We start from the raw sequence: 69237 nt of genomic DNA on the forward strand, positions 1-69237 counted from the left end.
AGAAGCTATGATAATTGGCTGAGAGCGCAACAACAAAAGCCACTAAGCATGCAACGATCTTGCAACATTTACGAAATTTACGATTGGCAATAACAACACTTGCTGCTAAATGAAAAGCTTCGTGCTGCAAGCCATGTAAGAATGAGTCATTGCTTAGTTAGGGCGAAAAGCAATGAAACAATTCAACGAATATTAGTCTGCAAGAAAGCAGCATCACTACAAACTCCCGCATATTATATTACGTAGGAGGAAGCCCCACAAACAGGAAAGAAACTAAGAAACTTTGTTCTTCCCTTTCTATAAATCTGCTAGCACTTTTTCGTCGGCTATCATCAGCAACGAGCAGTAAAACCCCGTTGTTTATATAATACAATAACACCTTTTAATGGATTTCAATTTTAGTACTGTTGTCACTTCTTTTTGGTTTACGTCAATAATAAGTATTTTAATTTTACCTCGATAATATCGCATTGCATTGTTAAATGTTAAAAATGTCACTTTATGCGTATATCACAATAAAGAAACGTTTTTTTTCACTTTTGAAAAAAAAAATGTCGTTGAGAGTGACTTTCATAAAATTGCAGGTATATGGTAATTGGTCATGCTCTCAATTCGATCATAATTGTATATTAATTACTGAAAATGTATAAACAACATTACCAATTTATTAGCATTCTTAAACCTCTTTTATCAAATAATTATTACCTTCTTTACATATCGTTCTGCCTGGATTACTGATCCACAATAAACTTTCTAGATCAATGATCAACAGAAAATTTATTTGCGTTTGGGCTTGTTGAAAAGATAGAAAAGATCCAAAATTCTATAGATATCAAAGGCTTTATTTATGCACATGACTGCTAACTGGCAGTTGACCTCCGATTGTTGTGGGATAATTTACACAAACATACAAAACATAGGTGTGAGCGACGGTTGACGTATTGATAATATTGTTGGTGCGCTGATCTTCAACAACTAAGCAGTGGACTGTGGCTTCCGGTCTGCACGGTGTTGTAGTCCATCGAACTGTCGGCATCCAATACCATAAGGTGTTAACGGTAGCCTCAGAAGCAAATACTCGTATATATTATGCATGTACAATTCGCCAAAGCAACAATATAGATATATATAAACGCAGGTAAATATATATAATTGTACAATACTTTTCATTTATCAATTTCTACGTGGATTTTCAGATTTAATTGTGTTTGCTCTAAAATAGGAACAATAGTTATAGTTCTGGTCAGTTGACCATCATGGTTTTTCGCATCAAATCTACAATGTTGTATGTTGTTGTTAATGGGTTAATGGTAGTATACATACAGTGAAATTCTTCATGACCGGAGATTTTGATTGCAAAAATGAGTGTTTACAATGTATTCTTATAGTCAGAAGTCAGAAGTCGGAAGTCAGAAGTAAGAAGTCAGAAGTCATACATAGAATGCATAGGAAAGCGCTATGAGATAAATATTATGGACATTTTGAAATTTAACGGTTTACATTCTGAACACGCGAGGCAATGTATTTCATATAAGAAGCGATCGAAGAAAATCAAAACTTAAAAAATTATGAATTTCTATGAGCATTATATTTGTTATTTGGCATGCCCACCACACCAGCACCAGCTAGTTGCATAAGATTTGCCCAAAACTTATTTCAAACATGCGTCCGGATCGTAATGGAACCGTTTATGCTGCCTAAATTAGTGAGGATTTAATTGACATTAAAGGACTTGAGCTGAAACAAAAATTGAAATAAGTTTTACCAAGCAACGCATTGTCATATGTTTTGCGCGATACCGTTTATTCATGAAAATTATAACCTGATATATTTGGCGACTACAATTAAAATTGAATGAAATTGGTATATTTCCATGCTCTGCCCACAGCAGAACCAATAAAGGCCGGATTCGTTGACCTTTCAAGCGGTATCAAAAATGTCAATAGAAATATATTGGCAGCTTTTTAACATATTGACTGTTTGCTACGCAATGGTTTATCGTAAGCGCAGAGTGGCGTTTCTGGCCTGCCAATCACAACTGTGTCCGACACGCGTTCCGTGTTCTTTATGAAGCGGCATTAAATAACAAAAACAAAGCCAAGTACAAATATTGAAGCAAAAAGCTTGTGTTGTTCATTCAAACATGACCAACGACGCAGCAGCCGCGCTGCGTATGCTGTTGCCGAGGGCTCCAAGGCATAACCGTCAACTTTGTAGTCAGAACGCAAACAATATTCTCAGAAACAGACCGCATTTGCCAGAGACCTCAGTGTATAGTGGAATAGTTTCGAGAACTTCTGTTGTTGGAATAAATAGTCCGATGACATCAGAACACACGGCTAAATCGGTGGAGGGATCGAAATGATCAGTCCGTGAACGTGTAAGGTCGTAATTTGGCAACAGTGCGCGGCAATATTTGCTTATGCGAAGTGTGCGTGTGGCCTGTATGATTATATATGTGCTAGTGTTGGTGGTATAGTTATGGCACCTTGCCGCGTCGGCGACAACTCCCACAAATAACGCCGGGCAGCGCGACAATCATGCGACCATTATCGTGCGTTTGTGCGGCAGAGTCATGTTAGTGGTGGTAGCAGCGCAGATTTGCATCACAATAGATTTCGGTATTCGTATCATTTTCGAATTGTTACTATTGTGTGTGCGCATCTAATTATTATTATTTTTTTTTTGTTTCTGTATGAACTGAATGCGTGGCTTCGTTATTTTTTACATTGTTTTAGTTGTTATTGTAACATTAAACTCCAATATTCATTGTGCGCAAGTGTTAGTGTTATTCGTTGATGGACAAACGCTTTGTTGGCCCCAACCCAAAATCGCCAACCACCCGTATCAGGGGCTTGAGTTCTGATGTGCGCTCAACACTTTTAGTACAGCGTGATATTTTCCAGCAATCGGTCGAGTTTTCCGGACAATTGTACCATTAATTGGAAAAGAGTACAGTTGACATATAAATCCTACGAAAATTCAAAAAAGGAAAATTCATTTAAATTCTAATAAGTCGAAAGGACGAAGACGAAAGTAGAAAAGTGAAATTTGTTGCGAATACGCGCGTTTACGGATTTGTGAATTTAACAAAAAAAATTGAATGTTATGTTAAGTAAGATACTAATAAAAACTTTTCGAAAAGCATTTTATCGGAAAATTAAACAAGGATAGCTTTGATTCCTTTAAGATTTGTGGTGAAAATATATGAAAGTAAGTTAAAATAAATGCTTCACCTCATAATGGTATAATTTAATGATCTGAAAGCAGAGCGGAGAACGCGTAAAGCTTGCGTTGGTGGTTTTGGACCAATATTATCTTGATCTAAGAGTAAGAATAAAGCTGTTAATACATACTTTAGTCTCCGATTGATGTATAATTATAGGAGTATTGCGTTCTTCCAAAATTGTGCAAAAATGTCGAATATTAAAATGCATTTTGGACTCATATTGAAATATAGCCAGACGTCTAAAAGCATCTTGTTATAATTTGTATAAACATATAGGAAAAGTTCAATAAGACTTTTAACATGTATTCTTTAACATATATATTTTGCTTACTCAACTAATTAGTGGAATAAGCTTTTCTATACTTTATAATCTGACCACATTTTGTTCTAAATATAAATGTATTTTTAAAATGAATGTCTTTAAGTTACATTTATCAATATTTACTCTAATTTCATTGATCACATTCAAAATATATTATTATAACGTTTGCTTCACTGATTTCAATTATAACGGAATTTTTAACCCCCACTTAATATTTTTGTGGCTATAAGGCTTAATGCTACAAAAGTACATTTACTTCGACTTTACGGAAATGTTTCAACATTCTTCAACACCACAAGAGATATAACAGTAGTAGGAAAAGTGGGCGAGCTATCCAAATCGAATGCCAACGCCGTGTGGCAAATATGCCACGCTTCTGCTATAACAACAAAACCAGCAAATAAAGTAACTAGAACGAATGAACAAGTGAACAATAAATGTCAAAGTGACAATTGACATTTTTCACTTTTAACAAACTCATGTATGGTATATAGAAAACCGTACGCAACATACACATACATCGAACCGGAACCAACATCCGGCCATGCTGTTCACAATAAAAAGATGATCGCTGGAAAATCGAATTCAAGCATTGGAATGAGTTGCCCACGAACTCAAGTACCTCATATTTGTTGGCTTATGGTAATCACTTTGATAGTCATTTCGTTACGCATAGTGCTCCCACTGACCAAAAAGCAGCTTCCATCGAGTGACGGTTAAGCAACAACAAAAGTACATATGTGTTTAAATGCCCCACAATAGTTTTAACAGCTTTTGTATATATCAAAAATGCATACATACAAATATACATATGTAATAAGGGTAAGAGTTGCAGCTTTCCGTTGGCTAATTCAAATTTTTAGCCTTTGTATTTTGTCTGATTCTAAATGGTCATAATATCACTTTATTTAGGTCAAAATCATTTTCTGGTACAATAATATTTAGTAGTATATGAATTGAAGAATTAAAATAATTTAATCATGAAATTACTATTAAGTATTTTATTAAAGTGTATAGTAAAAATATTGTTTAATTTGTACCCAGAATTTTTTGCCGTTACTTAGTTCAATCGTATGGAATATTTATATTGCAAATACCATATTGCTATTGCATTTGCTCGTCCATTTAAGTTTTTCTATTAAAAGAGTAATTTTTTTTTTAATATAGGGAATTTTCAACCTAGAACAAGTATCGAATCTACATATTTATCAGTAGATGCGTTGTTGTTGTTGTTGTAGCGGCAGAATTCTGCCGAGTTGACAGTCCTTGGCCGGATAAAAATCCGCGTTCGGTTACGTAGACCCGACTGTCGTGAGAACGGCTGCAGATGCGATCTTTTCCATCGGTTAGAAAGAAGATTAACAGAGATTAAATCCTGTTACAAATGTTTCCAATGCGAATCGACCTCCTATAATGCACCGACAAGTTTTTGGACCTTATTCAATATTTTCCATTAAGAGAAATTTCCACTTGTTTTCAGGTACTCTTTTTATTACTCCCATTTATGTGGTCAAAGTCTACTTTGAACGAGGTTCTTCAAATATGAGTGTGAATATTAGCAAATCATCTGCCAGTATGAGTAATCCAAATAACGATTTTTCTATAGGTAGTAGCGAAAAACTTTAAACAAGTATACATTAACAATTTTGGGCTGATGTTTTTGGACGAGATGGTTTTGTTTTAGCATATTATGTAACTAAAACTTTCATAGTACTACAGTAAATATTAACACTATCAAATATGTATGTATGTTCTTACAAAATTACATATATTACCGTTATATATTTTTCTATGCTTTCAGTTTAGACTAATAAGTATGCGATCTGTAAGAATGTGAGCAGATCCGCCGACCGTCTTATAAATAAATACAACCAAATCATTGGAAAGACGAAAAATATAGTCAGTACTCATTAGGCTCACTAAGGCAATGACAAACTCCAAGCAAACATTTGATTTTATATACTTAGCTGTAGTATTTAGTATAGGCTTTCAAGCCAGTTACGGTGAGCATTCCATATTCATATCACAATTACATTAAACCGCCAATTTGTTGCGTTGCCAATCTCCGTAGCACAAACAACGTGTAAGAATGGTTTGGGACGCGTCCTATACGAACGACTGCCCAACCAACAACTACAGGGTTACGACGATGATGTAGTGCGCGACACAGCGCCCCCATTTAGAGTCTTAGAAAAGTGCCAAGACTTGTGTCTGCGCGATCGCACCGGCACCAACAACTTGGTGCGCACCTGCACCAGCTTCGACTTTCAACCAGGCAGTCGCATCACCTCTTTTGGCGGCACCTCCGAATACGAAGAATCCCTTTGCTACCTAACATCTGAACAAGCAGGCCCTGAGGGTATCGGCAGTCTGATGCTGGTACCAAATAGTGTGCATTTCAATGAGATTTGCTTGACCTGTAAGTACCAGCACAGAGCAGAATGCCCAATTCCAATATCATTAGATTCTATATAATTAAATCAATGCATTTATTGCTTCATAACTTGTAGCGAATCGCCCGGAAAGAGAATGTCCCAGTAGGCGGTATGTGTTCGAGCGGCATCCGCGCAAGAAATTGAAATTACCAATCTCGGATGTTAAGGAGGTGTGTGTGTGATGACTATCAGCTAACTATAATTGTTACTTATTTAATATTATCGTTGTTGTTGCTATGATTATTGTATTTGGTTTCTCAGTACTTGTAATACTTTTATCGTTAACACATTCAAGTTTGTATTCATACAGTTTACGGCAGCGAATCGTTCGGATTGTGAGGATAAGTGTTTGAATGAATTCGCATTCGTTTGCCGCTCCGCCAATTTTGACTCTACAATGCGTTCCTGTACGTTAAGCAGGTGAGTGGTACATATGAATCTATGTACATACATATATCGATTGGTTCAGTATAAAGATGCACAGCTCTATAGTCTTTAAAGCTTTTATCTAAAAATACTCAGTGATAGTTGTCTACATTGTACTTGGGTGAACATAACTATTGCAAATTAAATATTTATATCCCCATCAACAGGTTCACACGCCGCACACATCCAGAATTACTGGAAGATGACCCCAACTCTGACTACTTGGAAAACACCTGCTTGAATGGTACGCAAATCCAGTTTCATAGTCCTTTTCATTTTGCTCTATTTGCACTTACTAACACACATACATTTAATAACCGGCCAAGCGTATATCTTCTAATCATTCAAATCAAAACAAATGCCACTTATCGAAAACTTCCTTACGTACACACATATGTTCATATATTCCGAAGTATACACCTGGTCCAAGCAATTAAATATCAATTTTTCGTAGCTGAGCGACGTTGTGACGGTCTGGCCGTGTTCGTTAAGGAGGAGAATAAGCGACTAGGCGGTCCCTTCGAAGTGGATATTTTCAATAACATGACTTTGGAGGAATGTCAGACTATGTGTCTACGCGCCGAGAAGTAAGAAGCGCCATTTGAAAACAGCAACGAAATTACATAATAATTTAGTTGCCGTTCCTTGTGCAAAAATAATGAAATAATTACCAGCATAGCATATGTTTTGCAATTTCAGATACTTCTGTCGTTCTGTCGAGTTTGATGATCAGACGAAGCAGTGCATTTTGTCTGAGGAGGATTCTATTTCACAGAAAGACGACATCAGTATCAGTTCCAGTCCAACACACCATTTTTACGATTTAGTCTGCTTAGACAACCGTAAGTGAAAGAGATATTTGTGTAGAAATACCCAACCATAGCAAACATACCCTCGTTTGCCCATAAATATTATTTTTAAAACAAACCTTTTTAGCTATTCATTTGATTTCACTATCTCAATTTATCATTGTTGCAGAACGTGCCACTGATTATCCAGATAATTCCGTTACGTCGCATTTATTTTCTTCGGGTCGCCGACCAGACACGGCTTTTCAGCGTTACCGAAACTCACGTCTGGGAGGCGAATTTCATTCCGAGATTACTGGCCGCTCCTTGAGCGAATGCCTCGACGAGTGTTTGCGTCAAACTAGCTTCCAGTGTCGGTAAGTGGATGATGCAACTGATATATATTTTCTGCTACATATAAACGATTGGGTCAACGAATGTAAATATTATCACCGATATCAAGAAACTAGTGCTCTTACTAATATGAGTATAAAGTAGAAAGATGAATTGTTGAAGCATTTTGATTAGAATTTCAAAACAAATTTCCGCAAAGGTAGGTACCGCAAATATATGCAACCATGATTTTAACAACTTATTGTAAGTTCGTAAATTCAATAAAAATTTATAGCAAATCAATATTGTGTGAACCTGGAAACTATACTAAGTGACCAACAATAGAATCTTGGTAAAGAACTTATTCACGAAAATAATATAAAGTGTATATCTTAAGACAACTTATCCACCTCGTTGCGGTTGTTCCTGTTGAGAAAGATATTGTATTTTCAATAACGGACTCCTTGTGCCGACGTTAAAACTTTTTTTATATATACTTTTATATCAAATATTGTATATGTATGTAACCTATGCCATTATGAAGAAGAAATGAATTTGTGCTTAGAAATCGCAGTTTAAGGCATTCATTCATGTCTTGTAATTATACCCTGAACAGGGTATGTTAAGTTTGTCACGAAGTTTGTAACACCCAGAAGGAAGCGTCGGAGACCCTATGAAGTATATATATAACTGATCAGTGATCAGCTGAGTCGATTTAGCCATGTCCGTCTGTCTGTATATATACGAACTAGCCCCTCAGTTTTTAAGATATCGTTTTGAAATTTTGCAAACGTCATTTTTTCTTCAAGAAGCTGCTCGTTTGTCACAACTGCCGATAGCGGACCACTGTAACAATCTGAATCAACTTCTTGTATGGAAAAATTTTACATTTTACAATGTATCTTCACGAAATTTAAAGCAACAATGTAATGTTCGAAGAAATTGTTCAGATCGGTTAACTATAGCATATAGCTGCCATACAAACCGAACGATCGGAATCAGGGGCTTGTGTGGAAAACTTTCTCATTTGACGTGGTATCTTCACAAAATTTGGCATCGATTACTCCGAAGAAATTGTTCAGATCGGATTACTATAGCATATAGCTTCCGTACAAACTGAACACACAGTTACTAAAAGAAATGCACCTGTGAAGGGTGTATTAAGTTCGGTGCAGCCGAAGTTAACGTTTTTCTTGTTTTATTCTTAGAGTTGTGGTTGTCATTGTAAACTAATTAGCGCAACAAGTTGAAAGCAGACATAACTGTCACTACGGTCTTTTTTTCTATGTTGTCCCGTTAACATTTCAAGTAGCTGGCAATAAATAGTTGTTCGGTGATTGAATGAAATTCATTAAATAAACTTGCCACGCTAAATGCTTGATCTTTAACGCGTGTATTTATTTACCTTTTCCTTATAGATCGGCGGTTTACAGTGATCGCTTTCGCACTTGCCGCTTGAGTCGTTACAATCAAAAGGATGGTATGCGTATTATTTACGACGCAGACTACGATTATTACGAGAATCTAATGCGTAAGTAGAGCAATTCCGTTGCTACAGATTTCTCTGATTGTGTTATTTTTATGCAAGTGAACGTGATTGGCGGTGGCGACACGGATGGACACGGTGGCATTAGCAATGGTGGCAGTCACAGACCAAGTGAGCATGGAAGCTCCAATTGGCGACCCCCCATTAAAGATGACGACCGTTATGGCACGGGAGCTGGAGGCAGTAGCGGTGGTAGATACCCCGTTCCCGGTGGCGGTACGGCTGGTTCAGGGACACCTATTGGTGGTAGTGCTGATGATTACGGACGCCCTTACGATCGCTATCCAACACCTAATGAATATGGTAGGTTTGAGACATGCAATTATAATTGTTAGTTCATGTTTAACTGTAATACATTTACTAAATTTTTATTTCTAACTTTCTTTAATATTGTAATTCTTATGTGTGATTACATAAAGATACCCGCTAACAAACTAACAACTAACACTTTATTAACACTCCTTTCCTAGATCGTTATCCAGGTAGCGGGAGCGGCGGTGGTGACCGGTACGCTAACGATGGTCGTTATCCATCATCTGTTGACAGTCGCGATCCATATGAAGAACGCTTTCCACCGGGACGCTTTCCTGTTGGCGATCAAGAGCGATATCCAAGTGATCGTGATCGTTATCCGGGTGTGGGATTAGATTTATATCCAGGTGATCGAGAACGTTACCCAGGAGAGCGTGATCGTTATCCCAATGATCGTCTTCCATTCGATCGTGACCGTGACCGTAATCGTGATCGTGATAGTTTTCTTATTAGGGAGCATGATCGTGATAGATATCCTGGTGGTGATCGTTATCCTGGAGATCGAAATCGATATCCATTTGGGGATCGAGATGGTTTCCCGATCAGTGATCGTGAACGTGAACGTGAACGTGAACGTTATCCAGGTTTTAACGATCGTTATCCACCAGGTCGTTATGGCGAGGGTAACCGTGAACGATATCGCGGTAGTGATCCTTACCCAATTGAAGGCTATCCACGTCGGGGTCCGTATTCTCCCCGCCCTCTAGGCCGTTATCCCATACCTTCAATCAACGATAACGGATTACCCGGTGATCTGCCTCACACTAGACCTTATCCTCCGGATGATGATCTACCCTATCGTCCTTATGCTACTGCAAGCCGTTACCCACAAGATCGTTATGCTAGTAGGTACCCCTCACGCTATCCACCGGAAAGAGATCCTGTATATGGCTACACTGGACGCGATGCCCCTGACAACTTCTTCCTTGATAAACGTTTTCGTCCCTCCTCCATTGACTCGCGCTACCCTTTGTTGACCGATGGACGGGGTGGCCAACCCCCGCAACGATTTGGACCAGATGGCCGTTATCCTCCAGATGATTTAATACACACTGCTCGAAGACCAGAACCAGATTCAGCAAAGCGTTATCCCCCAGCACCTTTAGTGCCACCCACAACCATAAGTAAATACCCCTCTACACCAAACCGATTTCCGGTAGGTACTGACCGCTACCCCATCGATATATATAAATATGGCAATCGATATGGTAGCAGTGGTAGCAGCAGTGGCGTAAGACCAGGTGAGCTCATGGCAAATTATTAAATGCACTAACCAACTAGACATTCTGTTGTGTTATTAACTTGAAATTTCTTCAAATCGGAGGTTAAGTAATAAATACTTGAGTATATTTATTTAGGTTATGATCGTCCACCTCCGCCACCACATTATTTTGATGTAGATTACGAGGAACGCTATGGCGACCGTTATGGTGGCTATGATAGGGAATACGAGGGACCTATCGGCAGAAGACCTTTGGGTGGTGGTGGCGGCTATCCTCACTATGAAAGTCCCTTCAATCGTCCCTATGGACATGGGCTGGGTGCTCCACCCCTACTTGACGACAATCGACCGTTGCCACCACCATTACATCCCTATGGGGCAGCTGGAAACATTGGACCAGTAGCGTCCGGCGGTGGTTCATCACGGCCCCCCGTGACGCGTTGTGAGGAGACTGACAATTTCAAACAAATCGCAGCAAGACACAAAATGCGCCGACACTATGTGCGGCGGTCACTAGTCGTGCCCTCTCTAATACAGTGTGAACGAGAGTGTATTGAATCTCGAGAATTTATTTGTCGTAGCTTCAATTACAGGTATGCTAAAATAAGCCAAAAATAACAAGTCTAAATCTTTTCCTTCAACAGGGATGCCGCCGCTACAAACTACGATGAGCGCGATTTGCCCAATTGTGAGCTAAGTGATCGGGATTCACGTGAACTGGACGTCCATGATCCAAGCAATTTCGATGCGGCTAATTACGATTACTACGAGCGTAGTTTGGGTCGTAGTGATGGCGAGTGTATGGATGGTGAGTGGATAACGTGCTTAAACCAGAGAGTAAAGTTAAACATATGAGAATTTCAGTGACGCAGACTTGCAACGAGGAGGGAATGGAATTCACTATACGCACTCCGGAAGGATTTCTTGGACGTATCTATACATATGGGTACTATGACCGGTACGTACAATGTTCACATTGTATATTTGACAGTATAATGTTTCTTCAATTACTTATATGTCACGATTTTTTAGATGCTTCTTCCGCGGCAACGGTGGCACTGTAAATGTGCTACGCATCAGCGGTCCACAAGGCTATCCCGATTGCGGCACCCAAAGAGTATACCAAATTTAAATCTCTTTATCTCACTAACTACCATTACAATGTCTTCATATTCCAAGTAATTTAATTATATTTGCAGTATGGCGACACGCTGACCAACATTGTTGTTGTGCAATTTTCTGATAATGTGCAGACCAGTCGTGACAAACGATATAATTTAACTTGCGTCTTCCGTGGACCGGGGGAAGCAGTTGTCACTTCCGGTTATATTGGTGCAGGGTAAGCCAGACGAACTGAAGTGGTCAGTTGTAGAAACCGATGAATTCTGTAGCATACTTGTAGGCGTATATGAAGTTTCACAATTGTGTAGTGAGTAGTTCGCCAACATGAGCGGTTACTCTATTTGTCTAAAAAAAATTCGTTTATATAAATCTGTAAAGCATATTGTGTTGGTATAAGCCTTCATCACGTCCCAACTCGAAAAAATTTTTAAAATAATTGTTGTACTACATATTATAGTAAATCTCGGATTTGCAGAGGGAAAATTGTATATAAATGGCTCCTTAATTGAATGATTATTATCGGCAATTTCATTAACTTCTGTCTGATATGATATATACGTGTCATATAACTGATAAATGATTAACCCATATGGCTAGTCATTTAATTTTTTATCCAAAATTATCTTCTCTTCTTTTATATGTACTCACAATAGAATTAGATTTTATTTTGTACCGAATACTTCTTTCAAATATGTTTGGAACCAAGTTTACGACGCATGCGGTAATCTTATAGCACACTCACTAGTTAATCTGCACATTTGCTTAGCTAGTCGACTGTCCAATCTCTATTCATAAGGCTGAACACAAGTGAGACAAAGGTCTTTGGTTTCACTATGGTCATGGCCACAATATACATTAATTTTAATTAGCTCTCACTAATCCCGGTATCTTGCTTTATATGTAACACAACGAAGTGATATGGAAACCAAGATAACGAGAGGTCTTGTGTTTTTGTTAAACTTTGTTGCTTCGGAAATAATATGTTTCTGTATGAAGTCTTTCTGAATCCGATAGATCTGGCAGTCCTATACCCATTGAATACCTTCCTGCGGAGAATACACTAAGTTCTAAAGTCCGTCTAATGATTCTCTATCAAGGACGCCCAACAACCACGATAGCAGTGGGAGACCCACTGACTTTCCGACTGGAGGCACAAGATGGTTACAATCACGTAACTGATATATTTGCCACTAATGTAGTGGCACGTGATCCATACTCGGGTAGAAGCATACAACTTATTGATAGATTTGGGTGAGTGGCCAATAATCATATTGAGAGATGTGTATTTGCTATCTCCAATTACAGCTGCCCTGTGGATCCTTATGTGTTTCCCGAACTTGATAAACTGCGTGATGGGGACACATTGGAGGCGCGTTTCAATGCCTTCAAAATACCCGAGTCAAATTTCCTTGTATTTGAAGCTACAGTTCGCACTTGCCGTGATGGTTGCCAACCTGCTTATTGTCCAGGTGCAGCTGGTCGGCAGGAACCTTCTTTCGGACGGCGCAGACGTTCACTAAATTTTACCGATGTTGCAGAAATCGAAACAAATACCAAACCTGTATCTGAACGTTTAATTGACGAATTCTCTGAAGTTAATAGTACCAAAGTATTGGGTACGATTGGAGACTTTAACAAGAGTAAGGAGCTTTTTATATAAAAACCAATTGACAAAGTATATATATTTTTAACCCCAATGGTGTCATTTATAGCGATTACAAAAGATGACAAGTCCAATGAGGAGTTAGAGGAACCAGAACAAGTGCGTGAAATGATTGAGGTAAGTTTTGGCAAATATGAATCTTGTCGTCATATGCGCATGCGAGGAATTGCCAAAGAGATCCTATCTTTCGCTGAGTTGCATTCAAATTTCAGTTTTGAATAAATGTATTATAAAATAAGGGTACTCATTTAATATGGCATTTATCTAATAGTCGCAAAGTGGCAAAATGGTAATTTGCCATGAATGCCGCAGAAAATAGTGTCTGTATTTGCAATTTTGTCGCAAAATAAATTGCATGTAAAAGTGAAAAGCAGTTTCGCGATATTACCATTTTGCGCAGTTTGGAATAAATGCCACAAGTTTGCGACATTAAATGAGTACCACTAATTTAACCAAATAAAATCATAGTTTTTAACATGAACAACTATCCTTAGAATCAAATAATAAAGTATAGTAAGTATTGTTAGTTCCTAGTTATTTGGGAAAAGGACAAAGAACCCAAGCAAAACGGTTGTATTTATAACCTAAAACTAAATGAGTTAGATATGGACTTATATATAAATGATCAGAATGACGAGACGAGTTGAAATTCGGATAACTGTCTCTCTGTCCGTCCGTCGATGCAAGCCGTAGCTTATGTAAAAAATGAAGCTATCTTGGTGCAACTTGGACGCCCACAAAATGCTATTAATCGAAAACCTATACAACCATACAGAACCTCTGGACTAACAATTTCTCATATAATACAATATATATTCCTTTTAATTCTTTCACTTTTCAGTACACAAATCACGAAGCAAATGATAGAACGGGATAAGCTTTGCACTATTAATTCATTTAAAATGCGCTACCTTATGACAAAAATTTTCCAAATCCACCCAAAACTATTTAAACCCCCAAATACCGGAAATGTGGGCTTCAGAGTCTATAGATGACTTTTGACTGAAAATTACGGTCAATGTATGGGATTCAAAGAAAGTCCTCTCCTGAGAACAGCATCACTGTGTATTAAAAATTTCTTAGCTCTCATATACTTAATCCAACGATTTTCTTACTTCCGATTTACTTCATACCGTATATATCGTCCAATATATGACTTGTCTCAATGAAAATGAAGGATGTGTTTGCCTAAAATATATAAAGTTGGGAGAAAACTTGACTTAGCCCCTTATAAATAATATCAGAAATTTCGAACACCAATCTTACTTTCTTTCTCGAACCAAAATTTTGTAAGATTATAAAATGTTCGGCTATACCCGACCTTAGTCCTTCCTTACGTGTTAGTATTTAAATTGTTTTTTTCGCGACATTGAAAATGCAATCTTGTGGGAACTTATTTATATACATGCTTATTTTTTATTATTATTATTGATAATGTCAATATATACATGCTTATTTATTATTATTATTGTATCAATATGAGAACACTTAAACATAAATGATTAGCTTTTATTTTTGATTGCATTTTTTCTTACTTTCCATTGGTGAAGGTATTTGAGACTCGTGAGGAAATCGAAAAGGACTCTTACCCACGGAAGCTAGTTGCTCCGATTGAGACCGTGTGCATGACACCCTCCGAGTATCATGGCCTTATAACAGCAATTATATTACTTATGATTTTGTTATTCAGCATCACTTTGGTCTCCGGCTTAGCTTATAGGTACGAGCAAATTGACTGAAAACTTAGTGAATCGGAAAGGGTACATTTTACGTAAAATCTTTTGTTTGTTTTGAATAGACGCTACTGGAGCACGATGACGAAGAATCGAATTGCCGATCGGCACTCTCCCATACATTCTCTAGGGCAGTCCTCGATACGCACGCACGAGCGCTTCAGTGAGATCGGTCGAATGGCTAGTGGCAGTGGAAATGCAATGCCAAATCGCACTGCGAATGCATTTCGTGCGAATATGTCAATCTTTGGTGGCAGTCTGCATAAAACATTTGCCACAGGGTATGCACCTTTTTTAAAATACACATTACACATACGTATACATAGGTAATTTTTCAATAGGAATTTAGCTCGAATGTGTCAACTGCCCGTAATAAATCCGATGCGTAATAACGGAAGCACAAATCATCAATTTGAGGACCCCAGTGAACCAATATATACCGATCCATCATTGTTCGAACGCTCAAGGTTCGTAAGCTTAAATTATTTATGGTGTTGTGTTGGTTGGTGTTATGCACGAAACACATATAGATACATTAAAGCGGGTCGATTTTTCTATTAAATTGCATTAAATTAACTGCAGAAATGTTCCACGGATCATTCTGAACAACTTTGTGTAAGAGACTATTGGTCTAAAACTGATTGGTCTAAATCTGAGTAATCGGTTGTATGGTAGATACGTATGTAATTTAGTAGTGCGATCTGATCGATTCCAACAAATGATCAATAGTCTGTGGAAATGTGACTACGTATTAAGTATTATTCGGTTATACCAAAAACTAAAAAACAAACGTTTATGAGGTTTTAGACCCTAGTTTCGTAGGCAAAGTTGTTCAGAATGATCCGTGAATCAATTCACGTATACGCCACTTTTTCGTGTTTTGGCTCCCTATAAATCAACCTGCTCTAATGTAGACTACATTTAGATATTACAACTTATAAAAACAAGAAATTTTCGTGAAATGATAAGGTCGGGTAACGCCGAAAGGAAAACATTAATTGACTATGCACTCTCTTTAGAATGTTTACTTTAAAATTTTAAAAGAAAAATTTCATAAGCTGGTTAACCATTTCAACGATTATTCGTTTATATTTAGTTAAGCACTTTTTAAATTGGAAGAATTCTACACCCTCACATGCCATTAAGTACATACTATGTATATGCAATAACTTTACGTAAAATAATTTTAGAATGTGAAAATATTCATGCCATATTTTTGCGCCCAAAAACTCGAAGCTTCCGCTTAATGCCGAGAAGAATACGTGCGTTTTAGTACAAAATACAATGAATATTTAATTTTCTTCCCCAAAAATCGTGAGTGGATTTTTGAGAACCTGTATTAACGAAAATGACAGTACTCATAAGAAAAAGATGTCTTTATTTAGAGATAGTTTTCATACATATACCCAAGGTATACGCAAACATTTAAAATTATATCGAATTCCATGGAGCATTCCGCTTACATTTGCCTGCAATTACAAATGTTTGCTTTGTTGCAATAACCATCGCGCCCACCTGCTATTTGGCATCTTAAGTTGCACCAATCTCCACCCTTCTGCTCACAAACGCCCTTGAAAGTCAGAGTATTAACTAGAAACAAAACAATGATAATTACGGTTCGATTATAAATTAAACTCGTATACTTTCAAGAACTATTAGAAGTTGAAAACTTAAAAAAAATATTATTTTATGTATTTTTTTGTCACATATTAGTTCAAAATCTCTTCTCAACACATAATCCATAGGCCAACTTAACTCATATCAAATATTTATATTTGTATGCACCTTCAAATTGTGAAGCATTCGCGTCGAACCCAAACAAAAGTAAAATAACTTGAGGAAACGCGAAACCAATGCATTTTCGCCGATTTTCTACAACAAGTACTCACCAAAAATTATTTCAGCACCGTCTATGAGTATTATTTTATCAAAAGCTCTAACTTCCAGCGCTGATACGTTTCAAAGGCAATCGAAAAGATTTCGTCTTAAATTGAAGTGACATTTTAATTTGCCATTCATTATTGTTGTTATTATTCTAGTTATCTCAATAAAGGGGCGTAGTGCAGATGCGCAACTCCATACTCTTATCGAATATTGAGAACCAAACGTTAGGTTTGATAAGCATACGAGTATGTACTATATGTGTGGAAGATTAATTTTAATTTTTAGAGAGAAATAAATTTGTTAAACCCAAAAAAAGAAATTAACTTATTTCAAAACAAATTTTTCTATGAAAATTACAAAGATTACATTAGTTTGGAAAAAGTTTACAAAACTTCATTTAAATAAATTAAAAAATAAAAAATAAAAAAAGTTCAATGGCTCAGTTATATATTTTTGAGTGCTGCTTCTCTTTTAAAAAGATCAACACAATAAAATGTATGAAGGGATGAGAATAGAAAGGTAAGACGATATATTGAATACCTCCGTACATACATATTTATGGATGGCTGTTACAGAATTTAATAAATTTAAAAGAAATGTTTCTATTAATAACATACACAAGAGCTGAAGACCTGTTTACACTAGCAAAAAAACATACATTCATGCATCTATGCAATAATCTTCGAAATTTTTGAAAATGTTGACATGACCCCAATAGACCGCAATTGGAAGAGGTTGTTCGAATGCATCTACATATTTGCAGGAGTAAATCGAATTGCAATTTTTTAAATATGTAATTGATAAGTTATTTTAACAATTCTCACTATTTTCAAATATTTAATTGAGTTTATGTATTCCAGATCCTTGCGCAGCCTGACCACAGAGGGAGAAGCTGAGAATCGTCACGCAGTGTAGGACCGCCTTATAGCACATACAAAATACATAAACATAATGCACAAAGAAGAAATTAAAAGTCATTGTAGATGCAGCAGATTAAGTAAATTACAGTATAATATTGCAAACATAAGAAATGTCACTTCCGTACCGTGCTACATAACATGTTTGCGTAACAAAAAGTTACATTACGAAAATGCATCTATAGACGGTATAGACTTTGTTGTAAGTGTATTTTTGAAAGCTTAATTTTAAGGAAGCTATGTAAAATAAAATTATGCGATTTGTGTAGGTTACATCTGCAATAAAAAATAATAATAATAAAACTGAGCATAAAAAGCAATACCTTATACAAAATTTGTTGAAGAACACCAGGAAAGAAAGGGTTCGCTTGCCAAGATCAAAGCCGAGAATATACTTTCAAGTATTGGCAACACTTTAAAATCACAATTTATTATCTTATATTACTTTCTTCTTCTTCTTGATTGGCGAGCATTACCCCTGTCGGCCAGCTTATCAAGCTCTTCGTACTCACGCATTTCGGCCTCTTTCGTTTTCTGTCTGCAAATGCATCTCGCTTCTCTCTTCAACTCTCGGTATCTATCCCATCCCGCACGTGTTGTGGTTGATCGTAACGTTGCGAGGTAGGCAGCCTGTTTTCTCTCCTCTGCGACACGGCACTCCTCGTCGTACCAGCTGTTCTTTTGTACATTCCGAAAACCAATGGTTTCGGTTGCAGCTGTACGTAAGGAGTTTGAAATGCCGTCCCACAGTTCCCTTATACCGAGTTGTCGACGAGTGCTCTCAGAGTGCAGGAGTACAAGCCGAGTAGAAAATCGTTCAGCTGTCTGTTGTGATTACAGCTTCTCGACGTCGAACCTTAATTGTGTTTGATGGCGTGCGTTTTTTGCTGCACAGAGGCGCGTGCGAAAACACTGGAGACGTGTCTTCCGTCTATCACAACATGATCGATCTGGTTGGTGGTTTTTCGATCCGGAGACAGCCAGGTGGTTTGATAAATCTTCTTATGCTGGAATCTAATACTACAGATAACCATATTTCGGGCCCGGCGAAGTCGATCAGCCTCAACCCATTTGGGGATGTTTCCTCATGGAGGCTGAATTTACCGACCGTAGTGCCAAAGATACCTTCTTTGCCCACCCTGGCGTTAAAGTCGCCAAGCACGATTTTGACATCGTGGCGGGGGCAGCTCTCATAAGTCCTTTCCAAGCACTCATTAAAGGCATCTTTGGTCACATCGTCCTTCTCTTCCGTCGTGGCGTGGGCGCAAATCAGCGATATGATGAAGAACCTCGCTTTGATGCGGATTGTGGCTAGACGTTCATTCACCGGCGACGGAGTTTCTCTCCCATCACGAATCCCACCCACACCAAACTTGCGCTCCTTTATATGGCCACTGTAGTAAATGCCACAAGGACCTACTCGTCTCGCGGTGATGTCAGCTTTTATTTTTACGAGGACATCAACCAGCTGGGCAGCGACACCTTCCCAATTAAGGGACCTGACATTGCAGGTGCATGCCCTCAATTCGTAGTCCTTATTTCGTTTGCCACGGTCGTCATCAAAAGGGAGGTCTCTCATCCGAGGCTGTTGTTGCGTTTTCATGGGGGTGGTGTTTTTACGTGGAGGGTCCCAAACCCAGCGCACAACCCTATGCAAGGAATGTTTCGCCTTCTCACTTTAGCTCGCCTTCACTTTCCTCACTTGCGTGAACTTCTACACATGACTCCATCCTACATTACTACGAGTATATTTGATTCGTGTATGCGATATTTACAATAAAACCAACGTAGTTTCAAATATTATTTGGTCACTTAATTTTGCCAAGATGTCTGACATGTTGCCGATATATACGGCATAAACGCACTGGAAGTTTATATTGTTATATTAGGTTTACGGGGACTATTTGAAGTGAACAAAGATCAGATTTCGCTTAACAGTACTATTTATGCAAAGATTTATATAGCATAAAATGCAAGAACAATGTTGATACTACTAACGTATTTCTTTAGCGAGTTATTGTATTTACTTCTTAGCAAGTTTGGCTTCTACGCCCACAACGTTTATCGGTGGTACAAAATGTTGTCAGAGGGTCTAGAAGATGTGCATTTTTTGGCTCTTTACCAAACTTCTGCTCACACCACACATCGTTGCTTGTGCACGAATATTTGGCCAAAAACAACACGTTAGCGGTGCCGTAGCCATCGTTACCCCAGACCTGGCCCCCGGTGACTTGTTTTAGTGAAAGGACGACGTTACGCTACGATTGAGGATCATGCAGCACAGAAGGAGCCAAACAAGATCACACAAAATTACCTCTTTAAGTGCTTTGATGATTGGATAAAAACGCTGGCAGTTACTGGTGATTGCTTTGAATATATATATCTTCGTGAATAAATAAACACTTACAAACATACATACATATGTACTATATATTTATATGTATGTATACTAGAATAAAGACGAAAACGTTATTACAGGTATATAAATACATATAAAATATAAGGGATGGTACTTGAGTTCGATGAAGGCATCTATTATAACCTGTCGCAACATGTTGCAAGAGTACGAAAATTATCTTATGCAAAAATAGTTCACATAATTCATCATCCATGTATATACATATACAATCTTGAATACCTATGGTCTATATGATAATCAGCGATTATTATAATATATGTACATACTTAGCTTATAGCTGAAACGTGAATTTTAGAGAGTTTTGTTTGGTCATAAATAAGTAAATTGCTTAAAAAATTTTAAATTTAATTTATTTTCTTTTTGGTTACTGAAAGCATTTAGCCGCCACTAGCACGCGCCGTTATTTACATGTGTTCAGCCAACATTTACTGGGCATGTGCCAGACCGCTAACCGGTAGTACATTCACCAACAGCTCCGCAACGGCCTTTTATTAAAACATTATATATGTTTAATAACAAGAAGTGTACGAACCGCTGACTTTCTTCACAATTAATATGCATTCTTTTCACTAAGAAAAGTTTCCGGAAACCACTATTATTTTTGTTTTCGTTATTAGTAGGAAATAATTTTTCGGTGCAACGGTCGTGCATAGTTGCACTGATTATATATTATTATTATAACTCATATTATTTGGGATGTTTGTGCAGCTAAACTATGCAAGTCCGATCAAATCACGACATTACCGATCGGTTGCTAGTAAATAGATTGGCGTAGACTCCGTTGTATGAGTGATTCTGCGTTGGATTTCAAGGATTATATTGTTAGTGTTGATAATAGAGACCACCAAGGTAAATGAAATTATCTACGGCTTCAAAGTTATGACTGTAAACAATTACGTATTAGTCAAGTCGCAAATGCGCGACATATATTTAATTACGGATGACATTTCGTCTTGTCCTCGTTCACAACCAGACCCAAACTGCTCTTTTAAAAAAGCAGAACTAACGGCGGGGTTGTTGAGGCCAATTATACTAACATTATCGGGATACGCCTGAAGCTGTATACTCTTATGGAATGGGGTTGTGTGTTGTCATCTTCCTTCCACGGATCGTATCCAAGACTTGGCACATGGTAAAAATTTATTCGGTAGTTTTTGTTTTAGGTTTAAAGCTACACTTATAAGGTCCAACCAGTTTGTGTGCTTCAGTCTTTGACACATTACGCTCGATAAGACTTATATACTCTTTTTGTGGATTGGGCTGAGCACATTTAGGTTCCAATCGTCAGGCATGCTTTCATCCCACCGTATCTTGCGAAGAAGCTGATACATGCACCTTATTAGTTCTTCGCTGCCGTATTTGAATAGCTCTGCCGGTAATGCATCGACCCATGCTGCTTTGTTTGAACCCCATTATAGTGGGACAATTGAACATCTATTTGATCGTCATCGATTGGGAAAAGGGGGTAGCCATCTCGACATGTTGCACTTCCACTGCTGTTCAGCAGGCTGGAGAAGTGTTCCCTCTATAACTTTAATATTGTTCCCTATATAACTTCATTATTTGCGATATCTGGTCCAAACAAAAGCATGCTTATAAGTGTACATGTATTTATTGGTTATTGATCTACCGTGATACCAAGCTATGTTAATAAATATAGCAATATCTCTCCTTTGGGATTAGTCTCTCTAGGTCTTTCAATAAGCCACAATTAATTTCCGAACTCTACATGACTTACTACTTTAGCTGAAATGTTTCTGCTATTCGTATTTGGATATTATGCAAGCAAATAGATTAATTCAACGGCTACGTTGAACACAAGTGTAGCAATTGGTATTATATATACATATATACATACATATTTGGAGATTAATAAAATAATTTTAATATTTTTAATTATATACAACAGTAATTCAGATAATTTTGGCAAAACGGTTTCCCCACACCCTACACCAGTGACATAACATGGTGATTCTGTTAGGTGCGCAAGAGAACAGGAAAAGGAAGAAGGTAAGAAGAGTTGCCCACTATGTTCATTTATTTGCATGGTTCACTTTTCTCAAGTGTCAGGCAGCATGACTCACATAATTTTATCTTCGTTGGCTTTGTGGGAGCGCACTTGAAGCGCTAAAGCAGCTATTGGGACGTCTTCTTGCTGACGTTGAAAGAAGACACGCGCATATCATCGCTTAAGCGCTTTAACATAAAACATTTGACGAAAACAACTGGTGGTCGACTGGTGGTTTCATTTGCTCGCCCATTACTGCACTTTCAAAATTGCGAGCGGAGCAGACCATGCTATCAAGTCCAACAACAAAGCACAGCGTACACATTTCGAGCTCGTTATGCAAGCGCCGACGCCGTCGCCGTCGCCGTCGCTGTCGAGCACAAATGCATTTTATAAACGCTACACACCAAATGTAAATAGAACATTCGAACGGGAGCATTGCATGAGGCGAGACTGCAACTGGTGTTTAATTATAATAAGCAATAAACTGGCGCCCGTGCGAATGTGGACAATACCTTAAGTCTACCAGAATAAGCGAAGCAACGAAACAAGTTAAGCACGGCATTCGAAAGCCTTCAGCGCGGAAAGTGGAAACGGAAGTGCTTTGTGAAGTGTGTTCAGTTTAGAAGAGTAGTGATTGAAAGAAAAAAAATTTGTGCAAATACAGATTTAAGAATATTAAAACGTTCTGCATAAGCGGCCACCAGCATTTGAAATGAAAGCTGTGACTCATTATTGCTTGTACAAATTGCATGCTGAATAAGTGAAGTGTATTATATGCGAGTAGAACTAACTGAATACTGATTGCTGTAACCAAGTTTCCTTGTGCCACAAAAATACTTAGTAAAATGTCTCCACGTCATTATACAATAAAGCGGTTTCTCCAAGAATATATCATATTGACAAGTTTGGGATACGCTTTTTCCCGATCTTTGCCAAATGCAAATAAAAGACCAACTCCACAATTTGAACATCATTTTCAAAGTAATTTGGCAGTGCACCCATTTTATTACGTTCAGCCGAATTCTCAGGCTTATTGGGTGAGTTTCTGAGAATTAACTATTGTGGCATATTAAGATTAATTCAAGAGTTATAGGTATTATTTCATAAATACAATTTCACGTGAAATATGTAGGAATGAGCAGACTGAAGACCTATTATTAAATTTATACTGATATATCTTTACAGCCCCATGAGCCAGTTGGTACTTTTTTTGACAAAAAGCGTGGTATATTGCGGTCATTTCCCGGCGGAGGCGTACCAGTGTTGGTCGATCATGTAGGTGTCCAGAAAATAATATTATTAAATACCACTACATCACTATATTCACTTTGAATTTCCAACAGCACAAGCGTTGTTCTAGCAACTTTGTGGGCATTAAGCCACATCCCAATCAACGGCAATACTACTACGTTTGTAAGCCCGATTGTGTGATATTTGGAAAGTGTCAAAACCTGCAGGTAAATCATGAAATAGTTGCATATGCTTTTGTTTAAACAACAAATACCTTTAATCTAATTTTTAAAAGTCGTTCGATGCTACCAAAGCGCAGTGCATTCCGTATCCCACCCCTGACTACACTCCAGTGTGTGTAAAGCCTGGCCGCTTTCCCATTTCAACAGATTGCTCGATATACTACAGATGTGATGCAGACCTTAAAGCACACATACATTCGTGTCCACGAAATACCATTTTTTCGCCGCACAACGAAAAGTGCATATGCGGCGCTCATTGCAATCCAACAAAAGTTTCACTCCATAGTTCGTATATTCCTCAGGACTGTGAACACAAATTTCCACCATGTCTGCAAAACGGCACTTTTCGCACGCCCACGGATTGTTCTCTCTACTATACATGTGTTAGGCAAGAAGGGTCGCTCTATCTGCAAACTCGCTTTAAGTATGCAAAATAATTAAGGACGGACAAATAGCAGCATATTAAACAATGTTTACGTATTTCTTTCAGATGTCCAGAGCTAGAGTTTTTCGATCCTACAAAGGGTACTTGTCAGCCGCAACATGAAGTTCCCTGCGATTCTATACAACTATCCGAATTGGTATTTCCCAGGCCACCACCACTACCCCACCTTCCCGTAATATATTCTGCACATTATTCTATGGACTCACTGGATGATAGTGATTACCCAACGGAATATTCCCTATCTTGCTCTAAAGAGGGTACATTATATTACTAGTTCAAAGTGTTATTTATAGTTCACATTTATTTTTTTTAGATACAATCAGCGCCAGCGTTAGCTCAAACGAAAGAATGATCTCAGATTCTCCTGTACAAGCTACCACGTCTTCAAAATTTCCTGCTTCATTAACAACTTCACCATCTAAACAAATGGTTGATAAAAGCTCTGAAAATTCTATCAAAATAATTACACACACACCAAGCCCATTTCCAGCTTTTGCCTTTGGCGTAACATCGACAAAACCCGTTTCACAAACTAATTCATCGCCAACACGAAATTCGAATACAATAATCCTCCCATCAACTTCTCCGCCCTTAACAGTTGGCGATACTTCCCAAACTTCTACTAAAACCTTTGCACCTAAAGCTATTCCGACCAAAAATTCAGTGGTTGTAGGTGCTTTCACTTCAACATCTTTAAATCCAGCTATTGTGGGCTCTTCTCCTGGCATAATTTCAGATCAATCCAACTCACTAATAGATTTCGTTCCATTCGTTCCAACAAAACTACAAACCAGATCTTCCACAAGTGCGTTTTCATCAACAGATTCCTCAATACTTCACTCATCACGAACGAAACATTCTACACCACTTTCCACAACTATATCTACGTTACCTAGAGACTTCTCTATAACAAATACCAGGTTAAAATCAACTGCTGAAATAACTACAACTCCTTTAGTACCCAGTTCAATAACTCCGTCGTCGTCAACAAGTTTTTCAAGTTCTACAGCTGAAGATCGCTCTTTACCAACAAAATCTCACACTAGTACCTCTTTAATAAATACACTGCATATGAGTTCACCGGCTGTTCACTCCTCTTCCTTCGAAATAATTACAAACGGGACAGTTCCCATTTCCGCTTCGCAACCGCACACTTCTCTTCCCATAACAACTTTATTTTCACCAGATTCCACAACAACTGAAGTACCAACAACCCATTCAAGAAGTATACAAACCTCTATGCCTGCTGATCCTCCGATTCTACCTCCGGTGACTTCTAGTCTAAAAGAAGAAATAACGGCAATGTCTCCAAATATGGCACCAACTACAAATTTTTCTGTGGCAACTTCATCGTTACTAGGTGATTCTTCTCCATTGAACACTACAGAATCCATTGAAGTGACTAAAATTAAGCCAACTGTTTCTACCTCCACTTCAGGTGTGTATGAACGATGAAAATAACAAAGAAAAGTTACAATTTCTCACTTAAATTATTAGTTATCATCACCCACAAACCCAAGAATACAATAGTAATACGAAACTTTTATAACATTATTACCTTTCAAATAGAACCATTTATTAACATATAAGATACCAGATCATTCTCAATAGTCCTGCGGTAGATTTTTATTTTACTAATTACAAGACTCGTTCTAAATGACTAACAACTATGTACTATATGACCTCCTTTTCAAAGCAATGCTCTATAATTTATATCTATATTGAGATACTCTACAATACGATAAATCATAATTATTTACCACTATGTTCTAGAAATATAGTACCTTCGACAACTACGTCAACTGCCTACGACTTTGCAAAGTCAAAGTTTCCGACGACCTTAAATGATTTTTATACCCTTGCAACGTGTTGGCAAAAATCATAGGACTTGTTCATACATAAGCGTATGCGGACCACAGCCACGCCACTAAAAGAAATCGCACAAAAATATGTTGAACTGTAGTTTAACAAATTTGATTAGCTTAAATCTTTATCAACATTTTTTTATGCAAAATTATTCCGGCACCAGAAGAAATTTTAGGGTCTTTAATCTTTGCAAGTTGCAAGAGTATGAAATGTTCGGATACACCTGAACTAAGCTCTTTTTTACTTACAACATTCCACACTTACTCACTATTCATTACACTTTCTTCAACACATTATATCAAAACTTGACACAAAATCAAATAATTTCAGAAACAACACCTGACCCTATTACAAACACCTTAAACCACAATGAAATTAGAAGTATAAGATCAAGTTTAATGATCCAGCCAGTTAAGTCAAACGAAAGCAATGTCTTTGAACAAATAGTCAATAGTGAATACAGCTCCAATGAATTTCAAAACCCTGGCTTCTACGATGACTATGAATCGGATTTTGAAACCACTGAAGTTTCGACAACAGATAAATGCGTACAAAGTGGGCTGTCGAGCGATAGAAATAAAACGTTAAACGCATCAGAAAAATCAAAAAGGAAAGATACAGAAGGTATAATGAATGATTTACACGATGCTAACTATGTCAGTTATTACGAAGATAATGGAAACTCTTTGGAAGTAATATTTTCAAGCACAGTATCTGCTCTCCATGAAGAATCCATTGCGACGACCCAATCAACAAGATTAATGCTAAATACTACTGTTCGCTCAGCTAAAAGAAATGTGCCGAAACACAATTTTGAATTACATAATCAATCCATGACAACATATCAGCAATTAAATATTGAACCGAATAAACTGGATGTAATTAACGTAGAAAAACCTTTGTTTAAAAATTCATCTGAAAATTTTAGAGATGAATTGGAAACTACAACGGAAAAGATTACAGGCCCCAGAAAAATCCACAACTCCTTGAAAAATACTTCCGTAAAGCCAAACGATAAAGAACTTTCCACATACACTTGCTCAGAAATGCCTACTTTTGAAGATAGTACCGATACAGAATTGACTACTGAAGTTCCTAAAATTAACTCCCAAAGCATAAAAAAATCAACTATTATGATTTCAAGCTTCAATACTGATAATCAATTAGAAGACTCGATGAGCACCATACAACCGTTGGAAGTTGCTAACCAGAGCACCGCTAAAGAGATGGAAAGTTTTACAGAAAGTAATAAAGCTGGTCATATCGCCGCAGTGAAAAGAGATGAAGATTTAGGGGATAGTGAAGATGTAGAGTCACAGATAAGTGTCAGCAAATCACTTATGCTCAAAGAAAGTTCATGGAAGAGCCAAAATACTACAAAGCCGAAAAATTCTAGAAAAAATGCTCAAATAGTTTCAAAACTTAAAGAGAAAATGTTAAACAATAAACAAAACAAGAATATTAAAGAGATTTTTAAAGGTGATGATGACAGAACAACAAATACAAAAACAAAATCTAAAATCAATGAGCTCCAAACTTCGGCTGTAAAAAAAAAATCTATGAAGCTATATAAGCAAGACAAAGAATCAGGGAGGTCGTCAAAGATATCTGCTTTACGAACAGCAATGAAAGCAATTAAAAAAAATATAGAAGCATTAGCAATAACGGAACCAACGACATTGAAGAGACCAAGGCAGGTTAGGGATAAAATTAACAACAAATTCGAATATTCAAATGAATACTCTACTTCAAGTGAAAATCAAATTTTTATGACGGACAGCTCAGTAGCAGCGCATCTGTCTACTTTTACGACGGAAATGAAAATTTTAAAAATTACGGAAGCTCCACCAAAAGCAACAGCTGAGGCTAAAGTAGTATCAGCAGAAAACTTACACAGTAAAAATCACCATATCTCTAAGGATTTAATAGAACCTTCTATGAAATCATCATCCGACTCCACCAACACAGAAGTGAAGCTAACTTTGTGCGATAAAGTTCGATTCAATGACACACAGCAACTGACGAGTGCTAAAAACAGTACAAAGAGCGTAGAAACTATGCCAACGGAATTGTCGCTAGCGAGAGGTAAAGTAATTAAAGAACCATGCGACCTAGGCACACCACTCCCAACTCCTTTGAAAATAAGAACATATTCAAAAGAAATCGTAGAATTAAATCATAGCGACACAAACTCTATTGACACTTACAGTTCCCAGTACCAAGTTAGAGTTCCGAGTACATATGAACCTACTCGTGTTGCCGACATCGAAAATGATAGAAAATTCGCAAACTCTGATCAAATTTCAAAGCTAGTGGATATTTTGTTACCTCCAAGAAAAGATAATCCTGCACAAAATTTGAAAGTAAATCAGAGTTTAAATCCAAAAGAATTTATCAGCAAACACCACAAAAGTTCCGGAAGTGTAATGGAATCCGCTGAACCAGAAACCCCTTTGGGCAGCTTAGAAAAAAGCACTGGTCTTGTAAGAATTTGTGATGCGTTTCAGAATAATATCTCAAATGAAGGGTACAAGCAAAGAATACCTCAATTCTCTAACTCAAATTCTGACGCAAGCAGGTCATTATCGGCCAGATTACCAGTAATAAGAAGCAATGTTACTTGTACGACGCATACGAGTGATTTGCCCTTAAGCTCTTTCAAATTATTCTCAACTAAACGTTCACAATCTACTACAACACAAAATACAATGATAACATCTACAACAGAAGAGACTGTCGAGTACACAACAGTTCGAACAACCCATGTAGACATACAATTCCAAGACAATCTCGTGAATATTAAGTCCAACGATTTGCGTATAACACGAAATGTGCAAAATACAAATACACCACAAGTTACACCTCAAACTTACAAAAGGACATTTACAACGAAAACTCCAGGTTCTAATTCAAATTCTGAACCAGTTACAGAATTTCCAATTCAGGCTACCGATATACCCAAGCTTGAGGTCGTAGTCTTCGGAAACCTGGATTTAACTGTTCTTTATTGCCCCAAAGATTGTAGTAAGCAGCATGAACATAAATATGGTAAGTCTTAATTAATTCTCAATATTTTCAAACCCATATTGATAAAATAACTTACTTTTTTAGACAAAAAGGTTTTTGGTGATCAACATGTGGTCGGTATTCAGTGGGATCCAGCAAAGTCTAAAAAAACGTTGAGTATTCAAACGGTTTAGAAGCCGACGGAAAAAACATTATTGTAAATAAAGCAGTAGAATTAGAAATATTTTTGAGTCCCTTAATTAAAATATAGGTTAGTTGGTAGTTATAGTATAAAGTTAAGAAATATATACATATGTATATAACATATAAATATTATTTATGGCAATTCTAAAATAATTTATAAAATAAAGATATATAAATAAGTAATCCGTATTGAAGGAAGTTTTTCTGCATTATTTTTGTTCAAAAATATACAACGTATAAACTCCCTTGACTGACTTTCTCTGTTATCTTCTCTGATTAAAGGCACCATACACGACACACATGTGTGTTCGATCTGTATGAAATCGTTTCGCCATACACGACATACAAATCCATTTTGCGTTCGTTCTTCATATTTTTCTAATATAGCACTTTTATCTATTTATTTGTATTTCGTTAATAAGTTATTCCTACTTTTATTTTCCTCAATTTTATTTTTATATTTATCAATTTTCGATGGCTCAATTTCCAATTCATGTTTTATAAGATCAATAAATTCCGATACGAAATCTTTATTAAGAGGGAGCCTACTTTAAAAGCATCAAAAAAATCGATTTTTCTTTTTTTTGCTTAAATCTCTTTAAAAATTATCTAAGAATATGTCCCCAAAGTAATAGAAGGGAATTCGAAATATTATCGAAGCTAGAAGGGAAATAGTGACCGAGCGTCTAAAAGATATGTATATGAGCGCTATGAGCGCTTGGGCAAAAAGCCCATAAAATAAAATTTTTTTCGTCAAAAATCACTTTTTTCAACTTTTAAAATTTTTTTTAAATTTTACACTTTCTTTAATTAAAAAATATGAATATCTTTGAATTTTTTGTTTCCGATAGAAATAGCGACCTGCAGCCTGCCGTATTTCCGTGAAAGATGTTCAAATATGTAACTATAAAGCCTTGGAATTTTGCTTGAATACCTTAATTTTTACCCTCCCAAAAAAATCAATTTTTTGAAGTCTCCAAAGCATTCTCATTAACACTTGCCATTGTTTGTTCGAGATCTTCACTGTTCGGCGACACGAGAGAAATGAGATTTTGTGTGCACACAGCGCCATTCACCACACACATGTGTGCACACCGATCGTAAAAAATCAAATATTTTCGCCAACATGGATCGGTATGCGCACAAGACCATACACGAGTAAAACGCAATCGCACACATGGCGATCGAACGCACATGTGTGTCGTGTATGGCACTTTTAGTTAGCAGCTTCATGAAACTGGCTACCTACATATATAAGCTTTAAATATTTGTAAAACGTAATGATATAATAAAAGCAATAAATCACCTGTGTCACCCTGTACGGTGTGACATACAAAAGAAATTGATAAAAAAAATTACTGTCAACATCTATTGCCAAACAATCTGAAAAGTTAGTTTTATATACGGTTGCTTTTCTCACGTTCATCAATTTATTTTTTTTTTTTACTAAACGATTGGAATTACTAACTAATTATAGTGAATATAAAATGATCGTACAAAAGTCTAAACCAATTGTAGTTTGCAAAAGTTATGTACCATAAGTGTTTAACAATTTTTAGACAGTCAATTATGTTGCATTGCTACTAGTGGACGGTTTAATTAACAAATTTAATAAGCGATAATTAAAGTACATGTATTATATATCCAAGTGAACAAGGCCTAAACTTATTTATTGAGTCAACTTATCATTAACAAAAATAAGCTTTGAATTGTGGAAAATGATGGATGAACAGTTAATTGATGAAGTCGCTCAACATGGTGTTATTTTCAATCGTCAAAAATATTACCTTAATGGTAGTAATGGCCCAAGCGGTGCGGGGGGGAAGTATGAAACTAAAGACGAAGCTTGGCAAACAATTGCAATAAAGTTGAGGACAGATGGTAAGAGTATTGCCGTTTTAAAAATTTCATTTAAAATACTAATTTTGTTAATATTCAGTTGAAACATGTAAGAAACGATGGAAGTATTTACGGGAGCGGTATGTTTCACAACGAAAACAGGGGGATCCTCCGGTATATGAGCACCTCTCTAGGCCATATCTCGAAAAAATGAAATTTCTCGATCAGCACATACAGCCTCGAAAATCCTACAGAAATGTGCCAAATTTTCTTACATCACCGCACTCGGTAAACAGTTCCAATTATAGTGAGTTCAACATGGATTCTAAATCAAATGGATCTATGAAAAATATAGGTCACTTCGGAAACCCTGCAGCCTCTCAACATCATTACCACCAATCAGATCCGCAACATACTATGAATGTACTGAATTCGTCAACGGTAGCTTCTTCAGCATCAGAAAACGGAAATGGACATGTCAAAATAGAAGCTGATCAAATGTTTCGTGATTTTGCGGCAGCAGTAGCCTCACAACAGTTGCAACAAATTTCACAAACACAGCTGCATCATCATCAAGCAGCCGCTGTAGCTGCCGCTATGGCCGACTCCTCGCAAAATTATAACGAACATTTTCGTGAAGGAAATCATTTGAACGGAAATGGAGTAGCTCATAATGGTAATAGCAGCGGTATTGGTATTTCGTCATCATCCTCGTCAATGAAATCACCTTTATCCTCTCCATTAGACGGTGTAAACGGCAATCATAGTGGAGGGAGTAAGTAAAATTAAAATTGATTAATGTTTTAAATTAGTTTCACGTTTTGTGAGAGGTGTGTAATATGCGCTTGCATATGGCATGTATATGGCTTTAAACATTTATTCTTCCGGCTTTTACAATTAGTTTTGGTTAAATTTCTTATACTTTCTCTATTTTAAAGATCCCTCCACGAATGGCGCACAACAAGCAGCATCACAGCCTTCCTCCTCTAATCAAATATCGACACACGCTTATAATGATTCCAATAACGATGAGCTGGACTCATCAACAGGTAGCAGTTATCATACAAAAAAGCCGCGTGTACATCTAAATTCCAATGTTGCTGGTATGACTCATAACAACAACCTTTCACAACAACAACACCCCAGTTCACATGATACATCCAATTCGACAAACGCACAATATGTTGAAGATACGGAAGATGATTCAGATGACAATAGTAATAGTATGTTGCAACCACAGGCTATATTAAATGATAACCAGATTAATCACTATGATAGTTCAGCTTCAACTTCCTCTGCAGCGGCAATGCAACGTAATCCGAATTCTTCAAATAATAATCAGCAACAGGGAATGTTTCCGGCGAACGCTGACTTCCTTTTTCAGCTTTATCAGCAATTGCCTCATCAACAGCAAACAGTAACATCGGCTCAGCAGCAGCAGCACCAGCATATTAATAAGTTTCAAACACCACAAAATCCAGTTCCCGCGCGCAGTTCAGAGCACCTACTTGGTGAATTAGTGACAACAGAGCTATTAAAAATGACAAAAGAACGACGTAAACATGTTCAGAAGCGTATACTTGAGATCCTATTTTTTGATGATTGAAATATAATGTACATAATTGTACAACAGTTGTTTGTGCTCATTAGCATCACACTACATTCTGGCAACTCGAAACTGGACTAGCAGAAAGCGTATTCATTCCATATTCCAAATTTAAAATTAGTGATTATTCCAATATATATATATATATATAATATATATTTGCTAGAAATGTGTAAAATTAAATTTTGTTTGTGTACGGAGAGCCCACCTTAAATATCTGTCAGCGTTATTGTTTTAAATTTTATAAAATCTATTTTCTTATTCTAGTCAGTTTGCAAAATTTGATTTAGAATAGTTACCTCTTACCTGCTCGTACCTTTAAACAATTCATTATTTTGTGCAAACACCCTGAAGAAATATTTAACTTGAGATTTAATTACTTAAAATTATGTACATATTTTTATATAACTGGTATATAAACCTTTTACATTCTACTACTGAAAGTAAGTTATAAAATTCATCAATATGTAATAAGACTATCGATCTATTGGTACCGCTTCAAAATATTACAAAAAAATAAAGTAATAAAGGTATATTCCTAAACCGTAAATATTACAGAGAATAAAATTAATTGCCATTATATGTATGTATTATACATTCAAACCTTGCCAAATAACCGTGCAAGCCATCTATCGGTTATATTAGTGGTTAATTGCACTACACCAGCAAAATTATTGTCAGTTTCTTAAGGCCTAATTGCCAATCTGAACGGAACTCTACGTGTGAGCGTTCAACCCTTTCTTACTTGAAGGCCTTATGATTTGCGCGGTGTGTATATGTTGGTTTCTTCGCTAACTCTTCTTGTATTGGTGGAAAGTTTTATGAAAACAATTGCGTATGTTGGCACCATAAATTATAAACAACTTTCAACGGCGGTGCTTTGAATTCGAACGGCGCTGCCAGGTTAGTCAGATCAGATGATTGCGTGTAATATGTTTACTTTGGCGAAAGTCTTAAGTTGTGTTTTGAAAGTGATAACTAGATAAGAAAAGTGGTGTTCAGGATTTGTTCCTCATATGTATTTCTAATTTGGTTGGATATCCCTATTAAACTTGAATAAAAATGTTGTCACGTACACTTAAATGCCTACAACTACAATTCAATGTTAGTACAATTTTAGGATCTAGTGCAAACAAAATTACAAGCAGTGCGAGAAAGATATCCAATCTTCATCGGTGGCAGAAGCCACATCAACAATTGTTGGTAAAATTCCAACGGTATGTAAATTTTACGTAAGCCAATAATTTTCTTACTATTTGACAACGAACTAATTATTTTATATACTAATGTCTCGCATCATTTTCTTGGTTAAAAAGTATGTTTCTTCTAAATGGATAGTGTCATTTGCCACAAAGTTTATAATGCAATTTACCATTTTCCAACAACTGTTTTGCCCTAATATTACTCCACACGAAAGAACTATGAATAGTCTATCAAGACTATGTTACTAATGGGAGCTACTTCTCATTGACCTGTTGGCAGCATGAGGATATGTTGTTTGTGTAAACGAAATCTTAAAAACCTGCTGAAGTTTATGAGTTTATAATATTCCGAGTTATTTCTTCAAGTAGAACTTGGAATAAAATGAACCCATAACACAAATCTCAGATATCACCGGAGAAATTAACTCTCAAAACAGCAAAATAAAAAATGTAAATAAATATTACCAAAAGCGAGCGCAATTGTTTTCAATTTCCTACGATATTCATTGATCAAATACTTACGTGATAAATTTCGTTATAACTACCATACTAGCACAAATGATGCCTCCGTTAAAGAGATAATAACACCAAAAAACATCGCGAATTGTGTGAAGTTGTATAGAGGAACAAATGAAAATAATTAACATAATGGGCTTTTCAGTGGAACGCTTCGGTCATATCACCATTATCAGGAGTGAAATGTGCCGTGAGTGCTACTCTAACAAGCAAAGATTTTTGCCATAAACTACTATGTATATACCTTTCCGAACCGCATTTGCTAGATTGCATATCAAGCAACTATTTCTTATTTAATTTTTTTTTTATTATTTGGTAACAGTATTCATGGTCGGATTTTTAAGTATCATGATTCACCCACACATACGTATATAAGAGCAAAACTAATCACTTGCATGCATATATATTTCTTCGTTTTAAAATGTTTACTTTGTTTCTTTGAGCTAGAAATTAATTCATATGCAAATTTTTACTTACAGCCCGCTTTCAATTCAAACGCATGCGCCTGATACGAAATATGTAAGTGAGTCAGGCGATGGGACTCCTGACTTCATGGCATTATTTCCAGGTAGGAACAAAGAAATTTTTTTTTTCAAATTTCCATATGTACATTGAAGCCTATAGGCACATTTAACATCATCAGTGAAAAGGACCGGAACAGAGGTCACTTATTATTATACATTTTATATTGTAATGCAAACGTTTAGTTTTATATACATGTGTTGCATACAATTTGCATGATAAAACTTATTAAACCCCAGTTCATAAATATAGGAGTCATACATATTCACATCACATTTTGTGTACGTTCAACTGAAATCAAACCGCATGCGAAGCCAGTTAAAAGTGAAAATAGAAGGCTGGGTTGATATTGTTCTCGTAGTTAATGATTGTAAATAAGGGCAGGTTGAGCAGCTTTGTGTTATAGTTGATTGTCTTCGAAATCATTTAACTATAAGAAACTGTTTTGCGAGTCGCTCAGGTATTTTATTCTCCAAATGTTTCCCTTTAAACGTACTTTTTAAATATTGTTCAATATGAAAATATAAATAATAATAATAAGTGAACGATGAAAACGATATCCCTTGATATTTTATTAAAAACAACATTGTAAATATTTTTTTGCAGATATTGTACGTGAACTCACCGAGGAAATAAGGAGCTTAAAAGCAGATGAGGCTGCAAGCTGGAACGAAAAGGTAAAAGTTCTGGAGTTTCATAAACAATTGCTGTATAAACAAATTGTTTAAATTTATTGCAGGCCTTGAAGTACAATGCAATAGGCGGGAAAAAGAGTCGTGCTTTTCTTGCTATTTCAACCTACAAAAATCTAGTCAAACCCGAAGAGATCACGCCAGAAAATCTTCAATTATTACACTATCTGGCATGGTGCATTGAAATGGTTTGTTTTTGTTTTAGAAATTAAAAAAATGCAATTTATATTAAGTAAATTAAATTCAAAAATTTTTTTGGTCATAGTTACAATGTTTCTTTCTCATACTTGATGACATTGTGGACGACAGCATTACACGTCGTAGTCAATTGTGCTGGCACAAAAAGAATGATGTTGGCATTATAGCTGTCAACGATGCTATGATGATTGAAAATGGAATATACGCACTGTTGCGTAAACATTTTCGCCATTTGGATTGTTACGTTGATTTACTAGAACTATTTCATAAAATAACATTTATTACAACCTCGGGACAATCAATGGATAATATTTATGCAAATAAAAAAGTAACCGATTTTAATATAGACAAATACAATGTAATTAGTGATACAAAAACTGGCTACTATTCTTTCTATTTTCCGGTAGCAGTGGCTTTCCATTTGGCAGGGTATGTATGAAGCTTTAATTTTAAATTCAATTCAATATAATTAATTTAAATAATTAAATTTAGTGTAAAGAACAAAGCAGTATTTGAGGAATCAAAAACTATTCTCTTAGAAATGAGTCATTTATTTCAAGTACAAGACGATTTCATCGATTGTTTTGGTGATTCTGATATAAGCGGAAAAGTCGGCACAGATATACAGGACAACAAAGCTTCTTGGTTGGCTGTAATATGTATGCAGAAAGCTAGTCCCGCACAAAGAGAGATAATGGAGGAATGCTATGGACAAAAAAGTGAGTAATCAAGGAGAAAATATGTTAATATTGCTATATATAAAATATAAAATATGTAACACTTTTCTTTACAGATGCTGAAAAAGTCGCGCGTGTTAAAAAACTTTACAAAGAATTGGATCTTATCAACCACTACCATGTGTATGAAGAGAGAAAATACAACGATATTAAAATTAAAATTCAGGAATCGTCCAATGATGTGCCGAAAGATGCATTTTTATCTTTACTAAACAAATTCTATAAACGACAAGTCTAATTGGAGTAATGAAGAAATAAAAGTACCTACAGAAAAACTGAACTTATATAGCTGAGTTATTTACAGAAGTCATGGACGTTATTTTCATCAACTTTTTTATTGTTATATTTTACATTTTAAGTATCTGAAAATAAATTTCTTAAATGCACTTGTTAATAACTAAACCGAAATTCCCTTAAAAGCAAAGAAAGGGGGAGTTGAGGACGCAGTGGTGTTGTTGTAACTTTATCTAATCTCCGTTAGGGTGGTAAATTGTATTCGAGATCTCCCAACAGTAGTCCCAGGAAACGTGCTGTTTCGACGTGGTATCAGATGTGCAGACTCGTTACATGCTGGACATGTATTTGGTATGCCGGGGTCAATAATTCTGGTGGGAACTTCCTCATTCATTGTGCAGAACATCGAGTCCTCTATCTGCTCTGCTAGCTCCATCCCCTTATGATCATTTGAAAGGCAGGATTGCCAAAGATCGTGATACGCGAAGCACACCTATATTCGGTTGTATATGTTGTACAGTATGAAGGCTGGCCTCCACTATTATCTCGCCAGGGCCTGCTCTCTGCTGCAAGGAGTTGCTCTAGTGATGACAAACTTATTCTAAAACTCACCGGTCCAAACGAAATTAGAACACCAAAAAAAAAAAAAAACCTTGGAGGGATAAAATCTGGGTCAATTTCGGTAACGTAAAAGCGTCTGTCGAGAAAATGTTCCTTGTTTCCCCCCGCGCATTGCTCATAATACTGCATATAGCTACTAACTCCACCACATAAGTAGTTCACCGGATGTATTCTTTTTACAATTAATCACCACAATCAAAACAACAATGTTTAGGTTTAAAAAACCTTGCTATTAGGAATGATTGGAATTTAATTCCATATAATTTGATACTGCAAGTGTTTGTGAGTGAATACAATATGTTTAGAAAGATAATTTGAACTAAATGATTTTATTAAAGGTCATCGTGTACTTAGAAGTAAATACTACTATAAATACGAGAAGCATTGATACTTCACGTTTATATTTAATACTTTTGTAATCTGTAGTATTTACTTTGTCAGTAGCGCTAGGCACATGTTTTGAATTCAATATACAAGTTTTTGAAATATCAAATCTAAAATTATTAACTGAAAATTATATAAGTGGCAGTGAAGGTGAATAATAGTAATAATAATAAGAAGAAAAGTTTAAATAATTTTCTCTTTTCTCTGTTTTAAAATCCAAAAAATTCAGTGATTTATTTGCATTTTCGGAAGAAGTGCCTCCATTAAATGTATGTCTACATACCAAGACAATTACATAATTAGAAAATTAGGTGTATGAGGAAGTATTGACCCGATGATCGCATTTTGAGTCTCTGAATTTCAGTTTGATGTGTCACACATTGACCGATATTTTCGGAAGAAGGTCAACTAGAGGTCCACATATTCGATATGTCGGTCGGTAACATTGCCATGGCATGTAGACCGATTTCGCCCATTTTCATACTGTGACATAAAAATGTTATGTACCGACTTTGATTGAAATCAGTCCAGCAATTTTCACCACGGCTCCTTTATATCCCTCTCTTACCATTTCGGAGGAAAATTTTAATGTCTCTGACGTATTTTGCTACTGATTTATTGCACTTTTAGTATATTTAATACCGTCATATGAATAGATCCACTCCGCCCGTCATTAATTTTTACAGAGTAGATAGGGGTTTTAGCACGAATCCTTTAGGAGATAGATACATTAAATCTCTTAGAGGGCGAGAGCACGCGCAGAATTATTTTTAAACAAAACTTTAAAAATTTAGAAAAATGTATTGTCTTCTTCGAAAATGGCGGCAAATACAACCAGCTTTTGTAAACGCAGTTACTGTGGAGAGTGATATTAGCAACAATTACAGCAAAGCGTACTGTTTTCCATTCACCTCACATCGCTATACATCAAATCACTACGGAACTAAAGTTAGTAAACCATCATCTACTCGGGAGGCGCCGCTAAACTACATCGGAAATAAAATAAGGTGAGTGAAAAAGGTCAGTACCTTCAACGCATGGAACATCTCTGTGTACAATTTTCAATATGAAATAATTGCATATTATAATCGAAATCCATATATACTATACATATAATATTATACTCTCACAACATGTTGCGGCAGCAAATGGTCACCTAACTGTTGTTTGTAACACTTAAAACTCATCGAGATAGATATATAGGTAATTGTATATACATACATATATGTATAATCAGGATGACGAGACAAGGGGAAATCCAGGTGACGTGCTGTACGTCCGTCTGGCCAAAATGTTAAAATTGAGCAACAGTATCCCCTGGATAATTGGACTTCAAAAATTGTACAATATTTGGTTCAATTACCTTTAATTAGACCACCTAATCAATTAAACGGATAAATTTACACGTATTTCGTCTGCATATTTTTCACCGATGAGGTGATTTAAATAAGAATACTATATATGGATGAAACTTTCTTACTTATACATTGTATTGTATTATATTTCTCAGCCGTTCACCAGCATTGGAACAAAATTTTAGGTTAATTTCTAGACGTTTGATGTCAAAAGATGAAATACGAGATTTCGGTGCCGTATTGCCAGGTAAAACTAAAGTTACGATTTCCAAATTGCTCGTACTAAACCGAGTCTGATTGGGACTTTCAATATGTGGTCGCTAATATCTTCGGTGCTTTTCAATTCAAAGCTTTGAGAAAGCGATGCCCTTACAAAACAAAGTTTTAAGAATTTTCTACTGCTATTCAGTGGCACAGACTATTAACACATAGTTTTTTTTTTAAGATGTTGTGCGTGATCTTGGCTCTATAGCTGAACAATACAACAGCAAAGAAGCGGGGCAATGGTTCAAGAAGGTATGTGCTTTTGTTTAATCAATCATGATTTCAAATACATATTTTTCATTTTACAGTGTCTTGAGTATAATTTACCACTTACAAATTACAAAAATGGCCTAATCCCCGTTTTGACATACAAAACTGTAGATAAAGGCGAGCAAATAAATGCGGAACATTTAAGACTGGCACATATGCTTGGCTGGTGTTTTGAAATGGTAATGTGTAAAAATATGATAATATAGCGATGCGTTGTATTTCTATGTCCAATAGATGCTGTGGTGCATACTCATGACCGATGATATGATGGACAAAAGCACAATACGTCGTGGTCAGTTGTGTTGGTATAAGTTTAAGGAGGTCGGTCTCTCTGCCATAAATGATGTAATCCTGATAGAGAATGGACTTTATGAGCTTCTCAACAAACATTTCCGCCACTTAGATTGCTATGTTGATCTTCTCGAATTGTTTCATCAAAACACTTTTAAATGTTTATGTGGGCAATCATTAGATTTGCTTCTCACTAAAAGGAATGTGACTACCTTCAATATGGAGACGTATGATTCGCTAGTGTTGAATAAGACTTCCTGTCATTTTTTTTATTTGCCCGTTTTTGCAGGGCTTCATTTGGCAGGGTAAGTATCATGTCTATGTTACCATAGGTGTGTTCACCTAACAGTTATTTCTAACATCTAAAACTATAAGTATACATACATACATATATTATGTATATTCGTATGTATACATTTTTATATATTCATAAAAAGATTTTAGTGACGAAAAGGTCAGAATATTAGAATCGTTAAATTATCATGAAATAGAATTTTATATATCAAAATGTTCAGAATGATGTTTTGAAACACAAGTCAACGTACCTTTTACTTCATACCATATACTACATATCGATCAATATGTAAGATAAGTTAGCAAAATTAAGTGAACTTAGTACATTTAAAGTTGATTTTGGCAATTTTCCAAAGTATAAAATGATAAGTTGAGCCCTTCTTTCTGGCAATTGTGAGAGTGTTTGTATTTGGCTACGACCGATCTTAATTTTTTGTTTAAAATGTAATTTTCTGTATTATTTGCAGAGTTAAAGATAAGCACGTTTTCGATGAATCCCTGAGCATTTTATTTGACTTAGGCCATTATTCGCAAGTTCAGAATGATTTTCATGACTGTTTCGGTGAATATGAATTCACTGGCAAAATCGGCACAGATATTGAAACTAACAAATGCTCCTGGTTGGCGGTGAAATGTATGGAACTGGCAAACCCACAACAAAAGTCTATTATGGCAGACTGTTATGGACACAATGGTTAATTGGTGGTATCACTATATATGGATAAGAAAATTTTCAAATTTTTGGTATTTTTAGATCCTCAGAAGATAGCGCGCGTCAAGCAAGTTTACGAAGAATTGGATATGCTCAATATTTACGCCAAATATGAGGAAGAGACATGCAATCGTATTCTTATGAATATCCAAAAAACATCAGATGCAGGGCCGCGAGAGATTTTGATAGAAATTCTTTGTCAAATTTATGACAAAGAAATTAAGTAAAGGCGGGAACCACAAAAGAACAAATAAGCAAAGATATTAGCAACTTGGGAATTAATTTACGGTTTTTTGATATGAATAGCTTAAAATTAAGTTTGACCATTTTGAGCGAGCTAAACAAATCCTAGGTTTCAATTTCAATTATTTTTCGGAAACCAGGTGAACTCTCTCAAAACTTTGTCCTGTTTCCTAATATTTATTTAAAGCGCTTCTAGATAATGATCGATGAAGTCAAAAAGGTATGGAAACCAAAAAATTTCCGATTACGACCCTCTGATAATATAATTTTATTTAATTTTTATATATATTTTGAAGGACTAAATCATCTGCTGTTGCCTTCAATCCGAACTTTATACTAAAGATATGTATGAGTATGTATGTGTTCATGAATGTAATTCTGAATTAGATCGTTACTATCCTCTAAATGAGTAGAAACTGAAAAGGCTTAGCGCTAATGTTATCAGAGGTTCATGTAATTATAAGTAAAGTTCAATTTGAAAGTACTTGAAAGTTTCTACTAAATGTATGTCAATGCAATCCGAATGCAAGAGTCGGTTAAGCTAGATCGTTTTTGCTTTAAAATAAGTAAACAGATGCATTCCGTTTTAGGTGGGCTTTACACGCTCATCGCATCAGCATCTGATTCCGGTCGAAATATAAAATTACTTTGCACAAAGCCGTTTAAGAAACCGCATCAAATCATCTCATAAAAGTAATTTATTTTATTTGATGTGGCTAACATTTTAAATTTTTAATTTACAAAAATTTTATTTGATAAAAAGATGCATACAAAACATTAAGTGGTTTTTACTATTTATTAAACTTATGCTTTAAGAATATAAAAAGGGAAAATTATTCAAGATAATTTCAATAATTCTAAAATATAAATATAAATAAAGCTTGAAGTATTACATTAATTAATTGCATGGTTGAGGTTACATTAGTTATATTTTTGTGTAATCCTCTACTATTCTGAATTGTGTCAAATTTAATTAAACTCTCAGAAATGTTTTCTATAATGCGTAAATTTTTGCCGATACGTACGAGTACAACTGCTGGCATAGTTGGAAAATGCCGTAATAATATCGAAAAAAACGAAATCCGATTTCCGTTTCGTCTATTCTCACAATACCGTTGCATGTTCGCAGTTGGTGCTGGTAGTACTCCTATTCAGCCCTTAGGATTTAATTTAGAGGAATCCCAGCAATTCGTGATCTTAAAACGGTAAGTGAAAATACCAATAAAAACAAAACCTTGACTTTAGCTCACAAGCAAGTAGGTCTATGACTTGATTTTGATCGGTTTGTTGCTTTAGTAGTTCGATATTATGACTTTGTGAAGATACTTTGTCAAATAAAAAAGAACTTGAGTTTAATCGGTCAGTTGGTATGACAGTTCGATATCAGCGCTTCCCACATGAGAAGCTTCATGGTTAGTATAGGACGGGTGCAACTCAGGTTTTTGCTAGTTTGCGTGTATTCAGACAGATAGACGGACAATGTTAAATCGGTTCAGCTTCAAAAGTTGGTCATTTATAAATATACCTATTGGGTCTCCGACGTTTCCTATTGGGTGTTACAAACTTAATACACCCTATTCAGGGCATAAAATATATGGCGACCCTTATCTAACTAGTACATTACATATTAAATAAAAATTGAAATAATTCAAATTAGAATTATCGACTAATTATAAGAACTTCCTTCAAATTATGTATCATAGATATGGATCATGGAAATCATCAATTCTCTTGAATCAAAAATTATTTGATACCGACCATGAAGATGCATTTCTGATCTCTACGCCACTGGCCATACAAGGAAGATATAATTTGGTAACGAATTTGTTGTCCAGAAGACTCCCGAATATAGCACATTTGTTTATATTATTGATATTCATTTGTATTTATATTCAGTGAAGCGTCATATTCGCGCCCAGCTATAAAAAGGTTCAGCAGGAAGCAAAGCGTGTACATATATATTTAAAACAAGAAAAAACGTTAACTTCCGTTGCCCTTCAAAGGTGCATTTCTGTTAGTAACTATGTGTACAGTTTGTATGTCAAAAAGTCTTGTGGTATTTTTGCGCTATTTTTATTGAATTTTGAATTGTCCATAAAATTTTTTTTGATGACTCATGCCCAGCTCTTGGCCGATGCTACGGCTGCTACTATGCCGATCTCTTTCGACCAATTCAGCGATTTTATCGTAATTTTCGGCGACAGGCCTTCCGGAGCGTGGCGGATCTTCGACCACCTCTACACTAGAACGAAAACGTTGAAACCATCATTGTGCGGTGGAAATGGAAACTGTATCGGGTCCATAAACTGCACAAATTTTATTGGCGGCTTGAGATGCATTTTTGCCTTTATGGTAGAAGTACTGTAAAATATGCCGTATTTTCTCTTTATTTTGCGCGTTATATGAGCTTTCCAAAAAGGTATAGCATGACCCGATGCGACGAATAAAACTAGAACTATGCGCTCTCAGCGCCAACTAGCGAAAATACCGCCAGACTTTTTTGACAACCTAATATACCAAATTTTGTGAATATATCTTGTCAAATGTGAAATGTGAAATATCCATACCAGCATTTGATTCCGATCGTTCATTTTGTATGGCAGCTATATTTTATAGTGGTTCGATATCGACCATTCCGACAAATGAGCAGCTTCTTGAAGAGAAAATGATGTTTGCAAAACTTCAAAACGATATCTTGAAAACTGAGGGACTAGTTCGTATATATACAGACAGACAGACGGACATGGCTAAATCGACTCAGCTCGACATACTGATCATTTATATATATACTTTATAGGGTATCCGACGCTTCTTTCTGGGTGTTACAAACTTTGTCACAAACTTAATATGCCCTGTTCATTGTATAAATATTTAGTTGATTGATTTTTGAGCGGCTTTGGCGTGGTTTCGAGCAAGAACACGTTTCGTTCCCTAAATATCCACCAAAATCATTCGATCGGGATTTAACTGACGATTTTCAAGCACCATATCCTTCACTTTTTTTAATATTTTCACCAGTTTAAGAGACAGGCCGCCAGAATGAATGGAAGAAGTAGAGGACTATTTTAATTTATTAAGAATTTTTGCCAACTTCTAAATGCCAATAATTAAATCCAACTCGACCAAATTGGTTAGAAATTAAAAGGACCAATCAAAAGGACAATACTTGCCCCGCTGTTATTATAATACTATATACATATTTCTGTATATATACACAATACATATTTTTAATTCATTTATAATAATTCTTCCCTTCAGGGCATCATCATCATTGGAGAATCACATTGTAGCAAAGTCAAATCATTGTTCAACACAACATGAGATCCGTGAATTTATGACAGTTTATCCAGGTATATCCATAATTGAAATATTTGTAATTAAAATATTATAGGATTGGTTAAGTGAAAATTTATTGAAAATAAATCATAAGAAACTAAAAGTCAACCAGAAGGGCGTAAAACTACTATATTAAGGAATCGAGGATTAGACAGGGTCTACATATACTTATTGCTTTTCAAATTAAAATTAAGATTTTATCTATTTAAACAGTTATATTGGGACTAGAGGAAAGTCTAAACAAACGGCATTAAACTAAATTAAACTCTAGAGCAAACATGATGCACCACATTTTTTTAAATAAAACAAAAGGAGAATATGACCTATATGAGGGCCGGGATATTTCGTGCACAGTTTTTACCCGTTTCTACTTAATTTACCTAAGATATACTTTTGACCAATATATGTATCTGGAATAAAGACAACCGAAAATTTGAAAATCCTTATATGAAATATAAAAGAATATTTAACCGATTTTATTCATTTGCAGCATGCAGAAAAATTATTGAGAAAGGAAAAGGGGATGCCAGAATTTCAATAAGATATCTCGCAGATTGTATATATGCGATACAGTCAGCCGGAAGATCGAAAATCTTTATGTTATATTAGGTGTATGGGCCTAGTAGAAGCACCTACATTTACACAAGGGAATACTGTTATCAGAAAAAGATGCTCTCTGAATTTAAATAATTTATCTCATGCATTGACTGATATTTCCGAGCTGAGTGCTTAGAAAGTTATGGTCTGATTTCGATCTTTTCAGATACTATTATTTTAAAGTTTTATTTCTCAATTTTTTTGCCGATTTCACCTATCCCCAATACTAACCTCCACAGATTGGTTAGGAATATATGTATAACCCTATATCTAAGTTGTTTAGTTTTAGATATTACAAACAAATCTTATACAAACTAATCAATTACCAAACCAGTATTTCCTTTTTTTTTTAGACATTGTTAATGACCTTATTGACACATTGGAAAGATACCAATGCAACGATTTGGCGGAAAGCTTCAGAAAGGCAAGGGAAATAAAAAAATCAAGCAATGAATGAATCAACTCAGTTAATGACAGTTATAATTTACTTTATTTTTCATAGACTCTGGAGTACAATTTACGACTTTCAAACGGGAAGCATGGTATAATCCCCGTATTGACATATAGGAGTATAGTACAAGAACCGGACCTCACATCAGAAAAAATTAAATTAGCACAAATACTTGGCTGGTGTATTGAAATAGTATGTATACTGCAAGATCCAATCGAAAACTCCTTTTTCAAACTAAATATTCACGAAAGATACATTTTATTTCATTTTGATAATTCCCGGTTTTGGTCAGTACATATCATGGTTGTATGTGCTATAAAAATCCGATCGGTATCTAGTTTGGTCTTCTCCGATCCTTTTTAAAAATTTTCAAAGTTCTGTCTTCAATCAAAGGAAAAACACAAATTTTTAATTACTTTAAAAGACTGTAATTCTAAGGAAAGAATTTCTGGGCGTTCATCCCTCTGCCCTAGCAAACTATAACTCGAATAAGCATTATATATAGATATATCGATAAAACTTAGTGGGTGAAAACGGACGAAATCGAATAATAACCAAATTAACAGTTATGTTCGAGACTGGTGAAAGTGCGCCACGCCATGTAAATGACAGTAATATTAGGTTGTCAAATATTTCCCTTCCGCCATTTTGTCTTTTGAATTTCGCTGCTATGTACAAAGCGCTACAGAGCTCGTATCTGACAATACTATACATCGTTGAATGGTCTTGACATAACCTACAAAACGAAACCTACAAAACGACGCATGATTAGTTTGGATATTGCGTTCAATATTTATAGACGTGTAAACATGGAGTTCGCTAACGCTGAAATTCGCGCTATTTTAAGGTTTTCCTTCGCTAAAGGCAAATCCGCTAGAGAAGCGTTTCGTGGAATTAATGGTGTGTTATGGGATGGCACTCTATCACTTCGCACTGCGGAGGAATGGTATCGACGATTTAGAGAGGGTGAAAACGACACAATGGATAAGCTGGCCGACGGAAGACTTGTGACGACCAATACCGATTAAATCATAGAAAGCATCGAGTTAGACCGGCATGTGGCACCTCGTGACATCGCCCAAAAGATGGGAGTTAGCCACCAAACCATTTTAAATCATCTACAGAATGCTGAATACAAACAAAAGTTTGATGTTTGGGTGCCGCATGATTTGACGCAGAAAACCCTTCTGGACCGAATCAACGCCTGCGATATGCTGCTGAAACGGAACGAACTCGACCCATTTTTGAAGCGGATGGTGACTGGCGACCAAAAATGGATCACATACGACAATATCAAGCTAAAACGGTCGTGGTCGAAGGTCGGTGAATCGTCTCAAACAATGGCCAAGCCGTGATTGACGGCCAGGAAGGTTTTGCTGTGTGTTTGGTGGGATTGGAAGGAATCATCTCCCATATGGCCATTTCTTGAGCATGTTTTATCTTAATGCCTAAAAAGATGAAATCGCTCCAGACCTAACTCTCACTCCTAACCTCAAAAATTATCAATTTACTTTCTTACTTATGAGGCACGAGTAATACCATTACTTTTATAATCGTTCTTTTTTAACTTTATTTATTTCATGGATACAAGTCAATCCGGCCGATATTAAGTATTTGCCAACAACATTAAACCTACTCCATTACTTATCAGTCAAAATGTTTTGTTTATTTTAAAGAGAATCACTGGCAATTTAACTGTAAATACAGGGGGAGCATTATTATGCCATATAGCCACATTTAATACAATCGTAAAAATTTCACTCGTATGTTTTTATGTGTTCTGCAGTCCCATGTTTTAGCCTTCATTACCGATGATGTAGTGGACAACAGCACCACGCGTCGTGGGAAAGTGTGTTGGTACAAATTGGATGGAGTGGGTTTGAATGTCATACACGATTCTATATTGCTTGAGAATGCCATCTTCGTACTTCTCAGAAAACATTTCAGTCATCTAGATTGTTATGTTGATTTGTTCGAGCTATTTTATGAATGCATTTTCAAATGTATTTGCGGCCAATCAACGGATGTGATTGTTAGTACAAGGCATGTGAACTCGTTCGATATGGACACGTTGAATTCGATTGTGAGGAATAAAGCTGCCAGTAACTTTTTTTATTTACCAGTAGCGGCTGGTTTGTTTTTGGCGGGGTGAGCAGAGAGCCGACAAAATAAATAATTTTATATCACCGTATTATGTATTTCCAGCGTCAAGGACCAAAAGATATTTGAAGAATGTCAAAAAATTACATTTGAGTTAGGATATTACGCTCAAGTTCAAAATGATTTTCTTGATTCATTTGGAAATCCGGATTTCACTGGTAAAATCGGCACAGATATAGAATGTAACAAGTGTTCTTGGCTGGCGGTAAAGTGCATGGAATTAGTCGATTCAGAACAAAGGGCTATTATGGAGGAGTGCTACGGCCAAAAAGGTAAGTTTTGGTAAGATTAGTAAGAACATGCTACATTTTTCACCACTTTTTTCATAATGTAGTTCATGTTTTAATTAATATTATATTTTAAACATTTCAGATCCGGAAAAAATTAATAGTGTTCGAAAGCTCTACGAGGAGGTTGGACTGCCCACCTTATGTGCCCAGTTCGAAGTAAAAATATGCAATAGAATCAAAATGCAAATTGATCAAACACCGGTTCAGATGTTACGTGAAGTGTTTTTAGAATGTCTTAATTATGTCTCCAATAGAGGAATTAAGTGATTTAAATCAAATTTAACACTCCAAAACTATTCAATTACCAAAAAATGGATATATTCGTAAAAAATGCATCAATTTATTAAAAATTGTCAATTATATTTTGCTTAAAAACACTGTATTAAACTTAAAGGGTAAAATCGTACTTTTGAAATTTTTTACGGAAATTTTTTACCATTTCAATTTCTTCATCTTTGTTTAATTTGCAATCTTTCCAATCTACTTYTTCCTCACAATTGAGTAAGTTTTCCGAGCAAAACACGTCACTGAAATTAGTAAAGCCTAAATTCGTACATTAAGCGATAATAAACCTCAAAACAGGAAAATACCGTGCAAAATGAAGTGGAAAATGTTTCATTTGACGAGTAATCAACGTGCTTTTATCCGGCAATTCCGCTACAAAATAGGGTCCTTGTTGCGGAAGCATTTGCGATGATGTAAGGGCCGGTAGAGTTTCAAGTTGTAAATTGAATTCCTCAGCTTTGTCCTAAAACAAAAAAAAAAAAACAAAAAAATCTTTTAATATCTTTAATAGTTAATTTAAGTATATTTACTTCGAACGCATGTTTAATCTTCCACGCATAACCTTCATCAATACCTAACGCATTGACTTGTAAATGCGACGACTTGTAGTGACGTTCAGTAAAACAAACCACTTGTCCATACGATTGAAAGAAGTCACGTAGCGTATTTTTGAATTTTGACAATTCCTTCCAATCATCATCAGTTAGTAGCGATGCTGAAGAAATGTGAGTTATGGACATAATAAGAACATGGAATTCGTTGATTGGTCCTTTAGCTAAAGCTAAATAAAAATTATCCCCAATTGAAATAACTAAATGTTTTTCTACATCGGATGACGATAAACAGAACCAACATTTTTCTAAATAAAAATTATATTTTATATTAATTGCAACAGATGAAAGCGACTACAATTGGCTTAATTTACCTTGATCTATTTTCATAATTCGTGCGCGTTTCTCATGACGTTGGCCACTACCATCAGACCGCTTCCGATTATCATCTCCGCCCATATTCATGTCATAGAAATATTGTTTACATTCTGATTGCTGTAATATAAAATATATGTATTGCAACTAATTGAGTTCATTTTCCAATATGTTTATAGTTTACGTAGGTGTCATTACCCTGTCATCTCCTCTGAAAAGGGGGAAATTCATACCAACGAACGGACATTTAGTTTCATTTGTCGTTTTTTGTATCAACTCCAAAACACGCATTTTCTCCACTGGCGTTAAGCTTAGGGCATAAATATATTTTTCCTTAGCAACATTGGCCACCTCCGCCAAAGAGATAAAACGAGTGCAAAGTTCTAATTGAGTTAGCTGGTCGGATGGTATTCTAAAATAGAGAATATTTAAAATGTGTGCACTTACATCAAAGTTAGAATTATACCTAAAAGGTGATGGCTCGTAATACTTGCTGTTGAGTCCACAAAAATGGTAGCGAGGTTTGATTTCTTTACATAAAAATGAGATCATCTTCGAAGCATTTTTCTGGAAAGTTAATTGTCAAAAGAAGAGTAGCATGCTAACCAGTTAAACTCGTGGTAACATTATATTTGTCTGATTGCATTGATATAGTTTACAAAATTACAAACTATAATTAAATGTTTGTTTATATTTGTATGAACGTTTCAACTATACTTACATGATCTTCATGTATTCCATATGGCCATTGAGAGGTGAGCAAAATGTCGACACCTTTATAATCGCAGGCAGACGATTTACTTACAACACATGAATTACAAATAGATAATATGTCATCTTTATCAAAGAAAATATGTTTTTCATCTTCAATAGGATTGTGGCCATCAACCTTCTCCAGCCCACTTAAGTAAGCTACTTTAACACCCGAGGTAAGAGTATACAATCCTCGTTTACCTGCATAAGTACACAATTAAGCTTTTCCTTGCAATAACGTGCATTGATAAGATTTGGAAATATTCTATAATTTTACAACTAAATCAAGGATACTTACCCAAGTAAGTCAAATTAACACATATTTCACCATTTTCTATGTCATTGTAAAAATGTACTGTTTCTTTTGAGCAGGGCCCAAGAATATACATAGGTACGTGCACTGTAAATAAGCTATGTTGTAATTATAAATCTTATTGATTTATTAAATGTTACCCGATTTATTTCCATTTTTGTAAGCAATCAGTTCTTCATTTTGCTCTACTGTACCAAAAAACTCACCAACACAAAATATGATTTCGAAAGGACCGGCTTTTTTGTTTATATTTTCCACGCGTTGGAAAAGCTGCCGAAATCGGCCACGTACATCCCCAACTATAAGTCTATTAGAAAAGTTTTGAATTTACTCCTTGATAATTTAAAATTCACTTACATTTTAATTTTTGAATCCATTTTGTTACAAATATAAACATAAAAGCCTTTTGTTTTGTTTTGACAGCTAAACAGCTGATAATTCAATAGGGATGCCAACTCCAACACAAGACGAAAACTTGTATGATTCATACCACCATACAACCTAATGCATAAAATTACACACACAAAAATACAACATTAGGTGCCTAATACAAATCGCATATATATTTTTTCTACAATATTTCACAATAGTCAAAGTTAATATTCAATAAATTCAATAATTGTTTGCTGAATTTGGTGTTGAAATTATACTTTGCAAATCAACTATCGATTAAATCAACGAAATTTCAATGAGTTTTTAGGATCGAATTGACGAAACTAATCGAAACAATGCATTAGGTTTCATGCTAATTGTTTCAATGGATTGGAGTTTCTGTAGACGTAATTTATTGGGTTTTTGCCATTTAAAAACCTTTTGAGAAAAGGAAACTGTGATGTGCCGCATCACAAAAATATTAACGCACAATATCCCACGCAGTCATAGATATAACATTTTCTTAAATCTGTAAAAACATAAAATAATCTATATAGCAACTAAATAAAAATTAAAATATACAATGATCGCTTACACTTATAATCTGTACTAATATTCTGAAAAATTTAATTTTAGATCTTTTACACCAACATCAAGAATTCTTCTTTCAAAAAATTCGTATCAGATGCCAATGAGGTGGTTGCGCCAGGTATCGTAAACAGCAACACAATGTTTGGAATGAGTCTATACATGATAAAAGTCTATAAATTTTAAAAAGTTTAATATAAATATTTTTAATTACCGCAAGTCATATAAAGTCTTTTCCATATCTTCATCAGTGAATTTAACACCATTTGCTGTAACTAAATTAAAATCCAAATTTTCGTCGATAAGACACGATTGCACAAATTCATATATATCTCTAATTTTTTCGTAAACATTAAAGGTGCCCTACAAATATAAAGGATATTAGTACAATTGTTTATTTATATGCGCTGTCGCTCGGTCACCTGAATATAAATACCATTTGGGAATTTAACTCTTATCAATGCGAAACGATATAAACGCAAATTACGTTGTTCTTCCCGTTCTCGCATTGCCTTTGTTCGTAATACTTGCGAGTTTTCAATAGCTTCACTGCGTAACTGTTGTTCACGTTTGATTTCCGCTGGAGAGATTCGATAGAAATCATCAGGCAGCTCTGCACTTCGAGCCTGAGAAGGCATTAGAACTCTAATGTTTCTGTCTAAATCAAGTTGTATAGTTTCAGCATTCTTCAAAGCATCTAGCAAGATTGGCAAATCATAATCATTTTCAACGTTTTCTTTAGACCAAAGGAGAAATGGTTCACCATCGATATCAATCTCACGGAAACCAGCTGCAAGCAGAAAATCCAAAGCTCCCTCTACATAACGAACTTTCTCATTAAAAATTCTAAAAATTAATTTGGAAATGAAAATGTGGAATGAGTAGATTCATGACAATTAACAAGCAAAACATACTTATTGGACATTCTAATTTTATAGTATTTCTCTTCCTCGGGATGGTTATATATGTTCTCAAGATATTTTGAAAGTGTTTGTATGCAATCATCAGCCTAGATATAACGGGTTAGACAAATTCAAACCAAAAATTTGTATGTCCAAACCTTTTCACGTGTGTTACAGTTACATATTATCAAACACGCAGTCAATGCTCGTTCCGAATCCAATTGTTGATATAGAAACTCTTTTATTTTAATTTTCCAATCTTTCCTGGATAAAATTTCCTCACTTATTAACGGGCATCGAAAAAATACTCCCTCGCAGGCCATATTCCTTTTTGTCGTTGTGCTTGACGGCCCCGATGATACGCTCAGCTCTTCTGTCCGTAGTTTTTGTTCTGCTTCCAACTCCCGTTTCGCTTGAGCTTTGATAGCTGCCAGAGAGGTATTGAAATCTTTCGTCTCTCTCTTCTCTATACGAGCTAGTGCTGCTAATGCTGCTTGACGTGCCTCCGAACTCATTTCTTGTCGTTTGGGTGGCACATAGACATTTCCGGATTTAGAGTTTGAACTGTTCGGTGGCGATGGTGCAGCGTTTAAGGTTCGGCCTTGTCCCATTCCGCCACCTAGTTTTAACTGCAATAGAACAGAAATTAGGGGGCAGATTCCATAAGATTGATAAGATACAATTTATTTTTCAATTGTAAACTAAAAGCGATTAATATATTTATAAACCTTAAAAGCGGCTTCCTCCTTTTTCCTGGAGAAAAACTTTTTGATTTTCGACATTTTCGCTACTTTCAACCAAGTAGATCCTTTATATTCTAGGTGAATGCTCCTTAGGCAATTTTAATTTGGCGACGGATAACTTGAGCTCCTCAATTTCCTTGAGAGTGCCTGGGACAATTATAAATATGGGTTTTAACTATTCAATTATAAACAGTTATATATTTTTTTACTTACTGGGCCGAACAAATTTTTCAGTTATTACTTTTCCGTAAACACGCCACGAATACGCGATGAGTCCTGCAGTACCTAGTAACAAAACCAGCAGCACTTTTAGCAGAGTTAGCTGTAGCGCTGAGAACTCAATAGGACTACGCCAATCGCTAGTTGTTTCAGAGAATTCTTGCTGTATTGAAACTACTGTCTGCACCGCCACGCCCACAATTAGTTCTAACTTTAATGCGAAGGCTTGTAGCGATTGATTTAGCGACTGCTGGAAAGCATCGACATTCATTTGGTGTATCGCTTTCCAAATATTCTCTGTAAACTTTATAGATACGACAACCACACTACTAATAATGGATATGGAATTAATTGGAATTAACTTTTGAAATTCACAAGGAATTAACCTTAAAGCAATATTATCTTTGCTGAAAAATTGTGAAAAATACTAATTCAATGAATTGTCATAATTTTTTCGCAGCTGTTTTCTGATTTAGGACAGTGCTGCCGTAGTATAAATTTTTATCACACTTTTCAATAATTTACTTCGTCGTTCGAAATCTCAATATAACCGCTGTGAAAGGAAGCAAGAAAAAAATATTAAAAACAGAAAAATAATGTAAACAATCTTATCAAAATTCAAATGGTCGAACATACTGAAAACGAGGCATAAACCAAGAAATTTTCTTCTATTTTGGAATACATCACACCATGGCATCCCTTACGGGGCATCTCGACAGGATAACATCTATGCCTTACTAACTGTATTACCGTGCCTATTGCCTGTGGGAACTCCACGTTGCTTATTGCTTACAATATATAGAATACTAATCAGTTTGCCTTTTGCGATGCATCACACACTCATCATTGGGTTCGTTTGCAATTGTGTTATGATAACACTTTTCAAGAGATACATTTCAAGGGATTTGAACACTGTCTCCACAGGCAATAATTATTATCTTGACAATCTCTTCGAAGCAATATCTCAGTTGAAAACTGCATATTGTTCGTGGAAGGCAATAGATATTTACAGTGATTTTGTTTTTTCTTAATATTACGTTGTAGTATGCAAATGAATGAATGAAAACATAAAAATGTACACGGATTAGGATTGATTTCAATCTGCCTTTACAACAACAACAACAACAACAACAACATTGATTTCAATAGTTCGATTTAATTTAAGCAGTGACCTTATGATTCTCCTCGAACTAATTTCAATGGTAAACTCTTGAGTGTGCATTGGATTAAAGATTTAAGTAGAGCGATTATTTAACCAGCCATTCGCCCCTCATGCACATATTGAATGCGGAATTTTAGTGTTTCTTACAGAGAAAGATTGGTCAAAAACTGTCGTCGAATTAAGTTAAAATAATTTATCTCATCAGTTTACAAATATAGAACCGTGTGCAAATGAAAATATATTTGAGCTTCCCTAAGTCGGGCCATCATAATACACAAACAAACTTCGAATTAGGGAGACTTATAGACTCTATAGAGTTACAGAAATTAAAACAAATTTTTTTTTTATAATTCATACTTCATATTTTAGAATGCATCCATTAAATACGCTTATTATGTACATATAATTATTATGTATGCATGTTCATAAAAAGGCACTCACGAATTTATAGAACAGAGGCAACTAAATAGATAACTTTCCACTTTGCCTTAATACAATTAACGTTCCGCTGTAACCTGGCGCATCTGCCACACATTGGTATCTCCGTTGAAGGGGTGGCAGCAACCAGGAATAATGGCTCTGGCAGCAACACTCCAGTCAAAATACATACTCGTGCAAGACCTAGATTTTTGCAAAGCGCACCAGCCGCAATAACGCAACACCACGACTGGCGACTGTTAGGCAGCAACAGTTGGAGTTGTGTACACTGTAATTTACTGAACCTGAAAAACTTGTTAAGTATTATCGCTTCGTATTCATTATTCAGCTGAAGCTGTCTCTATTGGGTTTTTGCTCAGTCCAAGTCCAGCTTGTGAGATTTAGAAACGATATACTATAAATTGCAAAGCGTATAAAGTGGTATTTTCCTCTAATGATCGAAATACTATATCGATGCTCGCAAAACTTTTATTTATTTTTATACTCTTGTTAGTATAATATATATTTATGTACATGCATACAATATGTATGTAAGAATTATACGAGAACTAATATTAGTTATTTGACGAATTAAGCGAAGATACTCTGCCGTTGCACGAATGTAGAATATAACCCAATTCTGCATTTTTCGTTTGATTTTAGGCCAATGGTGGTACATTTTATAATTCCTTTCTCGAATATTACTTTTACCCTCCGCGTTTACTTTGTGCCTTCCTTCAAACATACATATGTATGTATATATGCACGAATGCAGCTAAGTCATTCGAATAGCTAGCGAAATAACTTGTTTTGTGCGATTTCTGTTGAAGTTTCTCCTTTTGCTCTTATTTCTATCTCTCACTTTATTTCAAGTTGTATTTTTTCCAAATTTATTTAATACAACGAAAGTCAAGGCTGCCCGCTCAAGGTATTTAAAATAGCTGTTGACTTTGAAGTTAACACGTCAACACACACATATTCATTCATATACGCCGATACCATGTAATGCAGTGAAGAGTAAATCTATTATACAAATACAAGAAGTATATTTGATAAAAAAAAAAAACTTTCCTGGTAACGCTATTTGCGTAAGTGTCTCATTTCAGGTGTTCATTGGTGTTTAAATTTATATAGGTAGACATTTTCATAAGCTATTCTTTTTCATTACTGGCGTAGGCACAGGTTACGCGATTATAGCCGAGTTAACAACCGCGCCAGTCGTTTCTTCTTTGCAAGTCTTCATCTTCCTCGGCTTCCTCCGGCTGGTACTGCGTCGAATACTTTCAGAGCTGGAGTGTTTTCGTCCATACGTATTCATACGTTAATTCGCTCAACTATATCAATGTTGTCGTATATCTCACACAGCTCATCATTCACCTTATGGTCAAAATAATCGGCCTAATGAGCGTACTATTCGCAACACCATCACCCACTTTGACATTCATTACATGTTAATATTCGACAGAAAAGACCACGTCCAGAACATAGTGAAGGAAATATAGCAGCCATAGCTGAGAGTGAACACGAAGACCGTGGAGAGTCGATTCGGCGTCGTTCGCAGCAACTCGGAAATGAACGACTTGAATATGTACGAAACACATATTGTGCCAAAAAAAACAACAGTTGGGTGTTATTTGTGAATCGGTGGCACCATTGCTCCACATTTCTTCAGAACTTATGCCAGTGAGAACTTAACCGTCAATGGTGACCACTATCGCGCCATAATAAACGACTATTTAATGCCTGAAAGTGAATCTCGTGATCTCCGTGATCCGATTGGCTACCAAGATCGTGTGACGTCATACCGTTAGACTTTTTCCTGTGGGGATATGTAAAGCCTAAAGTCTATACGGACAATCACGCTTCGATTCGGGCCTTGGCTCAAAACATTATGCTTGTCATTCGCCATTTACCGAGTATTTCGACTCGTCATCAAAAATTGGATTCAACGGAGTCCGAGACGTAGCCGCTGCCAACATTTGAAAGACATAATTTTCAAAAAATAAATGCCAATGAATGTTTTTTGGAATAATAATAAACATTCCCCATTAAATTGGAAGCTTCTGTGCTTTTTCTTTCAAAAAGTAAGGAACCTCGAAATGGATCACCCTTTATATGTAATTATATAATATGTATATAAACAATGTTAATGGCTCAGAAAATGTTTCCATTTGCTGATTTCGAAACAAATATCGTGTACATTTGAGTTCAACTACCATCATGTGAACTCGTAAAATGTCTTCTTTCATGTTTCTTGCACTTTTTGTATACTTTAAGACTACAAGTTTTCCCATCACAATGGCAAAACACCGTGGGAACCTATGATTACTTTCCGCTGTGGGAACGCTTGTATAAGTTGTTTCTGAAATAATAAATGAAAGAACTCTTAACTAAAAACCTTACATGCAGATTAATATGTGCTTCACATATGTATTTGGGATATCTGTCTAGAAAGATATGAGGCTTTGTGTGATTATTATCATCACTATTATCAATATATAAATACCAGCATACATACATATGTATCTATCGAATAACACCGAATTACATTCGAGAAACTGTTAAAAGTAAATCACTAACGCCTCCTAGGTAAGCTCTTATCAATGTTCAAGTAATTGTTTTTTTATTCCCTTTCCGCATATCATGGATGTCAGTCTGACAGTACTACCCATGTTCTCAAGCATAATCAATTCCCCGAAATGGTGTAATTTTCAAAGCTATTAGAGCGGATATGTAAACAGTTCAACGCTATAAAAACAGCTAAGCAAATCAACTCCAAATAAATGTAGGTGCGATTGTCGTAGAGTTTTTAGTAAAGAGACCGGCAATAATCGCTAAGTTGGTATTAACAAGCAAAGACAACAAACTTATACAAATAATACAGTACTGTTACATTATTATGTTACTTAATCGTGTTGATCTCTAGTATCTTAAGTAAGAATCTATGAAATGTGTGATATTTTGTTCATTATATTATTCAAGAGCGATTGTATCAAAGTAATCAACACATTTTCTTGGTGGTGCTGGTAAGCTTTCCCAAAACTCATGACATGTGGCATATTACTTTAGAACATAACAGGAAAGCTCAATTTTTCAATTTAGTACAATGAGCATACCGTTTTAATTAAACAATTGAGAAAACGAGTTCCAACACTTCGGAAGTCCAAAATAAGTAGATGTACATATCTCGTTGTGAACTTGCGGATTATTCAATAGAATGAACCTAACGGAAGCACTTTAATACCTTAAATGCGGAAAAGGTAAATGGGTAAAATGTCAAAAGACGCCACTTTCCTGCTTCCTCTCTCCCACACATACTCGTACACTACTACACATCGACGCACATCGCACAATAGGAAGCATTGCTGGCGCATTGCTGCGAGAGTGAAGCGTTGAGCGCGGAATTGGTGTGCTTTATGTTCTGCGCGTCGATCTCTAGACTGTAAATGGCAAATGGATAAACGGGTAAACGGATGCTTAACCGACGTTAGCGTTTAATTTAATTACTGTTTGGTGTAATTGTGGTTAGAAGTCACCGCATAACCTGGCTACAAAGTGAGCTGCGCTTATAAAAATTATTTAATTTTTAATATTTATCTCACTACCAGCATGTCGGTGTCGTGAATCGTGTTGTTGCCGTTGAGCGAGCGGTGCGAGAACACAGCATTAGTACTTACATATATTTATATACCCGCACTATACAACAATATTATTCACTCCACTGATTCTATATGTTTCGGATCTCCATATTTAAATGTAACGCGGTTTTTTTTTTTGAGTCCATTTAAGCCTAATTTTTGGAATTTTTGTTTTGTTTTGTAATAAAAGGCATTCTAAAGCGTTTTTTTATGACGCTTGACAGTCTTTCTTGAGAAATGCAAAATTTACTTCAGCTGAAATTTTTAAATAGATATTCTACGTTTTTATAATAAATTCATCCACTCTCAGAATTTTTCCTTTTTCGCCCTCTTCATTATTCATTTTCTGTTTTCAATTATTTTTGCTTTTTTAAATAATCGCAATACTTGCCACATTATTCCCGTTCATATACAAATTTTTACATATTAATTTTTAACCGAAATCTTTTTTGCGTAATTCCTCAACCTTTTCCCTGATTTAAGTTTACAGCTCTTTAAGTTTTCCCACTATTTGAATTGAGTCATTTAATGGAAAAAATTTAAAAAAAAATACCTTTAAATACATACCGCTATTTCGTACTTAGTTGCAGGGATGTGAATATTAGATAGTAATTAATGGTGATGTCGTTTAAGAAAACATGCAAGCTAATGCTTATTTTCACTGCCTTAATATGATAAATAAGAGGTATAACTTTAAGTTTTCGTCTTGTCGCTGATTCATGAAAGAATTGATGAAAGTGGTTGTGTTAATAATAGTGTTGCATAGTGTTTATATACATATGTATGGAAGAGATTTCCTTCCTTTCATACTCATCAATTTCAACTCGTTCGTCCGCTAAGCTGGTATAAGTGGAATACATATTCATGTGCTGAACACAATGCTCTCGACAGACAATATTTTGTTATGTTGCTGCCTTCTCACAAATGTTCATGTAGTCGGATTCACAACGCCATTTTCAGTTCACTGTCGTGCTGCTGCAGTCTGTCGCGAGTATTGTGTTCAGCACGTCATTGTTTTTCAATTTTCATTGTTAGTGCCGTTTGCCTTCTCTATAGATCCGATGTTTTTGTTATTTCTTTTTACTTGTTTATTTGCTGATTTCATTCTTATTGCGCATTGCTTTGAGCAAATACTTCCGCCAACAATTGTCGGCTTGTTGATCGCGGTTGCCGGTCGGCTGCGGTGACGTGAATTCAGGGGAATCGGGGAAAAATGAGTGACAAACATTATCACCGGATATTCGTTGCCTTGTTATTCATAATGACGGGAGTATGCCATGCATGCATAAAAAATGTACTACACATGGATCAGAGAGTAATTTAAAATTAACCGGCATGCGGTTCAATTATCAAATTAGTTCATACAGGTACTTACACATCTACTGTTAAATAATTTCGAATGAGGTATTTGTACAAGATTGCTTTAAGAACTACTGATATGTATATACTGTAATTCTTGCGTTCTCTAGCCTACTTTAAAATCAACAAAGTTCAGGCTGTAGAGTCAAGAGTTGGTCCACTAATGTATTATTATTGAATTTTATATCTGGGTAGATTGTGAGTTTGTAGAGCAGTCAAGTTGGCCTACCTTTCTATCTATATATGAAATAGCAAGTCGACTGCAATTATAATTGTGATTCTAATCATTGTGACTATGATATTGCTTGAACAGTGTTATCATTTCATCCGTTTCTATTGACTACTTATTAGCACTATGTGTGTATCGATTTCCTGTGTTAACGGTAGTAATAATGAATGGCTCACATTCAACAGCTTTAAGTATATGCATACATATATAGTATATAATCGCGCTCCTCCTACTTAATTGTACAACTGTGGACATAGTAAGTATAAATAAAGATCAATTCAATCAAAACATAGTTTTCTTCTTATTTACATCCTTCGACTGGGATTTACTCCGATAGCTTTAATAGTATACGAAGTATTTACCTTGTCCTAGGCTTAATTGTTACTCCTCTCAAAATTTAAGAAAAGAATTTGATAAAACATAGATTTGCATGTTATCTACATGACCAGTTATTGTTGTTGCTGTAACCGAGGAAAGCCTATATTTAAGTAACTTCAAGAACAGGAAAAATTTAAAAAATAAGCATGATGATGTACATGATCTCAGTAAATGTTACGATTTAGCGTTAAAAATTCCAAGGTCATATAGAATCATTTGTTTAATTGTCTATGCCATCAAATCTAGTTACGTATTAACATTTCTTGTTTAAATTTCAAAAAATCGAAATAAATAGACATCAATAAAAATCACTTGGGTCACACCTTGGCTACCACAAATTTCGCGCAAATTGCACAAACATCTCGACCTTCGTCATAGGTGGTTCCTCTTTGTTATACCAATTAGTTAGAAAACGTAAAATGCCGCCCAACATATCGAACATGCCCTCCAGTTCAAAGAATATCGAAAAAAGCCAAGAAACAACGGTTATTAAAGTGAGAGCAGACGCAATGCTCCGCAATTCTGTAAAGGATAGATCAAATAGAAGTACTTATAATAAAATGTGCAGGCATTACCTGAATAATTTTTAAATGACTTCTTTTCACACGGTAACGGCAACACCCTGAGCGGCTGTCTTCGGGAGCTGTCGAGCATGTCGCCAACTGTTTCGCGGGGCACATAACGACGAGGAATCTGTAGCGGCGGTACCACTGGCGGTGGATGATATGCGCGTGGTGTTAAAGCGGAGCAACTAGTGTTGATCTCTGTTTGAGTTTGCGCATTTATATGCGGTGAAACCGCTTTAGTTTTGGCGTCATCATTGAAGAAGCGTGTCGGAATTTTGTCTATATTGCGTGGTGTAAAAATCGGTCGCGTCTTCTGGTTGGAATGGCGACGTGAGCCCTATATGATAACATAATGTTGAATCAGATATTTAATTTTTGTTATTGTTCATACTTTGGAACGTTTGGTAGTGATGAGTCTCGAACAATCGTTTCCAAAACCAGAAATTTTCGTTGACGAAACGGTATTCTTTGGCATCGAAAAGACCTGAGAACACTGAGAAGCTACGGTGAATGGATTCAAATTCGTCTGCATATTATCCTCTTCCAGGTGAATACAATGTTTCTCGCCTGTTTCACTAACCGCAACCGCACGCGGCCCTTCATGCATAACGCTAGGATATTTCAAAAATCTTCGTAAATAAAATCACAACCAGTTGCAGAACCTTGCTCACGTGTCACCGATGAAGTTCGTCTTGGAACTATGATTCGCCATGGTATACGGACCTCGTTCATTTTGAAACAACTCAGTACGTGGACTGAGCTGTATGAGATTAATGGCAGAAGGATCATTGACAAAACTGCCGGTTTGTTTTCTGCAGAACGGATCCCGAACACATATGAATAAATTGCTGAAGAGCCCTGCAAATCAATATTTTGTTCGTACACTCACCTCGGCTTAGAGGACATTCGGCAGTATTTTAAGAAAGAAGAATGGCAGTTAAATATGTATACAAATAAATTTTTGTGTTCATATATAAAAGTATATTTTTTATTGCAAATCACAAAAATACTTGACACAAGACAATTCTCTGAAATTTACTGAAAAGAATGCTAATGATTGTGCTTTGTGTATGGTGTGTTTACTGACTTGGCTATTGAGCGCATCAATAATAAAGTTCACCTCATATATATGGCGATGAAAAATGTCCAACTTCTCAACATTTGTTAATTTCTATCGTTAAATATTAAAACGTACATATAAATATTTTCAGGCTTCAAAATTATCGATCTGGTGGTGTGTACGCACATTTATGGAACTGTAGCCGATATTGCAGTCAGTTTTACCTATTTGCGAAGCATCTATGATATTATAATTTACAGAATACTTGTATATGTGTACATGTAAATAAATAAAGCCCGATCAAATTAATTTCAGTAATGCAAGCATATGATTAACTGAGCAATATCATCCCCCAATTGTGAACAACCCAGAGCCATTTCTATGTTCACGAAGTGATCTTGATGAGTTAGAAACATAAATGTACTCCTGCCATCCAAATACTAAAAAATCTCCTTAATGTCGGAAATATAAATTTGACGGCAGCCATTGCCCTTTACAGGCGCTGACCGAGCACCATGGGATTACCTTTTATTATATTCTTCGTCCTCATGCATAATCTCACAACTCAATTGTATTTCTCTATACTTTTTTACATTTTCAATTGCTACTCTTGCAACATGTTGCTACAAAGTATAATAGTTTTGTTCACCTATGTACGTACGTATCACTTAAAACTAATCGAGACAGATATAGCGTAATGTAATGAGACAAGCAGAAATCCGGGTGACTGTCTGTCTGTCAGTAAAAAAAATTACGAATTTGTAGTTGAATGTAATAGTACCACTGCCACGCCCACAAAACACCATTAATAGAAAACCTGGCATAACACTAAGCAATAAATAAATTAAAAAAACTGTAATTTCGCACAGGGGATCGCAGTAGCGATCCACACCTGTGGAAAAAAAATTGAAAAACTGGCCGTGGTCCCTTCCTCTACTAGGTCTAATGTACATATCTCCTAAACCACTAAAGCTACAACAATCAAAATACTTAGCACAAATATTAAAAATTACTATAAGATATAATGGTACTGTTCAAAATTACTAAAAGCTTAATAAATCAATAAATTAATACGCCACAGCCATTAAAATAGAATGATAGGACCTTATTAGGGCCGGTGTGAAAATTAGACAATGGATGTGGCACCGTCCACTTTTTGGTGAAATGACATATCTCGGGACCCGACCTTCCGATTTCGACGAAATTTAGCACATAGCATTCTCCTCATATTGCATATCACAGTGTAAAATGGGCGAAATCAGACGACAATCAGGTCTACTTCTATCTAGAACAACTTTAAATTCTTTTACTTCCCCACAAATCAGAAAGTAATCAATACATATAAAGAGACACAATTTCGCACTATTAATTCCTTTTAAGTATGCCACCTTATGACTGTGAAAACTGTTCAAGCCCCTAAATACCGAATATGTGAACTGCAGTCCTCTAGTTAACTTTTGATCGAAAATATCGGCCAATGAATGGCATATACAATTCAAATTCCAAGAGAACGCTTTCCTAACAGTGCATCAAAAATGAGATACTTCCTGGAGCACCTACATATATACCTAACATAAAGATTTTCGAACTTATTTTTGACTTTATACTGCATATATCGGCCAATATTTAAGTTATCGGAATGAAAATTACGGAACGTGCTTTACTCATAGCAGTGTATTGTGCTTAAAATAGATAAAATTGGGCGTAAGCTTGACCGAGCCCCCATATACTAGTATCAGAATTTTCGAACATCCGACTGACTTTATTCCATATGATTGATGTTTGTATGTGAGGTACTTTAATGAAGCCCGGGAAGTATTTTTATAGTATGAGGCATGATAATAGTTAATAGATCAAATCGAGTCTCCCATATACTACATGTAACGATTCCCTTTTTTTTAATCAATCTCATCCTGAATATGTCGGTCAGTATATTAGTTATATATAACGTATGTAAATATAAAATGGTTTGGATTTCTATCATCTGCTTAACGGTTCGCACCTTAAGGTATTTCCCCAGCTTTGATTCCTGTAAGCGTATGAAATATTTGGTTGCACCCGCACTTAGCCTTCCTTACTTGTTTATGTTATTTTTGAATGTTCAACCATGAATGGAACCTTTTGCTCTAGGCGCTACGTTTTTGATTGATAGACGCACTCACACATACAGGTACATAGATGTAAACATGGAAATATATGTATGACTGTGCACTTGCATAGTCCTCGACCCACATAGACAACGGGCGGGGAAGCGGCTGTGATCTCTCATATGCTTTAGCGCTTTCTGTGCGGGATTTCTGCGAGATTTTATCAATTTCATTTGTGAACTTTTGATTAGCATCCATATATATATGTATGTCTCATATTTTTTTGAAGTTAGAAAAACTCAGTGGAGTTACTTTAGAGTGGAAAAGAGTTAACTAACGAGCCATGACCATTACTTTTCTCCGTAATATAGAATGCTCAATTTTATACATTAGGCCTAAATCTGCATTCAGCTTTAGAACTTATATCGCAGCTTGAATATCGTCATTTAAGGTCATTAAAAGTTGCTCTCTTTTCAAAACCTGTAAATTACCATGTACCATTATCCAATATAAATCCACAAAAAGTTAAAAGATTTTCCTTTACGTGTGTCTTCTTTTTAGGAACCAATTTTATTTATTTGAAAATTTTATAATTTCATATTCCTTTTTTATTTCTAACTTCGAAATTTTCTAATTAACAAAACTACTTACTGTTGGACTTATTACATATAACAATATATAAAATACAAAACAAGTACTTGGTAAAAAATACAAGTAGGATGTGCTTTAAATTCTCATTAAACTAATAGGACAGCGATGTTTTCCAATATTTACCTTATTTACAAATATTTATCTTTGCATATATAGTATGTGTGCCTATGTACATATGTATGGGTAGATGCGCATAACTGATACCAATTCACGAGTTATACATGTGCTAAAAGCTAGAATTTATGAAAGCAATGCCATGGCACGCGCCAATCGCACGCGAAAATCACGATAAAGCATTTTACCACCGACCGGCACCCGGCATAAATACATGTCGAGGCTCATAAGACACAGCGCCTTGCCGTTCATCGGGAACTTTTGCGGCAGCTCTGGCGTCACTTCCAGACCTTCCGACAGCGCCATGTTAATAAGCCATTTCCAAACATCAGCGCGTGTCCAATCGCGCGGGTCTAATGGCAGGCCATCGGAACCCAGTTGATGCGGTAGTATTGTGTTAAAATTACTATTTCTGTCGTTATTAGTACTGATATAGGTATCGTTGTTGGCTTTGCTATTATTATCATTGGTACAAGGCGTAGTAGGACTGTGCGCGGGTGTATGTGGCAGATGCAAGTAGGGATGTCTTAACGCTATGTTCCGTTTCAGCGTCGACGGCGAGTTCGCCTTGCTACTCCAAAGATGCTGCAACTCATTTTCATTGCGAAAATTGGTGCTGACCTGTGAGAGGTCAAGCGGCGGTACTCGACTCGCGTATTTCAAAAAACTCGACTCAACTTGCATGGTTAATGGAGATGGACAAGTTCCGATATAGTGGTTTACCTTCACTAGACCGAGCTTCTGCAAAGAGAAGAAAATTTACATATTATTTTATGTATACATGTATGTATTTTATACATACATATGTGCATTGTGCCTCCTAAACTAAAAATAATAACTAATGCGAAATTCGTAAAAGTAAATTAAGTTTATATTTAATAAGACAGCGAGAAAATGGAGAGATGAACTTTGAGAAAAAATTAGAATCTCTTATATTAATTGATTAAGACTCACAATTTAATTTGATTGTGTAAAATTAATATTTTATCTCTCTTTCTAAATTTTGAACATTTAATTAATTTTGATCATTCCTCGTTTTATTATAGCTCTGCACAATTGAATAACTTAGAAGGAAATTTTAATTAGAATCGAGTAATTACAACGACAGTACTCGTTGGTAAGTACGATATATAGATATGTCAAGCCGTTATGTGTGGAATACAATGCTTGCGACAGACTGAAAACGAAATCTGTCAAATATTAAAATAMACACGTTCTTATGGACGGACCTATTTTGACAGCTGCACGACTACACGACTGCAGGCCGACAGCTGCCGTTCTCGCTACGTTCAATTTGATCCTATATTTTCCAACGACAGTAGGGCGACAGTAGAGTTGAGAGTAGAATGGAAGATAGAGAGATGAGGTAGAGTGGTGATACCACTAATATGTAAAAWGTAAAATTACTCAAAGCTCTAACAAACCTGACGTTGTTTTACAAATAAAAACATAAAATAGCTCTGTTACATSATTTRTAATAACAATTGACAATTTAAACCCAATAAATTTACCTATTTACTTATTTTTTGCATAAAAATTTCACTTTGAACAAAATATTAAAATTTCATTGAAGTGCAAGGTATTAGTATGGTCACAACGAAATTGTGTACATGCAAAATAGACAACTTCGTTGTTTTGTGTACATGCCGGCCATTGTTATGTTGCTGCCCTCTCACAAACGTTTATGTAGTAGGATTCACAACGCCATTTTCAGTTCACTGTCGTGCTGATGCAGTCTGTCGCGAGCATTGTGTGTCGCACATAGCAAAGAATGATAATATACATTCATATGTATGTACATRCATATATACTCAAGCTATCATTTAAATACACTTTGTCAATCTATGAAAAAAATCAGATAACTATTTTTCAAGTTAAAACTAACTCACTAACTTATTCAAGTTATTCGACAATCACCGCCAGAAAACAGTACCTGATGTATGACTCAGCTGAGTTGAAAGAGAAGTTATCAGAGCGTTTTATAATTGACCCTTTTATCAAATCAGTTTTTAGTATACTCCTTTTGCTCTTCGCTTAAATTTACACAGTGAAATTGTTTACATGTCCGGCTTTGAAACCCTTTTTAATGTGCCACAACAGCAAAGAAAACTTCATCAAAGAGAACATAACTTTGATAAATAAACAATAATCGTAAATTACGATGACACCTACCCAAAATAGTAGGCTTTCTGCGTTTTTTTCTTTTAACTGTCACTGCTGTAGTGTTGTGTATACCTATAAGTGCTCATAAGCTGACATTCCACTGAAACACTAAAGGAAATGGAAACCCATAAAACGCTAATAAGTAGGTTTCATGATTCTTATAACACTTACACAATACATATGTACGTATATGAATTCATATACAAAGTACATAGCACAATGTGTTGTATGAATCACTTTACTTGCCATGAAATACATTTTAGCCACGGGATATAAACCTGAAAAGTCAACAGCATGGTTATTGTGTGAACAAATAGAGGTGTCATTTAGCTTTTGATCTTTTGGATAAGCGATTCATAGACTTTGGGCGCTGGGGGTATTAATGTTAGGTAAATATGTGATAAATAAAATTAATTTCAATTCTTAAACTTTTCAATAGGATTGGTAAATAAACAAATATAAAATTTGTCTCGATTATTATTTTAGGTTTATACACAATTTATGTCGTATACGGAAATTTATTTTGAGTTTCTTCGAGACAATTTAAAAACTCACATTGTTTTTCCATTCTTGAGGAAAGGTCAACAACCGTTGCGCTGTTATAAACACAAAACTTAAAATTATAAAAAACTGATAGAAGTAAAGTTTCAAGCGCTCACTCATGCGCCATTCACCTCAATTATCAAATGGGGCCGAAAACAATACAAGTAACGAGTACTGACCCGTTTTCTCACCATCCAGTACTAATAAATTATATTTTCGATTCATCTATTTTGGTCATATTAACGTGCCACATCCTAATGAAATGTTGCAAGAGATTTAGTAAGGTACCCATAGTAGGAATAGGTGTTGTCCGATTTTGCCTATTTTCGCACTGTGAAATAAGAACGTTATGTACTGAATATGGTTGGAATTCTGTGACAWATGATTTTACCTAAAAATGGGCGGCGCCGCGCCATTTTTGCAACGGCTGCTTTAAAGACCTTTTCAAAATTTTCAGTCCTCAGGTTGCCCTTACAATTGCATTTCTTTGTTCCAAAGTACAGTTCTAATTCTTAATTTACTGCTTAGTTATGGCACTTTATAGATTTTCGTTTAATAGCATTTTATGGGCGTGGCAGCGGTCCGAGTACACCTATCTACGAACTCCGGGTTTATTTTTTGGCAAGAAACATGTGCACAAAGTATCATTAAGATAGACAGTCAACCGGATTTCAACTTTTCTTGTCATCTTGGTGATTTATATATATGTATGTACATATATATACATATATATCGTTATAGGGTTATACGGTGTCGCTTAGTTTTAGATGATATATACAACCGTTAGGTGAACAAAACTATATGTATGTGACAACAGTTACAAGCGTATAATTACTTACTGCATCCTAGCAGTACAGAACAGAATACACTATGTTTACCAACAGTTATTCTTGCCATAAAGCTAAATAACCACGCTTGCATATATGTACATATGTACTTATACGTATTCTATACATATGTGCGTATGAACTTCCTGTAGTTTGTTGATTCCCTTATTTAAGTCTTATTCAAATTGTAAACCTCCTCGCTTTACAATTAATGTTGTTTCATTCCGAGCAACTCGCACTTAGTAACGAGGAACGCAAACAGCCGATCATAATGGCTGTTTGCCTTGAGCAGGAAGCGCAAGCGCATGGGCACGCGTCATCTGCACTTGAACGCTTCCGTTGCACGCCACGTCACGCCGCAGTCCCGAAAGCAACCACCCGCTGTCGATTTACACATTCATACGTATACAATTATAGACATTGAAGTATATAAATATTTATGTATTTACAATGTACTCATGCACAGTACACAGCTACTACGGAAGGAAAACAAAAAACTATAAAATGCATACATATGGACTCCTCGTGCACTCCACAGCGGCTGTAGTTGACAGGATGTACTCACACAACAAACAACGACTAAAGGAAATCAGCTTGTGTGTATGTATGTATGCGGCATAAAGCAACAGTAATAATTCTACGAACTTCCTCCCGCACAACTGTCACATTGCTCTCGAGCAATAGGTTAGTGAGCCGTCCGGTTGTAATGTCTTGCTTTGACGCTAGTCTTCGGCTGCGACTATGACTTTCATTCGAATGTCAAGGGGAAAGTT

At 35.8% G+C, this 69237-nt stretch overlaps 11 protein-coding genes across 21 annotated transcripts in view; 5 read left to right on the forward strand and 6 right to left on the reverse strand.

The window, feature by feature from the left end:
• Positions 1 to 2970: 2970 nt before the first annotated feature.
• Positions 2971 to 18221, forward strand: LOC108973270. Of its 4 annotated transcripts, none has more exons than XM_018940398.1 (24): positions 2971 to 3213; positions 5353 to 5554; positions 5623 to 5970; positions 6062 to 6156; positions 6282 to 6406; positions 6580 to 6656; positions 6867 to 6999; positions 7112 to 7254; positions 7391 to 7577; positions 8952 to 9064; positions 9122 to 9382; positions 9550 to 10632; positions 10750 to 11206; positions 11258 to 11421; positions 11478 to 11571; positions 11646 to 11730; positions 11813 to 11952; positions 12732 to 12986; positions 13041 to 13375; positions 13448 to 13515; positions 14949 to 15118; positions 15197 to 15412; positions 15473 to 15598; positions 17876 to 18221. In XM_018940398.1, the coding sequence occupies exons 2-24, from the start codon at positions 5479 to 5481 to the stop codon at positions 17928 to 17930; spliced, it is 4806 nt and encodes a 1601-aa protein (XP_018795943.1). In that variant the 5' UTR covers positions 2971 to 3213; positions 5353 to 5478; the 3' UTR covers positions 17931 to 18221. The 4 variants fall into 4 exon arrangements, with proteins under 4 accessions (XP_018795943.1, XP_018795945.1, XP_018795944.1 ...); XM_018940400.1 differs by having other exon boundaries at positions 12750 to 12986; XM_018940399.1 differs by having other exon boundaries at positions 6297 to 6406.
• LOC108973196 lies at positions 16493 to 17133 on the reverse strand. Its single transcript, XM_018940264.1, has 3 exons — positions 17073 to 17133; positions 16917 to 17003; positions 16493 to 16721 (listed from the first exon to the last, which is right to left on the reverse strand). The coding sequence occupies exons 1-3, from the start codon at positions 17131 to 17133 to the stop codon at positions 16591 to 16593; spliced, it is 279 nt and encodes a 92-aa protein (XP_018795809.1). The 3' UTR covers positions 16493 to 16590.
• Positions 18222 to 22849: 4628 nt separating the features above from the next.
• Positions 22850 to 29426, forward strand: LOC108973271 (mucin-17-like). Its single transcript, XM_018940403.1, has 8 exons — positions 22850 to 23399; positions 23548 to 23637; positions 23706 to 23819; positions 23888 to 24258; positions 24325 to 24536; positions 24593 to 25717; positions 29071 to 29193; positions 29257 to 29426. Exons 1-8 carry the CDS (start codon positions 23208 to 23210, stop codon positions 29343 to 29345), a joined length of 2316 nt encoding a protein of 771 aa, XP_018795948.1. The 5' UTR covers positions 22850 to 23207; the 3' UTR covers positions 29346 to 29426.
• Positions 29427 to 30745: 1319 nt separating this feature from the next.
• LOC108973272 (putative uncharacterized protein DDB_G0286901) lies at positions 30746 to 33350 on the forward strand. 4 transcript variants are annotated; one of them, XM_018940405.1, is made up of 4 exons: positions 30746 to 31236; positions 31295 to 31969; positions 32133 to 32417; positions 32478 to 33350. In XM_018940405.1, the coding sequence occupies exons 1-4, from the start codon at positions 31074 to 31076 to the stop codon at positions 32798 to 32800; spliced, it is 1446 nt and encodes a 481-aa protein (XP_018795950.1). In that variant the 5' UTR covers positions 30746 to 31073; the 3' UTR covers positions 32801 to 33350. The 4 variants fall into 4 exon arrangements, with proteins under 4 accessions (XP_018795950.1, XP_018795951.1, XP_018795953.1 ...); XM_018940406.1 differs by having other exon boundaries at positions 32473 to 32716; XM_018940408.1 differs by having other exon boundaries at positions 32133 to 32411; positions 32473 to 32716.
• Positions 33351 to 33733: 383 nt separating this feature from the next.
• On the forward strand, positions 33734 to 37053 carry LOC108973273 (farnesyl pyrophosphate synthase-like). Its single transcript, XM_018940409.1, has 7 exons — positions 33734 to 34017; positions 34998 to 35086; positions 35647 to 35717; positions 35780 to 35920; positions 35998 to 36359; positions 36423 to 36649; positions 36724 to 37053. The coding sequence occupies exons 1-7, from the start codon at positions 33863 to 33865 to the stop codon at positions 36903 to 36905; spliced, it is 1227 nt and encodes a 408-aa protein (XP_018795954.1). The 5' UTR covers positions 33734 to 33862; the 3' UTR covers positions 36906 to 37053.
• Positions 37054 to 38654: 1601 nt separating this feature from the next.
• Positions 38655 to 48507, forward strand: LOC108973197. Its single transcript, XM_018940265.1, has 15 exons — positions 38655 to 38913; positions 39417 to 39508; positions 39707 to 39777; positions 39834 to 39974; positions 40030 to 40391; positions 40848 to 41074; positions 41135 to 41315; positions 41632 to 41687; positions 42321 to 42540; positions 44594 to 44685; positions 45622 to 45692; positions 45771 to 45911; positions 47506 to 47867; positions 47925 to 48151; positions 48252 to 48507. The coding sequence occupies exons 1-15, from the start codon at positions 38705 to 38707 to the stop codon at positions 48434 to 48436; spliced, it is 2637 nt and encodes an 878-aa protein (XP_018795810.1). The 5' UTR covers positions 38655 to 38704; the 3' UTR covers positions 48437 to 48507.
• LOC108973279 (CWF19-like protein 1 homolog) lies at positions 48486 to 50949 on the reverse strand. 2 transcript variants are annotated; one of them, XM_018940430.1, is made up of 10 exons: positions 50804 to 50949; positions 50587 to 50753; positions 50432 to 50533; positions 50102 to 50334; positions 49847 to 49947; positions 49579 to 49792; positions 49380 to 49500; positions 48985 to 49235; positions 48760 to 48917; positions 48486 to 48696 (listed from the first exon to the last, which is right to left on the reverse strand). In XM_018940430.1, exons 1-10 carry the CDS (start codon positions 50932 to 50934, stop codon positions 48558 to 48560), a joined length of 1617 nt encoding a protein of 538 aa, XP_018795975.1. In that variant the 5' UTR covers positions 50935 to 50949; the 3' UTR covers positions 48486 to 48557. The 2 variants fall into 2 exon arrangements, with proteins under 2 accessions (XP_018795975.1, XP_018795974.1); XM_018940429.1 differs by having other exon boundaries at positions 48985 to 49313; positions 50804 to 50944.
• Positions 50950 to 51034: 85 nt separating this feature from the next.
• LOC108973280 (UBX domain-containing protein 6) lies at positions 51035 to 53123 on the reverse strand. 2 transcript variants are annotated; one of them, XM_018940432.1, is made up of 8 exons: positions 53037 to 53123; positions 52467 to 52937; positions 52321 to 52415; positions 52170 to 52252; positions 51829 to 52103; positions 51621 to 51769; positions 51414 to 51562; positions 51035 to 51347 (listed from the first exon to the last, which is right to left on the reverse strand). In XM_018940432.1, exons 1-7 carry the CDS (start codon positions 53088 to 53090, stop codon positions 51460 to 51462), a joined length of 1230 nt encoding a protein of 409 aa, XP_018795977.1. In that variant the 5' UTR covers positions 53091 to 53123; the 3' UTR covers positions 51035 to 51347; positions 51414 to 51459. The 2 variants fall into 2 exon arrangements, with proteins under 2 accessions (XP_018795977.1, XP_018795976.1); XM_018940431.1 differs by having other exon boundaries at positions 51829 to 52252.
• LOC108973281 lies at positions 53101 to 58679 on the reverse strand. 3 transcript variants are annotated; one of them, XM_018940435.1, is made up of 4 exons: positions 53907 to 54245; positions 53657 to 53823; positions 53265 to 53596; positions 53101 to 53198 (listed from the first exon to the last, which is right to left on the reverse strand). In XM_018940435.1, the coding sequence occupies exons 3-4, from the start codon at positions 53539 to 53541 to the stop codon at positions 53119 to 53121; spliced, it is 357 nt and encodes a 118-aa protein (XP_018795980.1). In that variant the 5' UTR covers positions 53542 to 53596; positions 53657 to 53823; positions 53907 to 54245; the 3' UTR covers positions 53101 to 53118. The 3 variants fall into 3 exon arrangements, with proteins under 3 accessions (XP_018795980.1, XP_018795979.1, XP_018795978.1); XM_018940434.1 differs by having other exon boundaries at positions 53265 to 53599; positions 53907 to 54212; XM_018940433.1 differs by lacking the exon at positions 53907 to 54245 and adding an exon at positions 58527 to 58679 and having other exon boundaries at positions 53265 to 53823.
• A 1929-nt stretch (positions 58680 to 60608) lies between these two features.
• Positions 60609 to 62035, reverse strand: LOC108973225. Its single transcript, XM_018940297.1, has 5 exons — positions 61909 to 62035; positions 61691 to 61831; positions 61411 to 61630; positions 61029 to 61356; positions 60609 to 60975 (listed from the first exon to the last, which is right to left on the reverse strand). The coding sequence occupies exons 1-5, from the start codon at positions 61923 to 61925 to the stop codon at positions 60782 to 60784; spliced, it is 900 nt and encodes a 299-aa protein (XP_018795842.1). The 5' UTR covers positions 61926 to 62035; the 3' UTR covers positions 60609 to 60781.
• A 2747-nt stretch (positions 62036 to 64782) lies between these two features.
• LOC108973216 overlaps positions 64783 to 69237 on the reverse strand; it is a 13611-nt gene continuing 9156 nt past the window's right edge. The window contains exon 2 of the mRNA XM_018940287.1: positions 64783 to 65672. Within this exon, the coding sequence (XP_018795832.1) occupies positions 65058 to 65615 (558 nt within the window). The 5' untranslated portion in view covers positions 65616 to 65672 and the 3' untranslated portion in view covers positions 64783 to 65057. The remainder of the gene's footprint in view (positions 65673 to 69237) is intronic.

Source organism: Bactrocera latifrons, unplaced genomic scaffold (assembly GCF_001853355.1).
Source record: "Bactrocera latifrons isolate USDA-ARS-PBARC rearing strain unplaced genomic scaffold, ASM185335v1 scaffold_47, whole genome shotgun sequence".
Taxonomy (NCBI): domain Eukaryota; kingdom Metazoa; phylum Arthropoda; class Insecta; order Diptera; family Tephritidae; genus Bactrocera; species Bactrocera latifrons.

Bases quoted from the DNA above. Each gene is read 5' to 3' on its own strand.
- LOC108973270 (XM_018940398.1), top strand. From the start codon at position 5,479: ATGACAAACTCCAAGCAAACATTTGATTTTATATACTTAGCTGTAGTA. The intron at 11,207-11,257 runs GTATGCTAAAAT...TTCCTTCAACAG, and splicing joins TGTCGTAGCTTCAATTACAG to GGATGCCGCCGCTACAAACT. The intron at 12,987-13,040 runs GTGAGTGGCCAA...CTCCAATTACAG, and splicing joins CAACTTATTGATAGATTTGG to CTGCCCTGTGGATCCTTATG.
- LOC108973196 (XM_018940264.1), bottom strand. From the start codon at position 17,133: ATGTCACTTCAATTTAAGACGAAATCTTTTCGATTGCCTTTGAAACGT. The intron at 17,004-17,072 runs GTTAGAGCTTTT...TACTTGTTGTAG, and splicing joins GAAACGTATCAGCGCTGGAA to AAAATCGGCGAAAATGCATT. The intron at 16,722-16,916 runs GTGCATACAAAT...TTTTGTTTCTAG, and splicing joins GAATGCTTCACAATTTGAAG to TTAATACTCTGACTTTCAAG.
- LOC108973271 (XM_018940403.1), top strand. From the start codon at position 23,208: ATGTCTCCACGTCATTATACAATAAAGCGGTTTCTCCAAGAATATATC. The intron at 23,400-23,547 runs GTGAGTTTCTGA...ATATCTTTACAG, and splicing joins CGAATTCTCAGGCTTATTGG to CCCCATGAGCCAGTTGGTAC. The intron at 29,194-29,256 runs GTAAGTCTTAAT...TTACTTTTTTAG, and splicing joins GCAGCATGAACATAAATATG to ACAAAAAGGTTTTTGGTGAT.
- LOC108973272 (XM_018940404.1), top strand. From the start codon at position 31,074: ATGATGGATGAACAGTTAATTGATGAAGTCGCTCAACATGGTGTTATT. The intron at 31,237-31,294 runs GTAAGAGTATTG...GTTAATATTCAG, and splicing joins AATAAAGTTGAGGACAGATG to TTGAAACATGTAAGAAACGA. The intron at 31,970-32,132 runs GTAAGTAAAATT...TCTATTTTAAAG, and splicing joins CGGCAATCATAGTGGAGGGA to ATCCCTCCACGAATGGCGCA.
- LOC108973273 (XM_018940409.1), top strand. From the start codon at position 33,863: ATGTTGTCACGTACACTTAAATGCCTACAACTACAATTCAATGTTAGT. The intron at 35,087-35,646 runs GTAGGAACAAAG...ATTTTTTTGCAG, and splicing joins CTTCATGGCATTATTTCCAG to ATATTGTACGTGAACTCACC. The intron at 36,650-36,723 runs GTGAGTAATCAA...TTTTCTTTACAG, and splicing joins GGAATGCTATGGACAAAAAA to ATGCTGAAAAAGTCGCGCGT.
- LOC108973197 (XM_018940265.1), top strand. From the start codon at position 38,705: ATGTATTGTCTTCTTCGAAAATGGCGGCAAATACAACCAGCTTTTGTA. The intron at 38,914-39,416 runs GTGAGTGAAAAA...TATATTTCTCAG, and splicing joins TACATCGGAAATAAAATAAG to CCGTTCACCAGCATTGGAAC. The intron at 44,686-45,621 runs GTATATCCATAA...TTTTTTTTTTAG, and splicing joins ATTTATGACAGTTTATCCAG to ACATTGTTAATGACCTTATT.
- LOC108973280 (XM_018940431.1), bottom strand. From the start codon at position 53,090: ATGTCGAAAATCAAAAAGTTTTTCTCCAGGAAAAAGGAGGAAGCCGCT. The intron at 52,416-52,466 runs GTTTGGACATAC...CGTTATATCTAG, and splicing joins ACTGTAACACACGTGAAAAG to GCTGATGATTGCATACAAAC. The intron at 51,770-51,828 runs GTGACCGAGCGA...TTATATTTGTAG, and splicing joins CAAATGGTATTTATATTCAG to GGCACCTTTAATGTTTACGA.
- LOC108973281 (XM_018940433.1), bottom strand. From the start codon at position 53,541: ATGAATGTCGATGCTTTCCAGCAGTCGCTAAATCAATCGCTACAAGCC. The intron at 53,199-53,264 runs GTAAGTAAAAAA...TAATTGTCCCAG, and splicing joins TGAAAAATTTGTTCGGCCCA to GCACTCTCAAGGAAATTGAG.
- LOC108973225 (XM_018940297.1), bottom strand. The intron at 61,631-61,690 runs GTGAGCAAGGTT...GAAATATCCTAG, and splicing joins ACGAACTTCATCGGTGACAC to CGTTATGCATGAAGGGCCGC. The intron at 61,357-61,410 runs GTATGAACAATA...GTTATCATATAG, and splicing joins TCACTACCAAACGTTCCAAA to GGCTCACGTCGCCATTCCAA.